The sequence below is a fragment of the Aotus nancymaae genome, unplaced genomic scaffold, assembly GCF_030222135.1.
Source record: "Aotus nancymaae isolate 86718 unplaced genomic scaffold, 86718_ANA_hifiasm-v0.15.2.pri h1tg000033l, whole genome shotgun sequence".
In the NCBI taxonomy this organism is placed as follows: Eukaryota; Metazoa; Chordata; class Mammalia; order Primates; family Aotidae; genus Aotus; species Aotus nancymaae.
In genome coordinates, this window is record NW_026988447.1 from 28320977 (window position 1) to 28393065 (window position 72089).

Sequence of the window (72089 nt, forward strand, 5' to 3'; positions counted from 1 at the left end):
CGAACAGTCAGGCAGTCAGCAGGGGTTTATGGGAAAACACAGAGCAGGTTATAGGGCAAAACCTATGTGTAAACATTTCAAGTATGCATTAAACAATGAACAGGGTTTCTTGACCTTGCAGTCTGTTGCCTTTTCTGCCCCCTCACTATTTGCAGATTTGAAGTACTGAGGGATTGGGATGCTCCCAGTAGGAAAATGAAGGAAACTTAGCCAGGTGCCATGGCTTAGGGTAGAATAAGGGAAAAAGCTATCCTTCAGCCAGGCATTTTGCTCCATTTTCCTGCTTGGTACTGAGGGTGGCGGCACTGTAGGGCACTCGGGACGGCTCCGTGCTAAACGCTGCAGAACCAAGCAGAACCGTGGCCTGTGGTCTCGCACATCTTGACTCCTCCTCCCAGTAGGCAGGACACACTCCCTGGGCCTCCCTGTTTTGTTTGCATCAGCTTTCTTTCTTTTCCTTTTTTTTCAGACAGAGTCTCGCTCTGTCGCCCAGGCTGAAGTGCAGTGGTGCAATCTCAGCTCACTGCAGGGTTCAAGCGATTCTCCTGCCTCAGCCTCCTGAGTAGCTGGGACTACAGGTGTGTGCCACCATGCCCAGCTAATCTTTGCATTTTTAGTAGAAATGGGGTGTCACTATATTGTTCAGGCTGGTCTCGAACTCCTGACCTCAGGTGATCCGCTCGCCTTGGCCTCCCAAAATGTTGAGATTACAGGTGTGAACCACGGCGCCCAGCCTCCATCAACTTTCTTTATATGTCTTCAAAACTGCATGGCACAAATACCTCCTCCTGTTCTGAAATCCATTTACCTCCATCTTCTCTTCCTGACCTCCCTCCCTCCAGGTTCCTTTCTTTTCTAATCATTATATAACTAAGGTAGACAAATAGCCTGCATGCAAGCTATTATGTAAGTAAATATGAGAGTCCACAGAAAAGGTCAGCAATTGTGGAGAAAATAATGGGCAAAACTTCAAGGAGGAAGTGAACCTTGAGCATCTGTGAATAAAGTGGGAGGGATGCAGTTGGTGGGTGCAGGGAGGAACATCACGCCATTGACGTGTGATGTTGGCCAGGGACGAAGGGGCACGCACATTATTTTGGGATCCTATCCTGCCTTCCACAGTTATGAAGCTCTGTGGCCTTGGAAACATCACTCCAGTTCTCTTGGACTCAGGGTTCTCATCTATAAAGAAGGGATAATCATACCTGGCTTCCAATGTTGTCATAAGGATTATGGTTAATGAATTAGCACATTAATTGGATAGACATTGATTGTCAGGTGCTGTGCACTGTGGTGCATGGAACCAATTGCATGGAACCAATCAGACCTTTGAGGCTTCTAGGAGCTAACAGGAGAGAGAGACAAATAAGTTTATAAGCCTGTAAGGAAAACTAACCTGTGCTGTGAAGGATGCAAACATAATAATAGAGGCAAGAGTTTTCACAGGGTGGTCAGGGAAGGTTCCCGGAGAATGTGATGATGTCTGTGTGGCACTGTCACAGCTCCTGGCACAGGGTAAAACCAGCTCTTTGTAGTTCCTTTTATCCCAGGGACACTTGCCTGAGGACAGAATTCCGGGAAGGGCCGTGTGAGAAAGGAGAATGTGGTAGCAACAGGGATTGCTGTACTGTAGACTTTCCTGCTCTCTCTTTACACCTCCGCCTTTTCCTTTTTGAAGGGGCAGGTTCACATGCAAGCCTCAGGAGGAGGAGGGATTTGCTCTGCAGTTTGCTGGTTTGTCATGTGTCCTTGGCCTGCTGAACACCACTGTGGCGAGGTGAAGAGGATGCCTGTAAATCATCTCAAGCCTTAGCAAGAATGCGGCCATCGCAGTGGAAATATTAATAACGTGGCTGCTGGGCTTTGAATTCATGGAATGTTTTTCTCTGAAGTGCTCTGAAGAGAGACAGTAATAGGATTTGGCATTATGTTCTCTCAGGAGAGAACAAGGAGTGTAAAGGCATTGATGGCATTTGCTAGAAATTTCATGGGTAGAATCAGCCAGGCCTTCCACGTAGGCTCCTGGTGCCAGTTCAGTGCGGTAACCGCCAGGTGGTTTGCTTTAGGGGACATTTGGATGGCACCCTCCTTCTCCTCTGGCTACGTCCTCCCTGTGCCTTCCAGGCTCAGTGAGCGTGAGGCCCAGGAATCCTGTCTGGGCTTGTCGCTTCCCCAGCAGAGGCAGACAGGGCTGCACCTCGTATGTTTCAGTCAGAGGACTGGGGAGCAAAATGGAGATTTTTTTTTTTTTTGGCAGTTACAGCCAATTCATTATAAAAAGCAGGTCATACATCACATATTTTCAAAAACCTGCCTCTGATTTAGACCAGGCTATCATCAAAGGACAACAGAAAAAGTATTTTTTTTTTTAAGTTATACTTTATGTTCTGGGGTTCATGTGCAGAACATGCAGGTGTGTTACATAGGTATACACATGCCATGGTGGTTTGCTGCATCCATTCCCCCATCATCTACATTAGATATTTCTCCTAACGTTAGCCCTCCCCAATTCCCCCACCCCCTGCTATCCCTCCCCTAGACCCCATACAATCCCGTTACTGGGTATATATCCAAAGCATTGTAACACATTCAATTATAAAGACACAGGCACACGTATGTTTATTGTGGCACTGTTCACAATAGCAAAAACTTGGAACCAACCTAAATGCCCATCAGTGATAGACTAGATAAAGAAAAAGTATTTTTTGGAAGGTTTAGGAGACCAGGAGAGGAAAGGGTGAACAGCCAGGATTTTCCACTGGATCTTCTGAGAGCCCTTGTAGGAGGTGGATGAATTCCTTGGTCAAAAGTGGGTGTGGCAAATGTTGAAAGGCCAAGTGGGGGTACTTCTGGGTCTCGGGGGCATCAGGTGAAAGGTGGCAGGGCAGATCAAAAGCTCGTGCAGGGGGTTATTATTATTTTTGCATTTGGTTAAAAATTGACACACTAATTGCTGAGCCCATTGTCAGAAAACTGGCAACCCATCAGAGATGATTGTACGCAATTTCTCTCTATTATTCCTAATGAGACAGTCGCAGCCTTGTCTTCTGTACTTACTGTTCAGAGAGAAATGAGGGTTTTATCTGTTTCTCTAACTCAGCCAGAGAGCATCTGCTGCACTGAATGTGCTCAGGGCTGCTGTGCAGGACACAGGGCTTCTCGAGTATTCCTGACCTGAGCCAGGAAGATGGATGATTTGTTTGTCTGATTGCCTGAGTGAGTCTCTTGCCGCCTCTTCATTTCCCACCTTCTCTTCCTTCCAAACACCCTTCTTACTCCTGGCCAGCTCTCAAGATGCAGTTAATCTAAAGAGCAAAAAAACAAAATTGAATAGAAAAACAAAACTAAACTCTTTTAGAAGTGAAACTTTAAATACTAAAAGCTGAAGCTTCTTGGATTTGGGTATTTTAGTGGGGTTTGGAAAAGACTAAAATGTTCCTTCAAAAACATTTAGAATATTTTCTACTTTCAAATATTGGAATAAATATGTATTAGTAGACTCTCCAGGGTCTTGATTAGAAAAGAGAAAGGTATCAATATCCCTTCAATCTGGGATATTGTATCTCAGCTCATTTTTCCTGAGCTAGCCCAGATAGAGTCAATATTTCTAAGTTCAGTTCAAAGGCAGGGTTTCCTGTGGCTGCCTTCACCCTTGTCTCCCCCTTGGTGAAGGCCTGAACATTGTCTTCTTCTGTCTGTGAGAGGGGGGTGTGTGTTCTGTGATCCCTTCCTCACACCCTCACCCTTCTCATGGTCTTCTATGACTAGGATACACTTCTCTCTTCCATTTTTTTAGCAACAAAATGAGTTCTGGTTCATTTGGTAGATATGTAGATGAGGAAGTCCATTTTAGTGGATTTTCTGTCTCATTTAAAAACCCATTTCTGTATCAGGTGCCTACTATTTACGAAATCATGAGTTTCAGAAGAAATCATAAACAAAGTGGTTGCCAAGCCCGTTAACATGAGCACATTTTATCATTCCAATGTACTCTGTGATGAATCCTTAATAATCTTTCCTTTAAAAAATAAAATGTTCAGTAGTCTCAGTTATTTCACTAGTGGTTGGCACCCATAGCTATAAAGTGTGTGTCAGATTCTAATGACACCCAAGAGTATCACTAACGTTGAATGTCTGGCTACTGCTGTATTGTTAGTTTTTGAAAAAGAAAAATGACAGTCATAATTTTTTTCAGAAAGGATTTGGAGACTGGATTAGTTTTCTCTTGCTGCTGTAACAAACAGAGTGGTTTAAAACAACATAAATTTATTGTCTTATGGTTTTGGAGATCCGAAGTCCACAGTGGAACTTAACTTGCTAAAATCAAGCTGTCAACAGGGCTGTTCCTTCTGGGGCTCTAGAGGGGAATCTGTTTCTTTGCCACTCCCACCTTCTAGTGGCTGTCCAGATCCCTCAAGGGAGGCCGCTTCTATCTTGAAAGGCAGCAATTACACTGTTCCTACTTCTGTTCCAGTCACAGCCTCTCCTTCTCTGATTGAGTCTCCTGCCTTCATTTTAGAAGGACCCTTGCGATTACTATTAAACTCACATATATAATCCAGGATAATCTCCTCGTCTCAAGGTCCTTACCTTCATCACACTTGCAAAGTCCTGATGCCGTGTAAGGCAACACATTCACAGGCTCCAGGGGTTAGGATGTAGACATCCTTAGGAGGCCGTGGTTCTCTCCACGACAGGAACAAACCAGAGTGGACTAGAAGATCGGTCTTTATGAATAAGCGTTACCAGTCCGCTTTTGGATGCTTTTTATTTTCCATACAGGCTGGAAAACGGCAAAAACATTAATTGGGTTCCTGTTCAGCTGTACCGTTTGTGATTTATTTCACGTGTATGGAAGTGTGGTAGCTTTGTTAGGATGAAAAATTTACTTTCTAATCTTCTTTTAAAGGTCAAGTGGCAGAGGACTGGTTTTAAAAGCAAGTTACCCACATGAAGCAATTAAGGAGAGTTAGAAAGCGGTATGGATTTAAGGTGTGACATGGGCCAGATACAAACGGAGGAGAATTGACTAAGATAACGGCTGATTTAGGAAAATTTAAATCCTACCTTTGGGAGCACACTTGGATTAATATATATTTATTGTAATTCATTAAAAAATCCTTCTCTTCTAAGCTATTTTATTACATTTGCACTTTGCTTCTCTTTGCAGCCACACATAAACACCAAGAGCCAATCTCGGAGGTAAATTCTTGCCTAGGCCTCCTTTTTGCTGTCAGTGGGCTGTGTTGACTTAGAGCCCACTTTCAGAGATGTATTGAAATTCCATATTAAGTTAAAGGATGCTTTGTAATGTTCGATCTCTCTCCCAGAACAAACAGACCTGACATGGTCCGGGTATCCTCCCTCTTTTTCCTGATGTTATTTGTGCTTTCAGATCTTCCCCTGCAGCGATTGCTGTTGGTCAGCAGCTTGACCAGTGGGGCATTTCTAGATTTCCACTGTAGCCTGATTTCCCCGTGGGGTAGGAGGGAGGGAGATTTTAAGACCCCGTCTCGGGAGAGCCTGGCTGGTGGAGCGGAGGCGCTGCCCTCCCCGTGCGTAGCTTGTGAAACGTTCAGGATCTACTTTTCTTGCTCTTTCTGCTGGTGACTGAGGGATGCTGGGTGGACCAAGCAGAGCAGGCAGACCCTCTTTAAGCTGCGTACCGATTTCTTTAGGCAGAAAGACAAGCCTTTCTCCATCGCGCGCCCTCTCCTCCTGTGGTGCATTCAGGCGATAAAGGGGAGCGATGAAATGCAACCTGTTGGTACTGGCAGCTGCTCAAAGGCTGTAGCCTGAGTGGAGGCAGCTGACTGTGCTGGCACCTCTGCCTGGGCTTGGCAAGACCAGAGTGCATTCCATTCTCACCACGGCCTGGAACGGGACCCGATTGCAAGTGGCTATAAAATGATGACAGGGAGAGGCAGGAACCATGGCCCAGCAGAGGAAGGGGAGCAGGAGGCAGCACCGAGAACAGCCATGCCATTTAGAAAGGGTGAAAAACAGGGAAATGTTAGGTGCTGGCATTTCTTTTTGTTTGCTTCTTTCTTTTCTTTCTTTCTCTCTCTTTTGTTTGTTTCAGTCAGGTTGTTCTTGTGGGGGCAGAAAGCTGTGTAGTCATCTTAAGGCCGTCTTATCCTCTGATTTAGTGGATGCTTCTGCTTCATGAATCATTTCATTCTACTTGCTGATAGGTCTTTCAAAGGCATGACTTTGGGGTAACAAGTACAATTAGAAATTATCAGCAGTTATGAGTGATACTCATGATTTTAATTGGCTGTGATTATAGTTGGCTGGGGAGAGCCTTTCATGATGGGAAATATCCTTTTAATTTTGGAGAAAATCAAGGAAAAGCATTCATTGATATGTTTATTTTTTTGTAGCTTTATAACATTTGAGAAGTTCTGAATAGGAAATCTCAATGGAAATTTACAATTTTATTGTTACTCAATGGTTCTCAAAGTTCAGTGGGCACAAAATTACCCAAGGAGTCTGGAAAATGCAGAATTCTGGGTCCTATCCCCAGAGCTTTGAATCCAATAGATTTGGGTGGGGTCTCCAAATTCACATTTTTAACAAACTCCCAAGTTACCCTGATGAAGGTGGTAGGGATCATGGTCTGAGGAAAACTAGATATATGCCCGGACTTCTTAGCTAATTATGTCTTGATTAGCTTGCTGGCCAACCCCTCCCCATGTGTTCTCATTTGATACAATTTCCTCTAAGCTAGCAGTTGTGTTTTCATGCAGTCCAGGAAGGCAGCTTCTGATAGTGCAGTGTATCACCTGCATTGTTATTTTCAGAGCTTTTGGTCTTAGGTTTATTCCCAGTACAAAGATTGAAGGATGATCTGAAATCAAATACATTTGTCTGGGAGTGGAATGTCTGTCAGATCCAGGTGTTGATTTCCTTGAGCTTGAGTTCTCAGTAAATGTCTTTCCAGTGAGAATTCCAATCAGGATTGTAAAGGTTATATGAAATAGGCTTGATTTCTGGGCTTCCTCCAGGGAGATCGCTTAATTTTTATAAGCAAAATTAACTCACCACCACGGCTTGTTTTGCAATCAGCACACGGTTCATATTTTAGGATAAAATGCTATGTTGATTAGTGTGTGAAACAGGTGATCCAGAAAATATCTCTGTGCTGAGAATCTTTAAGGAAGAAATATTTGCACTCTGGAGGATGAAAAGATAGCAAAACAAAATCTAGGCAGAACTGAAGGGAAGGAAGCTCCGCTAGGAGAGATGCTCGATTTCTATAAGTGCGCTCACATTATTTGACCACCAGGGGGCAGCATTGCACTTTGTTTGGAAAACAGTCTCTGTGGCACGCAGCCCTTTAAAGGAAAAGAACTCAGTGAGCAAAGCTAAAAACCAGAACATTAGCAAGAACCAGAAAACCAACAACACAGAACCCAAACTCTCTTTGTTATAATGTGCCTGCTAAGTCAGGCACATTATTTTCTTGGTACACAGGTTTTAATATTGTAGTATTAAGACTCTCCAGGGCATACTTTATCGGTCCATTAATACATACTTAGGGGTGGCAGATGATCAGTGATAGTGTTTTTCATTTTTCTTACTTTTTGTTTGCCTCTCTCATATCATTCCACTTGTCCTTATCTTTCTGTCAAACAACTACTGTCCTATATCTACTTCTTTCAGGGAAGAGGCAGGCCCGGCAGCTGGCTGCGCCTTGCTATTGGCTGGTCATTTTGTGGAGCCGGGTGGACGTGCATAGAGCTTGGCTGGAAGGCTCTCTCCTTGGTATAAAATCAGGTTTACAACGTGCATGGTTCTGGGAAGTTCCTGGGGATTATAGTTTTTTTCTTTTTTTTTTTTCTGTTCGACAGAGTCTCATTCTGTCGCCAGGCTGGAGTGCAGTAGTGCGATCTCTGCTCACTGCAACCTCTGCCTCCTGGGTTCAAGTGATCTCCTCCCTCACCTTCCCGAGTAGTTGGGGCTATAGACGCATGCCACCATGCCCAGCTAATGTTTGTATTTTTAGTAGAGACGGGGTTTCACCATGTTGTCAAGGCTGGTCTCAAACTCCTGACCTCAAGCGATCTGCCTGCCTCGGCCACTCAAAGTGCTTGGGGTTACAGGTGTGAGCCACCATGCCGGGTGATTATAGTTATTTTTAATGCACCCTCACAAATACGCTTTTATAGGAGTCAAGCCATCATTTATAGAAAGTGATATAAAATAAATAGATGCTAAATTTTGTATCTTTCAAATTGACTCATACGATTAATGGATAAAGTGTGGTTGAATGAAAAACAAATCCAATCGCTGAGTGTTAAGAATGTAATTTCCACCAGTACGGGGATCATGTCTGTTTGTTCACAGATGATATATCAAGCTCCTAGAACCATGCCTGGCATGGCAGGTGCTCAATAAATGTTTGTTGAGTGAATGAATGAATTTAAACACACATTATGACCGGCTCTCCCTTCCCCTACCTTGGCTTTGCATTTGAGCAATGATTAACTTGGGAACTGAGGCAAAGCTGGTACATTTACTTGGCTTCCTTCCCTCAGTCATTGTCTCTTTTATTTCTGGGCTTGTGGAAGTACAATGTCTGAGAATTTCTTGAAGAAAAGTCCTAAAATCTAGTCTTTTTTTTTTTTTTTTTTTTTTAAGACGGAGTCTCACTCTGTTGCCCAGGCTGGAGTGCAGTGGGGCCACCTGGGCTCACTGCAACCTCTGCCTCTCAGGTTCAAGTGATTCTCCTGCCTCAGCCTTCTGAGTAGTTGGGACTACAGGTACCCGCCACCAACCCTGGCTAATTTTTGTATTTTTAGTAGAGACAGTATTTCACCATATTGGCCAGGCTGGTCTCAAACTCCCGACCTTGTGATTCACCCACCTTAGCCTCCCAAAGTACTGGAATTACAGGCGTGAGCCACTGTGCCCTGTCCAAATCTAATCTTTAAGAACAACTATAAACCCCAGATATTTTTGTTTCTCTGAAATTTGCAGGTAACATTGCATACAATTATAGCATTCATGCTGCCTTTTTTCTGAGGCATTTCATTAAGACTAGACTTGAAGATTTCTCTGTATTAATGCTCTTCTATGGGGAAGACCTCCTATTTTGCTTCCTCCTTCCTTTTCTTCTCTTGCAAGAAACAGTCAAGTTGAGAAACTTGACTTTGAACAGGAGCAGGGCAGGGAATGACAGGCACATGAAGATTAATTACCCGCCTTGGAATCCAGCTTGACTGGGCAAGGTGAGACAGTTCAATTATTTAATCATGTTGGTGCTATTGGCTTTCAAATCCTTGAGTGCCAGGATAGCCCTTCCTTTCCATTTAATTCACATGAGGAATTGCTCCTCAACTTGCTGCTCTCAGCTGAACCCTCTGGCAGAGGGAGAGGAGCAGTCGATTTTGGAAGGAGATGACCCCATCTCTGTATCCTCTCGGGCTACGTTTGTGAAGAGTTCCCAGTGCTTATTTTGGAAGCCGCCAGACTACCTGTGTCTCTCCTGTCCCTGGTAGGCTGCTCTGTTCTGTGTGTAATAGAAGCTTTCTCCTTTGCACATGACTTTTTAAGGCTTTCTTTTGTCTCAAGAATGGCTACCCATGGAAGCTACAGGTCAGAGCATGCCATTAGACCAGAACACGCAGGAGCAGTGCAGTCCACTAGAACGTTCTGTGATGACAGATGTTCCATAGCTGCCCTGTCCAGTGTGGCAGGCAGTGGCCAAATGTGGCTATTAGCACTAGAAATGTGGCCGGTGCAATGAAGAAAATGAAACTTTAAACGAGTTTGAAGTTAAAATGACCTATGGCCAGTGGAAGCTATACTGGGCAGTGAAAGACTGGATTGTACCCGTGATGCCCAACAGAAATGTGATTTTTGTTTGTTTGTGTGTTTGTTTCAGGGGTTGACTGTTGCACTGTCACACAGCAGGGCTGTCAGTCATCCTAGACCCTCTGGTATTAACATGGCCTTTTCATTATATCCCACTAAGGCGTCTTGTTTCTCACCACGCCCCTCTGCTACTGCATCTTGGCCAAGTCACTCCTCATTGGCATCTGCGAAGGGATAGGAGAAGAAAAGTTTACCTATTCCTTGTCCCACGCACCCCCAACACACAGGTGGTCAGAGATCTTAATCCCAATGAAAACTGCATTCTCTCAAAATAAAGTGAGTTAGTTGGGTGGACCTTCACCAGATGTTTTAGTTTCATGACCCGTGGCCCTGGCAGGCACAGGCTCTGTTCACCATAGATTTTCAAAGTTGTTCAGCGATTTAATGCTCATATAAGACCAATTGATAGTTTATCTATCAAAATGGGCTTTTAAAGAAATGGCCTCATGAACCAAATATCCATGGTTCAAACTAGATACAAGAAAGGGATCAGAGCATGAAGTATCACACTAAGGATGAAAGACAATGCCTGAGATTCCACAAATCTTAGCCATTCAGATCGAGCGATGTAGTCATAATCAATGACTTCCAGTCTCTCTCATCCTCCAGCCTCACCCTGCCTCCAAGCTGATCAACTCATCATTCCCCTGCTGTTTCCACCACACTGATGCTGGGTCCTGCACATTCATGCCCTAGTTGCTAAAATTATACAAATAGAGTGGAGAAAAAAATAAGTCTGTGAAATCATTCTCTTGGTTCCTGTGGTTTACACTTGCTAGTTAATTTGAGCCTTAATGTTGGTCTTTCAGAGTGACAGAAACAGCAGCCAATCTGCTGTTGTACAAGCCAGTGCATATAGCCTCATTGCTAACACCCTTGAAAAATGTCCCCAGAAATGCAGCTCACGAAGAGAGTTCTTTAAATTAAGCTAGATTTGTAAAGAGCCCATTTACTGCCTGACTTAGAGCTAAATCCTGTGGCAGAATGGAATTCGAGGCTAGCTGCCAGGGAACAGAAAACAGCTTGGGTACCAAACCGTGAGCCTGTGAGTGGCAGGGAAGGAGTGAAGTTAGAACAGAAGGCATCCTCAAGTCTGCAAGGAAAGGGAAAAATATGAAAACAGGAAGTATCTAGAGACAGTACAGACAGGTTGTCAGGAAAGTTGGGGTAAGAGAATGAAGAATAAGAGAACAGGAATGAGAAGGAGACGTCACAGGAGAAAAGAAGGATCTAGAGGTAGAAAAAGAGAATTTACCTAGTTTGTTCTTCTGCTTTATCTCATTCAAGAGATGTGACTGAAAATCAAGTCATTTCAGCAAACAACCAGACAGTAGCAGGTCGCCAGACGAAACTCCTTCCCTGCCTGGACGTTAAGTTCTGATTTCATGCGAACAAGTGTGAGCAAGCCAAGCCTCCCCTTATATGCTGCTCTTTCTAGGTTAATCATTTACCTTTAATAGGAGGAAATGTTTTCAGACATCCCAATGTAGTTGATTTCAAATCCCTTGGAGAAGAATTTGAACAGCAATGTGAAGGTGGGTTCTCCTGTAACAGCTCATCCAAATGTGGTCCCTCTCCATTTCCTCTGCAAATAAAGAGCACATGAGCCTGGGCGCAGTGGCTCACGCCTGTAATTCCAGCACTTTGGGAGGCCGAGGCGGGTGGATCACCTGTCAGGAGTTCGAGACCATCCTGGCCAACATGGTGAAACCCCGTCTCTATTAGAAATACAAAAATTAACCAGGCATAGTGGCGCACACCTGTAGTCCCAGCTACTTGGGAGGCTGAGGCAGGAGAATCACTTGAACTCAAGAAGCAGAGGTTGCAGTGAGCTGAGATTGTCCAGTCAGGTGACAAGAGAGGAACTCCGTCTCAAAAAAAAAAGGCACATGACTGGTTGATATCCAGCTGCAGAACGTGAACTTGCTTTCTGTTTTAGGGACTCTGCCTTTGGTGGGCTTCAAAATCCCTGGAGGGGGGCGCTTATTAAGAACATTGTTATCTGGGCTCTAGACCCCAGACATATTCTCAATGGATGACAGCATCTCTGAAAGAAACCCAGGCTGAGAAATTTTGGGAAATGGGGCGAAACTGTAAAATGTGAAAATTTTCAGACTTAGAGGATGTAGCAATTTGATGCTAGTTAAAAGAAAATTTTCCCAAAAAGAGAGTTTTATGAAATAATTTCTGTATACTTGGTTGGAAGTTAAGGATAAAGAATAAAGAAGTTTATTTTTCTCTCACATTAAGTTATTGAATAGTAAAGTCCCCCTTTTTCTCCATTTAATTATGGAAGAAAGAACAGACTCCAATTTTAGGAGTTGCTCATTCATTTTAGGGATGGCCCAGATGGGAAGCATATTTGTGTTCAGAAATCTCTTTACTTTGGAATATGGTTTGTAGCTTCCATCTTTCCTCCAAGCTGGGGCCGTTGCTGAGCCTCCAAAGGCCCTTTCTATTCCTGCCACATTCAGTGCCTCTGGACGGCCAGCTCCTGCTCAGGGACCAGAGAAGGCAGAAGAGGGGAGGTATCACGGAGTTTCACAGATGGAGGTCTCAGTCCTGCCCAGCCACTTACTGTGTGATGTTGAAACATTACTCTCCAAGCTTTGCTTTCTTCCATTTACGAAACAGGTGTAAGCGTTATCCCTCACTGAGTTGTAATTATTAAATGAGATATGATAGAAAACGTGCTTGGCAGAGGAAGTGGTCACTAAACGTGGCCATCCCTTGGCGTCTTCTCCCCTGGTATCCAGCAGAGAGTGGTCTGTCCTCCGTAATGGTCAAGTTTTCTCTATACTGTCAAGTGTATTCTTAGAAATAAGCCTCATCTGAAACCCCATCTCAGGTGAAATTGCTGTCCATGTTTATAGGACTCCATAGCCTTCAGCGACTCCCAAGAGGCCTTGAGAAGCAGGCAAGTGCTATGTTTACGTGCTGAGGCTGGGTGGCTGCAGGTCAACGTGGTTGTCAGGACCTGCCAAGTTGTATACACCTGCACGTTGGAAGAACCTTAGGAATTCCCTGGCTTGCTTTATTGGGAAGCACAATTACTTATTTGCAGAGAAGTATGTGTGCTGTAATTTCAAGGAGTGACATGTAGAATTTCCAGCCAAGCCTTGTCCTTGATCCCTCCTGGGCAATATACAAGATGGAGCGTCTAACATCCTTGTGGGAATTCAGACCTGTCATACTCACTGACAGGCAATCATGATTCTAATGAGGGCAGAAGAATTTAATTCAATAAAAAACCTATTAGAATTGACAGTACAAATGTAAACAGGTCCCTGATGGATAATTTTGCAGGGCCTTCTCTGCTGCTGTGTTTGTTGACATATACCATAACCAGACGTGGAAGGCAGATGCTCACGTCTGTTTCGACAGGACGGAAGGGATGCGTTCCTCTTTCTTTCACTTGTGGGGCAATACACCACTGGCTTTGAAACCAGGGACCTGGTCATTGCGGGTAGTCTTGTATAAATTACATTTTTGTCTTATTTTTTGGGGAGGAAGGATCCTTCGATGACTGGAGATAGGTATTTCTGGAGATCATTTTTTTTTTTTTTTGTCATTTTTCAAGAGATTCAGGCAGTAAAAAGTGTCTTTAATCAGCTGCTTGTTTTTTCCCCCACCCCGCAGACGAGACTCTTAGCATATCCTGCAGAATGATTTTATGAATGTCTGGAGTTTTATCCTTCATTTTAGCCACTAGATTTTAAAGACTTTTCATTGGACAAGTTTATGAGTTGCTGCCTGTTTTCACAAATGTAAATTTTACCCAACAATTCAGAGTTCCATTTTTTTGTAAACAGATATAATTAACAAGAAAAATTACTCAGCATTATTGCTTGAGAGACTCTGAGACATAGCTATGTCACTGTACCAATAATTCTTCATAAAAACAGTGGTTCTTTTTACCTGGAAACTTGTTCTGTCAAAAAAAGAAAAAGAAAAACAAAGCAAAAGAAAAGAAGACAAACAAACCAGTAGTTCTTCTTCATTGTTGTTTTCTAGTGCTTCAGAGTAGAGATGATGGAATATCTGTTCTCTTTAGAATCAGTCTACACATTGGCCTTACAAAAATACATATTTGGTTTATTAATAACATTAGGAATAAATTTATTCTCAGTATGTGGATATTCTTTCCATTTTCCTGTTTTTAAACCTTTGCTTCAAAATTGACCAAATCATTACTCATCTTGAAGTTTTGAGATTTATATAAAAAAGCAAGAGAATCATTTCCCAGCCTAGGGGTTTTCCCTCTGTGGGCTTTGTCCCTCCAGGAGGGAGAGTGTCTGTAATGTTGTTGTAATGGATCTGGAAAGCCATATTTGCACGAAGCGTCCTCTATCGGTAGGAGAAATAATATCTTACAGACAAATGTCATGGTAATTTTTCTAATATATGTAGACACTCTGAGGTTATGTATAATACAAATTCAGTCTTTTTGTGATTATGAATTTTCTCAATGAACAGACACTGAAGGACAGCTCATATCATGTTGGGGAGACGAGGTACCGTGACATTTTTGACACTGCAAAACGGCTTAGTCTTATTTCTGAATATGGGGAGTCCTGGCCCTAAACCAGAGTCAGATGACCAAGTGAGTGTTCTGAGTCTAAACCTTTACTGAAATCATGAACACGCTGGTTATTAAGATGTTGTCCTGGGTGGGGAAGGGACAGATGCTTCCTGCAGCAATTCATCATTGTTGCAAGGGCCTCCTTAGCAGGCTGTGGATGTATTTGCATTTGCTTTGCCTGCTGTGAGCAAACAGAACTTAATGTTTATTACATTTTTTTTTAGTGACAGAGAATTTTCGTTTTCCAGGATTGCTTTCCTTTGGCCTCATTTTTTACTCATTAGTTCACTTCTGCGTTCTTGCTCGTGACTGCTCTGCCTCCACAAATGGAAGTTCAGGACCTCATAAAGAGAATCCAGTGTTGCTTATCCAAAGCCATTCTGAAGGAAGAAAGGAAGAATCTCACATCTCCTGAGTGACTGCTACATGCTAGGTTTAAACCTTTATCTCTCATAGAATATCATAGTCTCCATTATCAGAGAGAGAACTCTGGGGCTTGAGGGGAGTGAACTTGCTGGTAGTTGCTGCAGAGCATGTAGGGAGCCCAGTCTGAAGATTTCTAAAACCCATGTTTTTCCTTCCCACCCTTCCTTCATCTTTTCCCCCCCTCTTCCTCTTTTACTTTTTCCTTCCTCCCTCCCCGCTGTTAGGTGCATTGTTTGCATAAAGAGACCACCAAGTAGGCTTTGTGTGGGCAACGAGGCCATTTCATTTAGTGCTTGGGTGCAAGCAGGCAAATCTGAGAAAGGAGTTAGGTGAGGGGCATAGGAATGGGGACTGGTTATATAGGTTGGGGCAAATGGTCAGTTAAAGGCGGTTATCTATTTTAGGAACGGGGAGGGCATCATGGGATGCGTGGTCACAAGGGGAGGAGTTATCTATTACAAACAGGCATGGTCATAAGGGTGGGGGTTATTGGTTGTAAGCAGAGGGAAGGGTGCAGTTACAGGGGTGGGGGTCTTGAGAAACTTAATGTCTGGGGGGAAATTTCACAAGGCTGAGCAGGAACAATGGTGGAATGTTGCAGGGGGAGAGCAATCAGTTGAGGCAGGAATCAGTTGTTTCACTTCTCTTTGTGGCCATCTGGTTACTTCAGACTTTCTGGCTCCTGGAGACCATTAGGTGGTGTACGTGCAGGTTACCAGGGCTATAATGGCCAGGCTTGAACTTGGAGGCCTGACATTTTCCTCCCTCCTTCCTTCCTTCCACCCCTTCCTCCCTCCTTCCCTTCCTTCCTCGCTCCTTTTCTCCCATCTCCACAATACCTCAGGACTATTCACCACTCTGGACTTTTAAATGAATTTACATTCACTGTGGATACATAAGCTTTATTTTCCACTCAAGATTTTGCCTATATTATCAAATAGATGCCAGTCTGTTGTTTTTGAGAATTTTTTTTTGATGCCTAGGAAAATTCTAACTTAAGATCTGATATATTTTGGGTTTATATTTTTGGAAACCTGCTGATGAACAGTTCTAAATATATTGGAAAGTGAAGTTCCATGCTTTATGTTGCCGGAGAAAACGTGCCATAGGAACAACAGAAACAAATCCCAAATGTAGATTCTTTAAACCAGCAACGATCCTTTTGCTAATAATGTTTACCTCTGTCTTAACATTATTGTCCCAAGTGATTGAAGTATTTGGATGCATTGATCTCAGTGCCTCTTTTGTGCTCTGATCCTCTTTTTGCAGCCCTCTGTATTGAGAGTCGATGAACAATATATTTAAACATATTGTCAAACCATGCTTCTTTGCCATTTCCCTTTTGATCTATGTCTGTTTCATCAAAATTAATTTTGTAATTTTCCCATGTCTTGTCAAGACTTTGAGCCAGGAACGGTAATGGACAGCTCACAATCCTGACCTTCGCTGCCTCTCACATTCTTTTGCAGAAGTGCTTAAAATAGTAAACAAGTTGAGAATTCCCCTCGGTGCAGGAGCTCTGTTGCTTGCTTCCATTCGCATGCCTGAGGGCCTGTTCCCTGGTAATTCAGTCATATGTGTCTGTGCGAGTGTGTGCCCCTCACTGAGCCCCCTGGCACATTGCAGCAAAGTCAAGGGGCTTCTTTTTGAGCATGAAATGAAGTTGGGCTTTTCTGTGTGTGTGGAGGATTTCTTGTGACCTGACCTCCTTAGCCACCGTGAAGAAGGGCAAAATTTTGTCCTTCGAAGGACAAAATCCAGTGCCTTCCAAAGACAAGAAGTGCACCAAACAGGAAGTAAATCATGTGGAGGTCAAAGTTGGGAACACAAAAGTCTCTTGGATCTCTTTGCAAGAATCAGCAAAGTCTCTGAGGGCTGAGAGTTTCATTCTGAATAAACACTCAGAAATGTAGAATGACTGACTCCAGGCTCCTAAGAACCTCTGGCCTGGAAACTCTTACAGGTCTGCTTTCCTTCTCCCTGACCCCAAACAACACACAGTGTTCCCCTGATGTGCTAGCGGTCTGTTGACCCTTTCTACAGAGTTGCTTTCTGTTTCATTGTGCCAGTGGCTAGAAGAAATTAGACCTTTGGTCTCTCAGAATCAGTCTAGTGCTCCAGGAAAGGGAAAAACAAGCAAACTGGATGCTGTCCTTCAGGAATGATGATCTGCCCCAAGTGCTGCAGCCTCAGAGATGCAGCTGGCTGGGTGCTGGGGATGAGAGTGATGAGCACGTGGGAACCCAGGCAGGCTCGCAGGTATCTTGTACTAATTAGCCAGTCATGATCTCCATTCTTGACAGGGTCATTACCCTGGACTTGGCACTACAGGGTCCTGTTCTCTTTGCTTTTGGCCTCTTTTCCAGTTCCTTAAGGCTTCGTAAGAACAAAGTCACAAGAGGAAAGAGAAACATGATGTGAATGTCAGGAAGAACAAATACTGGAGACCACCTTGAAGGGAAGCTTTCAGTCCTTTATTCATTACTCATTCATTCATTCACTTATCAGATATTTTTAGGGCATGTTCAACATGCCTAGAACCAGGCTAATTGCTAAAATCAAATATGATTTAATTACATGGAAAGTTTTCAGCCTCCCAGAATAACTCTCTGTTCTGTGGACTGCAGGAAATTCAGTCACTCCTTCTAAGGATTATGTGAGAAGGCACCTGCCTGCTGATGTCACCTCTTTCTCTGCCACTGCTCTGGCTTGGGCTCCTGTCATCACCACTTTTCTTCACTCTCTCCTGCTGCTCAGGCTGTTGGTGCTCTAATTTACCCTGAAGCATAAACAGATTTTCTTCCTTATTTGCCTAAGGCTACTACTATGGGGTGGGGGTGAACAGATCACAGTGATATCTTAGAACTTATTGTGAGGAATAGATAACAGAAAACCAAAGCTCAGTGAGATATTTGCTATCACTGCTCCAAAGGCATCTCTCTTAGCCCTGGCCATTGGCTATCTTGCTGGTGGGGCCCACTCCTATCCATCCATGTTTTCCCTGTCCCTAGCCTTAGGCTCCTCACTAGGGAAGAGCAAGGAAGTCTTCGCAGCCAGATAATGTGTCCTTAGAGGTACACCAGGCAGCCAAGGGCTTAATTTTAACACCATTTGGCTTGTCATTGTTTAAGTCATATGTTTAATTCAGTCATATGTGTCTGTGCGAGTGTGTGCCCCTCACTGAGCCCCCTGGCACATTGCAGCAAAGTCAAGGGGCTTCTTTTTGAGCATGAAATGAAGTTGGGCTTTTCTGTGTGTGTGGAGGATTTCTTGTGACCTGACCTCCTTAGCCACCGTGAAGAAGGGCAAAATTTTGTCCTTCGAAGGACAAAATCCAGTGCCTTCCAAAGACAAGAAGTGCACCAAACAGGAAGTAAATCATGTGGAGGTCAAAGTTGGGAACACAAAAGTCTCTTGGATCTCTTTGCAAGAATCAGCAAAGTCTCTGAGGGCTGAGAGTTTCATTCTGAATAAACACTCAGAAATGCCTCTCACATTCTTTTGCAGAAGTGCTTAAAATAGTAAACAAGTTGGGCTGAAAATGTAAAGTCTCAGATATAATTAAGGACTTAATTTAATTTTTTTTGGTATAATTGAATACACACCCACACGTGGTCAACTTGAATAAAAAGGGAAGTGATATTTGTTGGAGGTCTATCATGATCTGGTACCATGTCAGGTGATTTATAAGACTGATGCTCTCAAGTGATTGAACTTGGAGGTCCACATTAGTCACCACCAGCTGGTGGTAGCTCTATTAAAAACAACCTTGATAAAACATCCCATCTCTGTGTATTACTTCTGTTATACTAAAGAATTTTTGCAAAGCTTCAAAAAATTAAAATAATATAAAATCTCTGTGGGGAATTGTTGCCACAGCTGGGTGGAATGCATCAACTATTAAATAACAACTCTTCACGAGGCAGCCAAGCATAGAGCAGAGTGTCCCACTGAAGCCACAGAGAAATCTAAATGGACAGAATGCAGAAACTCCGTAGGAATTTGACTAGGCTAATAATATTTCATGGGTATATAAACCTGTAATTTAGCCTCAGGATTTCTACCCTTTGTTACCCTTTCCTACTTCAATTTTCTCATGTAGTTTTTGACAAGGAAAATAAAGTTGTCATAAACCTTCCACCTTGGATAGTGGATTCATTGCAAGCAGCCCGGGATTTTGCTACAAACCACAATTAAGAGTCAGCGGGGCTCAATGGAACGACAGGATTTTAGCATTGAACTTGGCAGCTATTTGGTTTGTTGAACGTCTCTTGATGCGCAAGTGCCCTCTCCTCTGAGAATTTTGTTTTTTTTTTTAAATGAAGCCAGCTAAAGAAGTTCTATGATCACGCTTCTTCATTGAAGTGACATTGGTGGGTGAAACCGAGGTGGATGAAATACATATCTCCTTGTAGGATTTCCTAACACCCAATTCCATGGCCTGAATGGAGATGACAGTTTACAAGTGTTCAAAGAGACAGGCGTGTGCACTTTAACATGGGGTTACCAGAGGAAATGTACTGACCTGATGCTAGCATTAAATTATAACCTTTCAGACTTAGCTAAAGCCAAATGGAAATTTATTGCACTCAATTAGGGGCTCTTTTTAAAATCTCAGTTTTCTAGAAATCCTGTCTTTAACTGTGACTTTGGTAGCCCTAGTTATTCACATAGGCCCAAGAAACCATTATTTTTAAAGGCAATTTGCACTTTCTTAACTCTTGCTTTTACCTGCTACAAAATACTCTAGCTCCTTGCAAACTCACTCCCACCCCCGTTAATTTCTGAGCGTCTCCATGACATGACTTAGGCATGTCCGTGGACTAGGGCAGTCACCTACTACCACGTGGTATCTGCTGGCCACCACATGACCTGCTACTGCTTTTTCTAGGCATTCCTACATCCACCAGACATTACCACTTCTGTCTCATCTAATTGATGTACCAGAGCTCTTGATCCTCAGAGCTTCCCTGAGTTCTCCAAGCTATTAGTGTACTTAGCTATGCTGTTTTAGGTGGGAGAATAAGGATAATGTTGTTCCCTACTGGCCAGGTACCAAGCAGCATCACTTTATGCTACTAAAGCTAAACACATTTAAAAAAATAAAAACAATTCCTCTGTTTTAATTTAAGGTCTATTTCTCTCCCCCAAGTAATAAACATTTATAGGGGTTAGAAGAAATATCCAGGTGAGAGAGACCATGCTCTTCCTCTCTGGCTTCTAGCCACTTGTCTGTCAGCCCTCTTTTGGGTCATTTACCCCTAGAGGTTCCTCGGTCTCTTAGGTAATGTCTTAGTCCATTTTTGTGTTGCTATAAAGAAATACCCAAGACTGGGTAATTCATAAAGAAAAGAGGTTTAATTGTCTCACGGTTCTTCAGGCTATAGAAGCACGGTGCCTGCATCTGCTTAGCTTCTTCCAGTGAGGCCTCAGGAAGCTTACAATCATGGTGGGAGGTGAAGGGAGAGCAGGTGTCTTGTCTGGTGAGAACAGGAGCAAGAGAGCGGGGGCAGGTGTCGTGCTCTTTTAAACAGCCAGATCTTGTGTGAACTCACTGAGAACTCACACGTCACCAGCGGGGTGGTGCTAAGCCATTTATGAGGGATCCACTTCCGTGACCAAAACGCCTTCCACTGGGCCCTGCCTCCAACACGGGGGATTACATTTCAACATGAAAGTTGGAGAGGACAAACATCCAAACAATATCGGGTAAAGATGAGCTCTTGGCAGGCTTCCTCACCAGACTGCAAGACACACTCCTATCTGATGCCTGGCAGTGAACATTTTAGATGTAAACTGGGATCCTCTCATTATACATGTGAGATGGATTTGAAAATCACTGCTTTGACATCCTCAAAAGCTCAGGCCTACCTAGGGCATGGGATGAAGAACAGTGCTGGGAGGGCAGCTGTCATGGGCTGAATTGTGTCCCTCCAAATTCACATGCTGAAGTCCCAACCCCTAGTAACTCCAAATGTGACTGTATTTGGTGAGAGGGTCTTTGCTGAGGTAAGTCAATTAAAATTAGGTTATTATAGTGGGCTCTAATTCAATGTGTTCTCATAAGAAATGGGAACAGAGAGGGAAGATGATGTAAAGATATACAGGGGCCAGACAGCCATCTAGAAGCCTAGGCGAGAGGCCTGCAACAGATCTCCCTCCCATCCCTCAGAAGAAACCAACCCTGCCAACACCTCAATCTCGGATTTCTAGCGTTATCTAGGGCCGTGAGACAATCCCTTTCTTTTGTTTAAGCAACCCAGTCTTTGGTACGTTGTTTTGGTAGTCCTGAAAAAAAGATAAAGAGTCCACACCATTGTGGCAGGGCAGGCCCCGAGAGGCAGACCCTGGTTGCAGGGATGAGAGCAGGCTGCCCTGCAAGTTATGTGTGGCATCTGAAAAATGTGGTGGCTGCTGGAGAAGTGCCAGTGTCAGGGCGGGTGAGCACGAGGGAGGCGACAGGTGGTGCTTGTGCAGGGAGGGGGAGTCTGGTGGCGGGGGGCCTGGCAAAGGGCAAGACGCTCAGACTCAGGAAGGCATGCATCATTGTCAGGGAGGCTGCCAGACTGAAAGACCAGACAAACCACAGGGCTCTGGTTTTGAAGAAACTGAGGATGAGGCTGTTTGTTGAGGGTGGGGGCAAGGTTGGGATGTAGTGGTTGTAAACTGGGGAGAAATGTAGTCCCCCGTCAAAGGAGGAAGGTCATGTTCAGTTACTAGAATACAATCATCAAGTCAGACTGGAACTACCAAGGTCATATTCCATCCCAAACACTTGTATTACTGACTTGTATGTCCCTAAATCACCCCTGACTAGGGATATACGGGGTCCTGGTGTCTAAAGCAAGCCTCAACCTATAAGAAAGAATGTCAAATGGCTTCAGCAGTCAGTAGTAGTGGTCCAGGGAGACAGGTAGGTCATTACACTGACAATACAATTCTGCTGAATGAACAAGAGGGTACAGCTTCCACAGGAGCCATTTGCCTGGTACGCTTATTAATTTCCAATGTGCCATTCTGGGATCTTTCCCAGAAATGTCATCCGTGACTCCAGGGAGGAATTTTTCCAAGCAGGTGTCACTGCTTTGCTGCGAATAGACGGAGCTTCTGAAAGCAACAGGAGTTACTTTTCATGTACCAGGTATCCCAGGCAGAAGCAAAAATGCCCAGCATTCAAGAGGTTGTAGAAAATGTAACCAGGGTTTCAGTTCAGTTTTGCCTGTAAATGGAAGCTGACTTAAGCGGTTGTTTTATTGTTTTGTGAAAGTAATCTGAGCTACTAGCAGGGGACACAGACTCAAATTTGCTGGGCCTAATACTTTAAAACAACACCTTTTGAACACTCTGCTGCTATAGGATCTTTTGTTCCAATGGATTTTTAAGGGAAACTCATGACATGAAAACAGATGGAAGAGGAGCAGCTTTAGCTGGAGTAGGGTGGGAGGCTCATATCCTACTCAGGCTCATCCCTCACCCAAAGAGATTTTTTGGTGTGGTTTAAACACCACACACAGCTTGTAATTCACTCGAAAAGAGGAGCTTGTTCATCAACTGGCCAAATTGAAAAATTCTGAATGTTGAAAAATCTGGGAAATTTTTTAGGTGTTTAAAATGTGGGATTTATCTTAATGGACAAAAAGGAAGTCAACTAAGTGGCTGTCCCAGTTATTAGATGCTTTCAAATAAATCTAAGACTTAATGGCTTGAAATAACAATACTCATTGGATTTGCTCATGAATTGCGTTGAGTAGGGTTTGGGAGGGATGGCTTGTCTGCTTTCATGGTGTCAGGCTAGGGTGGTCCATCTGGGGCTGGAGGAGCCACTTCCAACAGGGCTGACACATATGATTGGCAAATTGTTGCTGTCTGTTAACTGGAGATACAGTTGGGGCTGTTGGATTTGAGTCTTGATTCATTTCCACGTAGGCTTCTCCTCAGGCTACTTGAGCTTCCACACTGTGGAGACTGGGTTCCAAGAAAGTGTTCCAAGAGGCAGGCAGTGGAAGCTGCCAGTATTGTAAGATCTCGGGTTGGAAACTGGCACGGCGTTACTTCCATCTCACTTCATTGGTCAAGGCAGTTCCAGAGCCCACTCATATTCAAGAAAAGCGCACTGAGAGCTCACCTCTTCATGGGAGGACTGTCAAAAAATTTGTGGCCATCTTTAAACCATCACAGGGGTCACCTCTTTCTCCCCCCTTTTCAAATATCATCATCCTCTTCCTCCTCTTCCCCCCAAAATTGCAAAAATATAAGGAATTATTGCTAAATACCAAATACTCTGTTCAGCGTCTTAGCAGCATTCAAGAGAGAAGAGACAATCACATATTCACAAGAGAAGCTTCACTTCCTCTACGATCTATCACTGAAGAAAAGTCATTTATGATCACTTATATTTAGCACATGCTTCAATATTGCCTATTACATAAGCTAGACACTAGATGGAAAACCAGGATCGTTGAGACCCAGGACTGTTAGGAGTTTATAGTCAACAGCTTTGACATAAGACAAAATGTGGCCAATTTTATTGTAGATCTATAAGCAGTGTGTTAGGAAAGCACAAACGAGGGGGAGACAGGTTTTGTCTGGGGAGAAGTGGGGAAAAATTCATGGGAGAGGCAGCAATTGAAAGAGCCTCAAATGAGAATGAAGGACATTCTAAGAGAGAGGACTTGGAGAGCAGAAGCTCAGAGGTTGGAAAGTGCCAGAGTTGTTCAGGTAAAGATGCGCCAGTGTTTTGTCAGGAATCTGCCATGCATGAAGGAGCTCTGTGGATGTTACGTTGGAAAGACAGGCTGAGACTTTGTCAAAAGATCACACAATTACATTTTGAAAGCTGTGATTTGGAATACTTTAGTTCCTCTTATTTTATTTGAGAATAAAAAACTTGTTCTCTGCCCATGATGATGTGAGTTTCCAAAATGCCATCCACAGCTGCTGTGAAAGGAAATTTTGCTTCACAGTGGAGGGTGGCTGGAGGTATGGGGGCAGTTCTTCCTGCTGTCTTTGTCCGGCCACACTGTGGCTTCATGGTTTTGGAGACATCTCGTTTCCTGCTGAAAACTCTGAGTGAGGATTTTTGCCTTTTCCGATGCTTTCCTTTCACAGTCTCAAAGGCTTGCCTGCTGGTGTGGAAAAGGTTTCCAAAATAGCTATTGCTTACTTTGGGTAAGATGCCTATGGTCAGCTGGAGGGAAACTGAGCAGGATACGGAACTGAGGCTGTGAATAGCCTGCTGCTGTTCCTGGGTCTGCTGCCAATTGACAGCCACAACTTGGAGAAGAAAAAAGAGAAGCAGCTATAAATAATATGGGATGGGGATGAAATAGGAAAGTATTTTTCAAATTAGGGGTCAGGATACTGGGGTATCATTTGCAGTTTAGGGGTTGAGGATAAAGGAAGTGTTGGAGTGGTTATTCCAGTTAGAAGATAATGTCATACCAGAGGAATTGCAATAAAGAATATAGGAAATCCCTTCAGAGGAATATAAGGGTCTAAGGTATTAGGTCATTAGTAGGTGATAGCAAGGCTTGCTAATGTTTTGAGAGAAAAGACAAAATACTTTGAGAGCTATAAAGACACGGAAAACGTAAAAAAAAAAAAAAAAGGAAACAACCCTTCAAAAATGTTATTTTGATATTCTTAAAGTCTGATAGAAACATTGGAGGAGGTCTTTAGGAAAGAGGATGGAATCATGGAAATAGGATAAATCATGCATTTTTCATCCTTATTACTTTCTTAGCTTATATACTTGTGCATGAACAAAAATATAATTAAAATGAAAACAACATATTACACCCTACTTCTTGGCATTCAGATATGAAGACACAGGTTTCTTCACTGCCAGGTGACACCTCACCCACTGGGTGATGTGATCACAAGCAGGACATTCCTCTGCCCATTCAAAAGGAACCCACATGAAGTCACTTTTTGAGGAGTGCAGTTTCCCAGGTCAGTTGCAGGTTGACAGGGAATTTATTATGTGCGCGTTGCTGTTTCCCCCTCCCCAGAGTTGTGACCTATTTGGGGCTTGTTCAGAACTCTACATAAAGGTCTCACCACAACGTGTGGTTATCTGGTTTATTTTTGCTTCTCTTTTCTTTTCTTTTTCTCTTTCTTTCTATTTTTTTTTGAGACACAGTTTTGCTCTTGTTGCCCAGGCTGAAGTACAGTGGCGTGATATTGGCTTACTGCAGCCTCTGCCTCGTGGGTCTAAGCGAGTCTCCTGCCTCAACCTCCCGAGTAGCTGGGATTACAGGTGCCCACCACCACGCCTGGCTAAGTTTTTTGTATTTTTAGTGGAGGTAGGCTTTCACCATGTTGACCAGGCTGGTCTTGAACTCCTGACCTTGTGATCCTCCTGCCTAGGCCTCCCAAAGTGTTGAGATTACAGGTGTGAGCCACTGCGCCCAGGCTGTTTCCTTGTCTATTTTCTATTTCTTTCTTGTCCTTCCCTCAAATTAAGATGTAAGTTTCATAAGAGCAGGGAACTTGTCTGTGCTGCTCACTGCTGAATTCAAGTGCCTAATAGCATAGTGGTGGGCTCACAGTACCCACTCCATAAAGAGTGGTTTAATGAATGAATGGCACTGCCCTCACTTAGAGCTGATCTTTCCATAACTTTTAGAAGAAAAGCTTTCCTCCTTACCATGTAACTGTCCAGAAATTGTCTCCATTTAGAAATGTACCAATGGGCAGAGAATGAAAAGGAAGAGAAGTGAGGTTGTAGATGGCAGTAGCACCTCCAGCACTGAGAAAGAAATGGTAGTTGGGCACCAAGGTGCAATGTATTGTCATTGTAAGGGTGACAAGGCCGAGTGGACAAAAGGATTATAAACACCACACATTGCATGATGCCACACTCCTTTCACAGGAATGTCTCTTGCATTTTGCTCATTTAAAGTCCTCAAGAGCAAAGCAGGAGGACAGGGTAGGCTCACTGCAGCCTCCGCCTCCTGGGTCTAAGCGAGTCTCCTGCCTCAGCCTCCCAAGTAGCTGGGATTACAGGTGCCTGTCACCATGCCTGGCTAAGTTTTTTGTATTTTTATAGGAGATGGGGTTTCACCACGTTGGCCAGGCTGGTCTTGAACTCCTGACCTCGTGATCTGCCTGATCAGCCCCAGGGTACACAGGAGAAATGATCACTGAGGAGTCAGGAGAGCAGGGTGCTGGTGGAGCTTGCATCAGAATCCAGGTCTTCTCGTGCTTTTGAGGTCAGGGCTCCTCTCACCAGTTGTAGGGGATGCAAGAGGCTGGCATTCTTTCAAAGGATACAACAACCTCATGTCTACAAGATGAACACAGTGAGAATTTGAAAGAAGAACTTTGTGGAAGATGGGAAGATACTTGTCTGTCTGTGTAAGGGGACAATAAGGAGTCACCAATGTGAATAACAAGGTTTTAGGCAATGCCTAGCTTTCAGGTTTCTGGATTCAATTCAGACAGGTGAGTTGAGGCCCTTAAGAAAATATAAACCAGTTCCATTTGCTTTTTTGCATTTTTTTTTTTAATCTTTAAAAAACATGGCCAAATGTCAAAGGTGTTCGAACAAGAGCGACTCCATCTTAAGTGAGGCCTAGGAAATATGAGGCTGGGGCTTGCTAGGCTGCATTCCCAGAAAGGTAGGTATTCCTAGCCTCTAGGTGTTTACAGTTAAGGGAACAGATTGATTGATAATGTTTACTAAACAGATCCAGACTCAGGAGTGTACTGATATTCCAATATCTTGAGAACAGAAGCATTCCTAATTTTGCTTTAAGGATAATAATGTTGATTCTTGCAAAATATAGTAATAAAAAAATTAATCCTTCATCACAAACCTTTGTGGCAGAGCACATCTCCCCATGATCTTTTTTTTAATCCTATATACAAACAAGTATTCTACCCAAGGTGGATGCATCCTTCGTCTTACTTTTGGGAATGCTCTACTCTGTCTACAGAATGGCTGTCTTTCAACACTTTCTTAACAAACTTGCTTTCGCTTTGTGTTTTGGACTCGCCCTGCATTCTTTCTTGCCTGAGATCGAAGGACTCTTTGTTAGGGTCTAGATTGGGACCCCTTTCTGGTAACATGAGGAGCTGAACTCCTGGGAGGCATAAGGCCATTTGGTTGGTTGTCATTTGATGCCATTTCCTTTATAAACCTGAAATACCAAGGCAAGTAATACATCCCTCATATTTCTCTTTTTTTAATTTTTTAAATTTTATTTATTTATTTTTTCCATTTTTTTTTAAAAGATGGGGCTTCACCATGATGGCCAGGCTGGTCTTGAACTCCTGACCTCAGGTGATCCACCCACCTCAGCCTCACAAAGTGCTAGGATTACAGACGTGAACCACTGTGCCCGGCCCATCCCTCATATTTCTCATCCAAAGCTGTCAAAGTTTCCCTGGGACTGAGACCCCAGGGTTTATTTGCATCACCTGTACAGGGTAGAAGAGTCCTCTCTCTAGGCTCCATAGTGTGACTGTGCCTGGTGCAAGCAGCAGAATGGCTCTCTGTGTCTCTGGTAGGCGGTGCAAAGGCCACACCTCTTGCAAGAGCCCACTCGTAGAAGGCATTATAAACATAAACTGATACACAGTGACGCCACAGTAATTTTGTGACTAAAGGTCATAATGTTTGGGGAGGTGGGAAAAGTGTTTCTCTTGGTTCAGGCAAAAGTACATCCAGATAATGTGCATAAAGTTGGTTTCTCTTCCCCATCACTAAAAGCCTACATAGATCCTTAGCAGGAACTTGGAGATATGTAATTTACATGAAGAAACTTTGTATAGTGGCACTACACTAACACGTTGAATCCCAGTTGAGATAAATTCTTTTGATTTTCTGTTGATTTGCATGGTTCCTTTTTGCCATATCCTCATATGAAGCACGGTAGGGCATTTTCTGCTTCATATTTTAATTATTCTTTCAACTCTACTTATCTTTTAGAGAGCAGAGATTCTCAATTGCTTTAAAGAGAAGACAACATTAAAACCCAGAGTAGGTCAGAAGAATCCTGGATAAGTGACTGTTTCATTTTGAATAGGATTGTTTGGAATTTTAAAGTCCTCTAACTTCTCATCCTTAAATACCCTTTGAAGATGAATTACGGGCATGCCAGAGTAGAGTACTAGGTCAGTTTCCAAATGTCTGTGGGTGATTGACATCCACAGACAATAACAGTATCTTCTCTCCTCCAGCAGTTTTCATCCTTCCACCCACCCACTCCTTACCTAATATTTGTTGGAACTCTTAACAGAATACAAGACATATATTCACGTTTCCTCATTAGATTTGTTTTCTGATGTGAAGCAAAATGGACAAAAAGGCAAGTGATGGAAGGGAGAAGAGGAAAAGGGGACGGTGGGGCATTAAGTGGCTGGTTGGACTGTGTTCGCTGCCCAGTCACAACAGCATTCAACCCTGATTGGAGCTACCCAGACTCTAGGGCTTTTCCTGCATGGCCCACAGCTCTCGTCAGCCAAGAGGAGCTGTCTGCTTGTCCCAGCAAGAGCAAGCCTCTGGTGCTTCAAATTGGCTGCTCATTTGTCAAATGGATTCAAATGCAAATGTTCTTTGGTATTCTGGAGGCTCTCAGCTAGGGTTCTTTTGGGGCCCTTCGTGGAATCTGATGAATCAATCCACCTTCTCCTTGATGCCTGCTGAGTCACCCTCTCGCTGCTCCTTTCCGTGGTGGAAAAGGTAAACGAAAATCCCATTATTCAGCCCATGCTATTGTGATGGCAGCTTCCTTTGAGCCTCTTGGCAAAACCCTGCTTGCTTTAGAACTGTACATCATATTGGATCCATTGAGAGCCATTATTTATCTGACAGGATATTTATAAAAGTCGTCATTAGCTGCAGCTCCAAGTCAATATGTTTCTCTCTTGCTGACACATATCACACCAACAGGCTTGAAATATTTAAATACAATAGTCCCTTCAAGAAATCATTAATTTTTCTATCACTGCTAGAAGTGATAATTTGATGGAAATGGATTTAGTTGAAATAGCTGAGCTGACTGGAGTGGATACTTGAAAGTGCCCGACTTCAGAGAAGTCGGCCTAGGACACAGTGAGGGTCCACCGAGGACCAGCACCCAGAGCCCCGGGGGCAGCAGTGCCGCCGCAGCCCGCTCACCTCCGGTGCCACCTCACCCACTTCAGCGGGGAAGACGGCGCGCTCTGGAGGAAAACGTTTAACTCTCAAGGAGAGGAAATGAAACAGGGACGAACCACCTCATTACTGGTCGCGTCCCTGTCTCTTTCTGTCCCCGCCTGTCTCCCTCCTGCTTCTCTTCTCCCTCACACTCCTTTGCCCTCCTCTCTCTTTTATCCCCCTCTATTTTTCTCAGCTTCTTCCCTGGTTCATCTCTTGCGCTTTGATCTTCCTCCTCCCTTATTCACATTCCCTGCTGTGTGTGGCTGCACTGAAATTGAGGACAGTCTTAAGTGTCTCCCTCAGGGTCTCTGCTCCTGCGAGGGGAGGGGTCGGGACAGTGTTTCTGCATCTGGTGGTTGGCTCAATCCCTCTCCAGGGTTCCTCATACATAATTAATGCAGAAAGTTTCTGTGACCCTTCACGATACAGGACAGGGAGTCAAGCTGTGAGAGTTTCTGGATGGATAAAGGACTTGGACCTTGTCTGGAATGCACCGTACCTTCTATTCCTCAGTGTATTTCCCAACCTGAGGAAAGAGGTCTGTGCAATTGTGTGATCTCCAAGCTGGCATTCTGTTCCTTCACAAAAGCAGCATCGGAGCTTTTTCTGTACCAGAAATGGTTCATCTGCTTTGAAGGTGGGGCAAGAAGTAAGAGAGAAGATATGTTTTCTTGTGTATTTCTTAATGGCAATTCTTGGTGAGACAGGAAGAAAAAAGAAAATTCAGTGTAGAGTTAAATTGTCATGTTGGCATTTTTCTCTCAGTCAGATTCGTTGTTGAGGAAATGAGAAGCTTAGAGGAGCCACTGGCAGGGTGGTGAGGAGGGTTCCCTCAGCTGCCTCCTGCGGTGCTGTCTATCCATTAGTTCAGCCAGCTACCAGGACACCCGCCTCATTCCGCCCCTCCTGCTCCGTGATCAGAAAGCACAAAAATCTCCTAATGCATTTCTTCTGCTTCTCTTCTGACTTATTATCATCAATTTGTGGTTATTATTGGCTCCAATTTCTGGGGCCATTACAGAGAGAAAGGGAAAGAGAGAGAAAACAAGAAAGAAATGGAAATGCTTTCTGAGTTCAAAATTCTACATATTTGGATTTAGCAAGGGAGAGAGAAAGTTGTTAACAACTACAAGCAATTTATGGTTAAAAGAGTAAAGAGTAAGCAAAGAGGAGGGAAGCACTCTAAGTTGGAGTGGAAAAGTTTCCAGTAGGAGGTGGGCACCTGAGTTTCTTACACTGGCCATGCAGTCTTTTTATTTTATTTTATTTATTCTTTTTAAGGAAGAAAGAAAGAGAGAAAGGAAAAAAAAGAATGAAGGAGAGGAAGAAAAAGGAAGAGAAAGAGGGAGAGAGAATGGGAGTATTGCTTTATTGCCCAGACTAGAATGCAGTCTAGAAATGGGTATTGAAAACCTCTTTTATGCCAATAATTATGCTTAACGATGGAGACAGGAAGGAATAAGGGAAGAAAATAACAAACAAGCAGCCAACCAATATTTCATTTAAACCTATGAAATGCTATGCAATTATTGAGGAGTGATTTACTTCCAATTATATAGTCACTTTTGGAATAGGTGTGATGTGGTACGGATAAGAATGTATGTTTTGTGTATTTGAAGTAGAGAGTTCTATAAATGTTTATTAAGTTTGTCCTTGTTAATTTTCTGTCTCGTTGATCTGTCTAATATTGACAATGTGATGTTACAGTCTCCCACTATTATTGTGTGGGAGTCTAAGTCTCTTTATAAGTAACTTGTCTTATGTATCTGGGTGCTCCTGTATTGGGTGCGTGTATATTTAGAATTGTTAGCTCTTTTTGTTGCATTGATCCTTTTACCATTATGTAATGTCCTTCTTTGCCTCTTTTGATCTTTGTTGCTTTAAAGTCTATTTTATCAGAGACGAGAATTGCAACTCCTGCTTTTTATTTATTTGTTTATTTTTGCTGTTTGGTTGGTAAATCTTCCTCCATCCCTTTGTTTTGAGTCTTTGTGTATCGTTGCATGTGAGATGGGTCTGGATGCAGCATACCGATGGGTTATGGCTTTTTATCCAATTTGGATAATAATATATATGAGTTTAATACTGCCATTTGATGCTAGCTGGCTGTTTTGCCCATTAGTTGGTGTAAATTTTTCATTGTGTTGATGCTCTTTACTTTTTGATATATTTTTGGAAAGGCTGATACTGGTTGTTCCTTTATATGTGTAGTGCTTCTTTCAGAAGCTCTTGTAAAGCAGTCCCGGTGGTGGTGAAATCTCTTAAGTACTTGCTTGTTCGCAAAAGATTTTATTTTTCCTTCACTTGTAAAGCTTAGTTTGGCTGGATATGAAATTCTGGGTTGAAAGTTCTTTTCTTTAAGGATGTTGAATATTGGCCCCCACTCTTTTCTGGCTTGTAGGGTTTCCGCTGAGAGATCTGCTGTAAGTCTGATAGGCTTCCCTTTGTGGGTAAACTGACCTTTCTCTCTGGCTATCCTTAGTATTTTCTCCTTCATTTCAACCCTAATGAATCTGACGATTATGTGCCTTGGGGTTGGTCTTCTTGAGGAATATCTTTGTGGTATTCTCTGTATTACCTGGAGTTGAATATTACCCTGCCTTACTAGGTTGGGAAAGTTTTCCTGGATAATATCCTGAAGAGTATTTTCCAACTTGGATTCATTCTCTTCGTCACATTCAGAGTATTTTCCAACTTGGATTCATTCTCTTCGTCACATTCAGGTACACCTATCAAATGTAGATTAGGTCTTTTCACATAGTCCCATATTTCTCGGAGACTTTGCTCATTCCTTTTTATCCTTTTTTCTCTAATCTTGTCTTCTCGTTGCATTTCATTAAGTTGGTCTTCGACCTCTGATATCCTTTCTTCTGCTTGATCAATTCGACTGTTAAAACTTGTGCATACTTCGCGAAGTTCTCGTGTTGTGTTTTTCAGCTCCATTAATTCACTTATATTCCTCTCTAAATTGTCTATTCTCGTTAGCATTTCGTCAAACCTTTTTTCAAAGTTCTTAGTTTCTTTGCATTGGGTTAGAACAAGGAGACATTATATTCCCTTTATAGACATTAAAAGGGAAATGACATACAGAAATTGGCAGTGAGGTATAGAACGGCTGGATTGGTTATAGCTCAGCATTTGCCTTATTTGAACACAGTTTGAACACTCAGCAGTGTATTAGTGGTTGAGGTATGTCCGCTGGGATTCGCCAAGACTTAGCTATTGTTACAGGTACATACTCCTAAGCTAGGTTTTCAATCTTGTCTACCTATTAAGCTGGGTTGCAGTTTGTCTATAAGGACTCAAATATAGAAGTACAGTGTCCATCACAGGCCATATTTAGTTTGCTTTAGCAACATGCAAGCATGTATTCATCTAAAGACACAAGTGATTGATTCAGTCTAATCTATAACTAAGGTCTGGGTCCGGACAGTCTTTCTCTGGAGCTCAGTAAATTTACTTAATTTAGGTAGCCCTGGTACAAAAAGACCCTTATCTTGTCTCCAGCTAAGGTAAGGGGGTCAGGGGAGTTTCTTTAGGCCCTCAATAAAATTTGTTTAATCCTAGATGGTTCCTGGTATGAGGAGTGGAAGAATTCCTTCACCATCTCGATATGCTACAAGGCCCAGGAAAGGCTTGAGCAAGACTCTTGGTGGGTTTCCGTTACATTCTAGCCTTTGTGTAAGGCTCTTTCAGCCTTTAATATTTAACCTAACCATTCAGTCAGTGCTGAAACAGTTGTCATGGAGGCCTGCCTGTTCAACTGTTAGTGACACCTGGCCTGCCGCTTTGGTAATTTCCTTATATGGCACAAAAGTTAGGAGGTGGGATGAGGAAGCATGAGGTAGAGGCAGCTGGATGCCAGTAAAATGTGTGGCAGGGAACAACTCAAGAATATTTGTTCAAGGAAAAATGAAGATGTAGCTCAAATAGAAAGAAAAGTCTGATTGACTCGGGGAGATTTGAATGTGAGTTAGGGCTCATTAAGTAGATGACCCTTAGATGGAAAAATCTGCCATTTCAGGTTTATTTTGAAGCCTGGCACTTGTCATGTTCCCACTGCTGGTGGCTAGTACTTCATATAATGGCATTTTTCATTTTTGGGGGTTTTGAATAGAAAAGCAGAGTGTTCAAAAACCATTAAAGGTGCTCCAGGAAGCCATAGAGCAGTCAAAGAATTGCATTCTTTGAAATCAAGGATTAAAAGGAAGCCCTTCTTCTAGATTTAAAAAATTGGAGCCATTGTGCTTTGTACTTTTGGAGACTCCGTAACTATCCATTGTTATAGGATTGTTTAGTAATCCAGGCAGGATTACAGGGATAGTTTGATTCCACAAGGTATCTTGGTCAGGGTGATAAAATGCTTGGCACAGATACCTGTACCAGTCTGTTTACCATGGAGTGGAAAGATGCTTTAAAACTGGGCAAGAACTCAGCAACAACACAATGCCATATTTTTTGAACAGCATGATGGAAGCTCATCAAATTTCTCAGCCAGTTCTGAAGTGACTTTAAAGTTGGTGATTTTTTTTTTTATTATTACTATGGTTGATAGTTCCATTGAGTGCTTTTTTCAGCAGCCATGAGACTATATTAAAAAGCTGCAGAAGAAACTAGCTTTTGCTAGACACAATAATGTACATATGCCCAGTTTTTCTTTCCTTTTTATGTTAAAGCTTCTGTTTTTTTATGCTTTTGGAACAGCAACGTACACATTTGTTAATGAAATGCCTAAATTAGAGGGCCAGTTCTGCTCTAAATGCATGGCTCTTCTGACTACCTAGATTCCAAACACTGGAAGCAATAATAAAACTGTTCCAAATACCTCTTTGTCATTGTCTGGAAGTGTTTATTTTCAGGAGATTGGCCAAAAGCAAAGTCTTGTCTAATTATTTTACAGACGATTTTATCTACTTTTTCCAACACTACAGCATGCCATGATGTCATTTGATCTTAACTTTGTCCAAGCACATCATTTATATATTGTCTGCCTCTTTTTTCTTGTTTCTTTTCTCATTAGTCCATGACAATTAAAGTAATGGTCTTTGGCATCAGTTGTATCATAAATATAGATTTAAACAGGGACAATGAAATCACAAAGCATTTCTGGTTTGTATGACTGTAAGATGGCCATCTTGCTGCATATTTAAATTACATGGATAAGTTATCATTTTCTCGTAAGGAACCTGGATACGATGCCTGGAAATGCGGTAGTCATCTTCCAACCACGAGGCAACTAGTATAACAAAGACTCACATGCTAAGATGGTGGAGTGGAAAGATGGAAGAGCTTAGTCCTTTAGGAAATCATTGAGCTACTTAATCAACCTTGGATTATTCACTCTTGGGTTTGAGTTGTTGAGACATCTATCAGTTAAAGTTGCTATAGCAGGGTTTTTTGCAAATTGTGTGAGAATACAATCCTGAGTGCTATTCCTAGATTGTTCAGATCTACTTGACGGTGTTCTTTCTTCAGTAAGGTGAGGAAGTCATTGATGAGCAGCTTCTATATATCTTTCCATATAGTTGTATACTGTTATTAGCTACCCTCAGCTTCATTTCTCAGAGTGAACTAAGCCCACTATCTTTCTGATTTTCTGCTCTATGGCCCAGCACCATCTGAAGTCTTTATACTACACAGAACAAGAGTTAGGGCTCAGGTTGGGAGCTGTCTATAGCTTAGCATAATGGATGGTTGTAGTTTTCAACATGTGAATGGACATGTTGAAATGTCCTAATTAGACACCTGGAGTCATTGTTATTTCATGAAAAGAAGCATTTTGTGGCTGATTGGATACAGTCAGCTAAATTTTTTTATGGCATATCCAAATGTCTTGCTTCATTTAATTTGCATATTATATTTTTTCTCCTTCAGTACATACATTATTTACACATTTAATATTTTATTAATGTGTCCTCAAAATAACCTGGATGGGCATAAATACTGATAGGAGTTAAATAATCGAGATTTAATAATAGGATTTAACACTATAATTGTTCTTTTTGAATTAACTATTATGTTGCTTTGATTGTGATTATTATTAGGCATATTAAGCACCATTGTAGTTATTACATGTTAATTATCTTTTCTGTTTTGAATAAAAAAATTGAGATAAACTTACTGGAAATACATGCCTTGAAAATAAAACAGCCGTATTTCATTTGAATATGAAATTTTGTTATTGAGTTAAAAAAAACTTCCAAAACTTTGAAGTGAATCTGACTGTAGACATTTCCTTTTTGGGGCATATTAGTGACTGTTGGGAGTGTAAGGCAGGGTGAGGTTCCAGCAGAATGGTCATTTTGTTAGCAGAACACATAGAGGAAGAGAATCTGGAACTGAGGTAGGGAGCAAAAACTAGAGAAAGTGGATTTGCTCTTCATGATAAAGTGACGAGAATTATCTTTCCACTGCCACGGGGGAAGAAAAGAGAAAAAATGAGGATTGAGCAAATTAGTGTATGTCTGGAGTGTAGCCTTTGGAAATGTCTGAAAGTATTTTAATAAAAGCTTTATTGAGATATAACTCATATACCATAAAATTCACCCTTTAAAAAACATACAACTCAGTGTTTTTAGTATATTTACAGTTTGATGCATTTTCATTACTCTCAAAGGAAGCCATGTACCCATTACCAGTCAATTCCCCAATCTCCATATAGTCCATACGGTGGAATATTGTTCCCCCTGCCCCTGGCAGTCTAATCACTAATTTAGCTTCTTTCTCAATGTGTTTGCCCATTCCCTTTATCTCGTATAAATGGATTCATAAAATATGTGGTCTTTTATGATTGGCTTCTTTTACTTAGCATATTGTTTGCAAGGCTCACTCACTTTGTGGGATGGACCAGAACATATTACTGTGGAACAATATTTCATTGTATGGCTAAATCACATTTTGTTTGCCTATTTATCAGTTAATATACATTTGGGTTGTTTCTACTTTTTGGCTATTATGAATAATGCTGCTGTGAACATTCATGTGTAAGTTGCTGTGTGGACTGACAAAGATTCTCTCTTTGACTAAGGCCTAGTCAGGATCCTCTGAGCCCTCCTCTCAGCTAGGTCTTGACCATGGCCCCATCCCTGCCAGGTCTGCATACCCCAGTTTTAGCTAGAATCCTGCTGAATCAGTTAGTAATCCTCCTGCTTTTCATATCTGATCATTCTTGATATTTGATAAAGTTCCTGATCTCTTCCCTTTGATGTATAAGTCCTTGATCTGCTGTATCAGTCCTTTCTCACACTTTTATAAAGAAATACCTGAGACTGGGTAATTTATAAAGAAAAGAAGTTTAATTGGCTCACAGTCCCACAGGCTATACAGGAAGCATGGTGCTGGCATCTGGTCAGCTTCTGGGGTGGCCTCAGGAAAATTACAATCATGGTGGAAGGCAAAGGGGAAGCTAGCACTTCACATGGCTAGAGCAGGAGGAAGGGGCAGTGGGGGAAGGTACTACCCACTTTTAAATGACCAGATCCTGTGAGAACTCACTCACTATTCAGTACCAAGGAGAGATGGTGCTAAACCATTCATGAGAACTCCACCCCATGATCCAATCACTTCCCACTAGGCCCCACCTCCAGCTTTGGGGATTACATTTCAACATGAGATTTGGGTGGAGAGAAAGATTTACACCATGTCAGCTACCTTTAGCAAGAATCTTGTTAAGTTGGTTTAGCAAGAACCCCCTATGCTTGATGTCTCCTCTTAGTAATTTTCCATCCATTGAGCCCCCTCACTCTTTTTGTTGGCTAGAGATTCCCAGTTGTCTTTGCTGTATTTGTATTTGAGTCCTATCTCTGTCTTGTTACTTATTGTAATAAAACTGAATAAAACCTTCCTTATCTATTGCAGTAATCCTGAATAAAATCTTCCTTACCATTTTAACAACTGTCAGAAATAATTTTTTCTTTAACTGGACATATGTTTTCACTTCTCTTGGGTATATTCCTAGGAGTGGAATTGTGGAGTTATATGTTAACCCTATATTTAACATTGTGGGGAACTGCCAAACTGTTTTCCAAAGTGGCTGCACCATTTTACGTTCCCACCATTCACGGGTGGAAGTTTTAACTTCTCTATAACCTCACCAACACTTGTTATTATGTGCTGAGAAAATGTTTTAATAACAGAAAAGCCAAATGTTATTTTTTTGTTTTATTGCTGTTCTGTAGTTTGATTTCCTTTGGTAGAGTCTTCTGTATCATAAGTGGTGTGTGTAGTGAGCTTAGGGGAAGGAGTAAGTGACTGACACTATGTCTGCAGAGGTCTGGCCCTGGGAGAAGAAAATAGGAATGACAGTGAAGCTTGGGCAAGGCTTACATCAGGATAGGCACTCTGAAACAGAACCCTCAGGGAAGAGTGCACAGAAACCAAGGGAGAATGTAGGATGGGCTGTTTCAGTTGCTATCTGGGTGATATTTTAAAGACATATGTAATATGTGTAGAATTGCTGGCACAGCCTAACTGCCTAGTAATTGTTGTTTTCTTTCTCTTGACTTTCTTTCACAAAAACTCTCATAATAATATTCTACTTATTAAAAAATTACATTTGCAACTATCCTTGAATCAAAGACCTGCTTCCTGGCAAAGGCAAATAACATCTGTGATACTGTGAAATATATATTTGGTCTTGGTCCCACTTCCTGTCACACAGCTCCTAAAAATCAGGATCTCCAGTTGGATAAGAGTGTCTTTTGTATTGTAATGAGATGACTGGTGCCTGGGGACCCCTAGATGACTTCAGGATGGGGGATGATTGCCAGAAATGCCGAGGCATGATTAAAAGTTTTGGACTTTCATCTTTATTCCCTACCTTCTGGGGAGGGGAGAAGGGGTAAAGGCCGAACAGATTACCAATGGCCAATGATGTAATCAACCACAGAGTTGCGAGAGCTTTCCAGTGGCTAAACATGGGGAGGTTCCTGGAGGGTGGCATGCCGAGAAGCTCTACTCCCCTTCCCACATACTTTGCCCTATGCATCTCTTCCATCTGGGTATTCTTCTGTATTTTTTGTAATATCCTCTAAATATCACGTTTTAAACAAAATAATTTAAATTTTGCTCTGATAAAATTTGGCATATTTTGTTATATTATTGACATTAAACTTATTTTAGAAGGTAGCAAAACCAAGATTAAGAATGACTGTTTGGCACAGTATTTAGACACAACCTGCCTTCAACTCTGTTCACCATATACTCTCCAGTTGCCAGTTCTGTTCTCAAAGGACAAGGAAGGAAATAAGAGAAAAGAACAAACACTCAGATGAGTAGGACCCCTTCCACACGTATTAGTGCTTTACTAAATGTGCTCCTGTGTGTGTGCACATATGAGCAGACACTGGAACTTTTTCTTTAAGCACCGTGAGTGCAAGATTATGAGAACTGTTTTCTCATATCCACAACCCCACTATGTGCTCTGCCACTGTGGGGATGAGCACACAGCAAACATGTTTGATTGATTCTCCCAACTTCTGCTCACTCAATTGTTAAAGGTCTTGTTAACTAAGCAGCTTTCTCTCTGTAACATGTACTTTTTCATAAGTCAGATATGGCACGTTTATTTTCTTTTGAAACAAGCTATTTTACAGGCAAAATGTTGTAGATCAATTACTTCATTTAAAACTGTTTCTTTCCAGAAGTTGAAGAAGAACAACAAAAGAACCCATAATCTTATTGATTGGGATGTGCTGAAAATTTTAACTGAAGTATATTTTTTATAGCACTGAAATTCAATGCCTTTGAAGTAGGAAGTAGATGGTTTTCCATGAAGACAGAAAGCTTTTAATTAATATTCATAAGAATTGATACATATAATTTTGGTCACTGGAGGACCACTATAGTTTCCCATTGATGCAATAGAAATATATTGAGGACAACGAAAAAGTAATTAACAACTGAATATGAGGGTCATAAAGTTAAAGTATTCCCTAGTTCATAGTACACTCTTCATGCATACAGAATTATTTTCTGAAAGTGAGACAGTACTGAATGTCATGTTTTTCTTCATCTCTAAATTGTTTATTTAACGTTTTTCTTGAACAAAGACTACTTTGGGTGCAATAAGGATGATTAAATGCTGAATATTCAAGCTTGAATGTTGTGAGGAATTTAGGAATAATGGTAACAGATAATAGACAAAACATAAATTCCATTCTATTTAAATTTCTTATTTCTGAAATGTGTAAAGTCTTACTTAAACTTAGATATTTGGAGCATTATATTGATTGAAATTGTCACGTGGAAATCTGTGTTCTGATCCTGTTTCTATTACTGACTGAACAGGGGAAAATCAATAAGCTATTTGTGTGTTCATAGGCCAGCAAATAAATATGTATTCAATTCAGTTTAGTTCAGTTCAACATAGTTATAGAGTGCTGCTTCTTCTTCTTTCTTTTTTCAAGGTAACTGGTAGTACTGAAAGATTCAGTTTCTTTCCTCAAGAAGCTTAAGAACAAATGCATGTATGCGATTGCAGAAAGCTATGGTGTACGGTGCCAATAAGCATTCGACATCTTTTCTCCCTTTGTTTGTTTTTCATTATTTAAATATGCATTCCAGAATAGTTCTCTGGGTACCAATCATGCTGGTAGGTAAAATATAACTTGTGGCATATGACAATGCTTATTTGGGACATTTGGGACTATGTTCCCTTTTTAGATGCAGTCTAAAACTTTCCTGTCTTTATGATTTGCTAATTACATAATAAAAAAAGTGAAAAGGCATAGTTTTCCTAGGCACCAGATGCCACATCAGAGGCTGGTTATACAGGGATGTTGTTACACAGATCCTAGCATGTTTAAGTCACACTGTAGCTATTGAAGCATAATATCTAACAGAACTTCTGAGTATGGGAATTTGCATTTTGTGATGTGATTTTCTGTGTTCCTAACTTTTCCCTCTAAGAGATGATCTTCTGCATTTACTAAATTCTGTGTTTACTGCCAAGGTGAGCAGTGACATGGGCTTCGAGTGGAAAGGGGAAGAGGAGGTATGGTATGGAAAGGCATCTGTGTATTTTATCCTGGAACCCCATCTGTGCTTCTTGAGGCATAGGGTGGGCAGCAAGGAGGGAGGTAGAGAGATGAAGTAGAAGAGGGAAATGCACCCAAAGGCCTAACTCCTCACTTTCACCCTGCCGGCTGCATGTTCTATTACTTAGAGTGTCATTCAGTTATCTAACTTCTCTAGCATACCATTTCTTCTTTGAGGGCTAAAGCCAGTTGCATTAGTCCATTTTTACACTGCTATAAAGAAATACCTGAGACTGGGTAATTTATAAAGGAAAGAGATTTAATTGACTTGCAGTTCTATGTGGCTAGGAAGGCCTCAGGAAAACTTACAATCATGGAGGAAGGCGAAGGGGAAACAAGGACCTTCTTCACATGGCAGCAGGAGGGAGAAGAGTGAGTGAAGGAGGGACTTTAAATTAAACACTTAAAAACCGTAAGATCTCATGAGAACTCACTCACTATCACGAGAACAGCATGGAGAAAACTGACTCTATGATCCAGTCTCCTCCTACCAGATTCCTCTGTCAACACCTAGGGATTACAATTCAAGATGAGATTTGGGTGGGGACAGAAAGCCTTACCATATCATCAGTTATTCCAACAATCAGATCATCAAGGGAGGGAGTTAAGAGACATGCAGAACATGAGTTTGGGTAATGGCAGGGAGGTGAAAGGGGTGATCTGGGTCTGCAAGTGGGTGGTGAGCTTTGGACATGGGAGGAAGCAGACAGTGTTGGGTTGAATGCCCTGTAGGTGTTATGGGCTGAATTGTGTCCTCCCACAATTCACATGCTGAAGTCCAAACCCCAGTACTTCAGAAAGTGACTGTTTTTGGAGACGGCGTCTTTAAAGAGGTAGTTAAGGTAAAATGGGGTCATTGGGGTGGGCCCTGATCTAATATGACTGGTGCACTAGTAAGGAGAAAAGATTAGGATGCAGACAACACACAGACCCAGGGACAGCCATGCGAGGACGGAGGGAGAAGATGGACATTTAGGAGCCAGGAAAGGAGCCTTACAAGAAAGAACCTTGCTGAAATCTCAATATGGGATTTCCAACATCCAGAATTGTGAGAAAATAAATGTTTAAGCCACTCAGGATGTGGCATTTTGTTATGGCAACCCAAGCAAATTAATGTATTAGGGGACCAAGGAAGTGAGACTGATTCCTAAGGAAATGGGAGGGGGCAGTTCTCCCACAGCTGGGGGTATGTGGCTGAACACCACTGGGAGGTGGTTGAGGTCTGAATGCAGAGACTATCAGACTCCTTTGCAAGGATGTGGAAGCTCGTTTCTGACCTGTCAGGCCAGGCTACTCCAGCTGTGCTCTCCAGGAGAGTCATGTTTTTTCCAGGTCCTACTCCTGCTCTGGATTTTTTGGAAGGAAGTAAGGAGTCATAATGCAATAGAGGAAGGGGAAAGATGGTCATTCCTGTGGTCTTCCTGGGAGCGGGCAGTAAAGAGATGCACTGCCTATAGAGATTTTAAAACCAGTTATAAAACTGCCTATGAGTTCACGGGCTTCTTATTGTCACCTTGCTCCAGCAATTTCAAACAATTTCAGAGGTGAAATACTGCAAAGGAAATATTTTGTTGGCCTAAGTGCTAAATAATTGCTATGGTTACTGTTGAATTTTATGAATGTATATCAATGCTTCCAGTTGAACATGATTTTATTACCTTGCTCTTTAATAAAAATTTCAATCTACATGGAAGTTAATTTGAAGTGTACAGGGGACCCTGCCGCAGGCCAAGTCAGCTACAGGCGTTGGTTTTGAGAGTGATTCATTAGGGCTAAGGATTGTGTGAGCTGCTAGGAGTGCAGTTTATGTCCCCTGCCCTGAGGTACTTCATGCTACTGCTTTTAAACAGTAGGTTACAAATTAACAGTGATAGCACATGATCATAAAGATGAAGAAAGGTAAAAGGGACTTCAATTCCGTGATTTTCTGTGACCAGTTGAGTTTTGGCTTTTGTCTAATATTTTAAAAAGTCAAATGTGAATGGTGAGGTGTAATATTTTTGTGTAGTAAGTGCACATATTAGTCCAACCATGAAATATTTTGCTAAATTTGAATGCTATCATGAAAATTAAAATTAATATTAAAAATTCCTTTAAATTAGGACTTTTTAAAAACTCAGAACACCTCAAGAGAATAATGGCTCTTACAGAATAAGAACATTTGTGGTCTGGAGGTGAGAAGTATAAAAAAATAGTCTTTTCTGAGTGTTGGATATATCAGCTTCATCACTGGGTACCCCCTGCTTCTGCTCCTCTCTATTATCTTTAAGGAGGGTAGAGCATTGATCTGATTTCTATTTTTGAGATGATGTTTAGGCCTCATGCCCTGTGAGCTTAGATATTAACCAACTAGGGGAATGCAAATTATATTTTCTCACATTAGCATTACAGACATTCAAACAAGGTGTAACAAGGCCCAGATTAATGTTAGATTAATTCACTCTTTACTGGTTCATTCAATAAACTCTCCTTGAGGGCTGACTGTGTGTCTGACATTTTGCTAGATACTAATTCCTGCTCTTGAGAAAACATAGTTTGTTTGGAGTGAGGCGTGACAAGCAAATAACTGCAGCACAGAGTAGGAACGTGAAGAACATGAAGTGAAGAGCAAGTAATTAGTCCTGTTGGGTTGAGAACAGATGACAATTTTTCAGCTGGTTTTAAAAGAAGTGGTTCTTTGCCAGGAAAAGCTAGGGCAAAGCATTCCAGGGAATGCTTTGGGAAGAGCATGTGAAACTCTGGAAGCATGAAAGTGCATGGAGAGACTGTGGGGAGAGAGGGATAGTTGGTTCTCTGTTGGGCACAGTGGGAGGCTCCCTAGATGAGGCTGGTGGATGGTAGGGACTGGGCTTTATTCCAAAGTCTGTGGGGCCAGCGAAGGATTTATTGAAGAAGGATGACTCGAACAGAACAAATTTTGGAAATAGTGCTCAGGTAGTATTGAACTGGAATGGGGAGGTCAAAGGAAGGGAGAAACATCAGTAGGCAAGTTTTCTGTTACCTGCTCACAAATGAGGCAGGTCAGGCAGCTGGTACCAGTGCCTCAGAGCAAGCTCTATATCAGCAGATGTGTCCCAGAGTACCAGGGCCCTGCTTCTCACCTTTTCCACAAAGTATAAATTATCACGTTCACTTTGGGAGGCCAAGGTGGGCAGATCACTTGAGACCAGGAGTTCAAGACCAGCCTAGCCAACATGGTAAAACCCTGCCTCTACTAAAATAGAAAAAGTAGCCAGGTGTGGTGGCGCAAGCCTGTAATCTGAAGTTACGTAGGTGACCGAGGCAATGAGAACCACTTGAACCCTGGAGATGGAGGTTGCAGTGAGCTGAGATTGCTGCACCGCACTCCAGCCTGGGTGACAGAGCAAGACCCTGCCAAAACAAAAACAAAAACAACAAAACCCAAAAAACTATCACATAAAGTGCTGTCAAACACAAGTCGCTTCTGTCCCGACTGGGCTGACTCAGCATAAAAAAATTTCTAAGTGGCATGTGTCATTTTAGGTAGATTTTAATATATTCCCCATCTGTTGAATTTAATCTGGTTTAGCCAATAAAATCAAAAGTGGGGAATCTATCAACTCCTTCTGTTAGTCTGTATTCTGACTTCTTTGAAGGATAAATCTTAAAATATTTAATTTTTTCAGAGTAATACACGTAAGTGGTTTATTAGTATTTCAAGGGTTTTACTGCTAAGTGTTGGAGCTACCAGCCCTGTGGGGTGTACGCTTTTAATGTTTTTAGCTAGTCTCCTGGTATTTATCTCCATGTTTCTAAATCATTAATGAGTACAAAGGGAGGCCTTATCTCCTGGTTGTCCTCATGGTATTTATATCAGGTGGTAAGGACATTTTGGCGAGCAGCAGCAGAAAAGGGCAGCTCATTGTTGAGTATTTAGACTTTTACTTAACTCTCCTGATTTCCGTCCAGCACCTTTTCCTTTCTCTACACCTTGCCTGTTACCCTGAAATGGGAACTTCTCTGTACATCCAGGAAGGGCACTACAGGAGGTAGAATTGCTCCTGCTTCTCAGACTTCCAACTCGTGCCCTGAGCCAAGCCCCTGCCTCACTCATTCCTCCTGATATAACTGCTGGCTGTAGTTCTGGAGTTTGAATTGACTTGTGTCTCTAGGCACTTGACAGCTTTCTCAAGAGTCTAGTTCCTCGGTCAGCTTTTCATCTTCCAAATATGTGTTGATATGGCTCATCCTCTGCTGTTTCTTTGTGTTTGTGCTTTGTGGATTTGTATCTGTTAAGCATTGATTATTCTTAGTGTAGTATGATTTGGGGAGTAAAGAAAAGTGCATGTGCTGATTTCACTGTGGTGAACTGGAAATCACTGAAAAGCAAATTGCATAATAACAACCACCATGGCAATGAATTATTGTTTTAAACTATCGAATGTACTTTCACATAGTTAATTTCATGTGATATTTAGAAATCCCTGATGAGGACAGTAGGAAGGGGCTCGTATGCCTGTTTCATGAACAAAGAAACAAGTACAAAAAAGTAAAGTAACTGGTGCAATTTCATAGAATGAGTTAATGAAAGAATTAGGATATGCCCAGTTTTCTGATTCCTAGCCAAGGCTCCTTTCTGGGAGGTTTTCTAGAGGTTAATATTTTGAATAAAATCCTTTTATCTCTTTTTGACATAAACTGCAGATAATTTTAACAAGAAATAGGTCAGTTCTTCTCCTCCGTGACTATTATAACTTTACATCATTGCATATTTCTAAAGATAAGCATCTTTTCAGCATTTGCAATGTACTGCTTGCTGAATAGATCCTAAAAGCACAAATTCTCCCTGTGGGCTTATGATCTAATGAGACATATAAGCCCATAAAGGCAGAAAATGAATAAGGAGAAGTTGGGTAATTCTCCTTGGATAGACATATTTGGCATCTGGCTGCGTATTCAGAGGCATTTTTCTTTCTTGAATCTTGGGGCCCTCCCCCACAGCCACTTAGTTACAAGAGATACATTTAAAGGGAAGGAAGAAAGGACTTCTGAGGATAAATTTAAAAGAGAGAAAAAAGGAATTGCTGTAGATTTGGATATAGAATTCTTAGGCTATGTGAAATAGAACACAAACACTCCTTGGCTTACACAAAACAAAATAACCCACCTAGAAATGAAAGCTCGAATAATATAGGGCAAACATAAGTGTTTGCTCGCAAGCATTTCTTCCTTCTCTCTTTGTGATCTCAGGAGTGTTATTCTGAAGAAATCTCCTATATAGGACAGAAACATTTTCAGAGGAAGGTGAAAAAATGTGTGGAGCTGGTTGCCACTTTGAGACTCACGTAATAATGACACTAATTGTTACTAAATGACATATGTTTCTCCAGTCCTTAATGTATACTTTAATGTGAGAAAAAAAAACTGACAAAAATGAGTAGAGGCTCCATTGACATTTTTAGGGCAGTTTTCAAGATTTGTCAAATAGGGACTGGGGAAAGGGCAGCTTAAAACAAGGAAGCAATCCATGGGAAAGGCTTGATTTCCTCACGCCACCTACTCCAAACCATAAGTTCACACATTGCAAGGATTTTCTTTAACTACCAAATACCTGGTGACCTAACTGCTGTCCCATCATTCTCCTCCTGCCTTACTCCATGTTTCTAATCAATGTGCAACCTTTTTCTTGGGACATCCTGAGGCATACCCTGTATCATCTGTCTGCTCCAGTCTAGCTCTCTTCTCAGGGTCCTTGCTTAGTCTTCATAATCCTCTTTCTAACACAGTTAATGAGGACACAGTGGGACAGAGTTGAAGAACATGGGTTGTAGTATCAGATAAATTTGTCTGTGATGCCTGGCAGTTCCACATGTCTGTATGACCTGGAGCTAATTACTTCTCTGGGATTCAGTTTCTTTATATGCAAAATGGGGATTAAATAGTACTTATTGCAGAGATTTTCTTTTTTAATAAAACTACGTGATATAATAAATGCATGATGCTAAATCAGTGCTTGGCATTAGCAGATATTCAATAAAAGACTATTATTGTTAATATTAAATATGTAGTTTCAAAGACCCAAATTTATAAACAAAATTCTGTTCTGCTCCATTTTCCCTCAAATTTAAAACCAAATTTAAAAACACATGTAAGCCTTTTAGCTGTAATACTTTTGTGTAAAGTTTGAAAACTAAAGCAATTGAAATAGAACATAATACTAAGTTAATATAAGATACTGGCTGGGCGTGGTGGTTCATGCCTGTAATCCTAGCACTTTGGGAAGCTGAGGTGGGCGGATCACCTGAAGTTGGGAGTTTGAGACCAGCCTGATCAACATGGGGAAACCCCCCTGTACTAAAAATACAAAATTAGCAGGGCATGGGGGTGCATGCCTGTAAGCCCAGCTATTCAGGAGGTTGAGACAGGAGAATCGCTTGAACCCGGGAGGCAGAGGTTGTGGTGAGCTGAGATCGCACCATTGCACTTCAGCCTGGGCAACAAGAGCAAAACTCCGTCTCAAAGAAAAAAAAAATCAGATACTAATTTCAATGTTGAAATGAGTAATTCTATAATTCCCATTAAATAAATGTTTACTCAACAACTAGTATATGCTGCATATTACATATGTGGAAATAATACAAACATTAATAAAAATAGCCTATGACTTCCAAAATCTCATAATCTTGAGGAATGTAACACTCTATATGTAATTGTGACACAGCATGGTAAGTATAATATCGGAGGCAGATGAGACCATTGCAGTGAAAAGAAGGAATGGCTAATTCTAATGAGTGGCTTGAGTGAAGCTTCACAGGTGGTGGGTGTGATTTGGATGAGTAAGGTATGGATTTAGCCAGACACGGAGGGGGGAGGGAATCCCAGGTCTCGGAAGAAGCACTAACAAAGAATGAAGGGCAGAAGCTCCTGTTCAAAGAAGAAGTCTGGTATGGCTACAATGAATTTTTGTGGAGAAAGATGAATGGAGATGAAAAGACTAGAAAAGGATGTTGGGGTCATATTCTCAAGGCTTTACATACCATGTAAGACGCTCCTACTTTAGTTGGTAGATAATGGGAAGCCACTGAAGGTGTTTGAGGCTGACAATGGCATGATCCAATTAAAGTTTTAGAAGAGATGGCTTTGTGGAAGGAGAATTGTAAAGTGCTGAATACAGAGGCAAGAAGTTCAATCAAGATCCTGTGACTGATCTGTTAATATCTGAAGAAGTACTGAACATGGGCAGGAGTGAGGGAAAGGTTAGAGCCGGAGGGAAAGGTTAGATTTGAGCATCATTTCAGAAGTAGAATCCATAGCATTGGATGAGTAATTGGATATAGTGAAAAGTTATTGGCATTCAAAAAAATCCTATTGTTTTTCTTAAAAAAGTAATACATCCTGGATATAAGAACCCACATATCATCAAGTCTAAAATGAGGGAGATTAAAATTTCTCAGAGACAACATCTGAGTCTTTAGGACTATTGGCAGGGAGAAATCCTGGAAAATATTTGGATTATGGGCCTATGTATTGTATGAGGGTTGCTCTAAGATGCGTTCCCAGGAATTGAACTGTTGGGCTAAAGGGTTACTTTTATTTTATAAAGAAATAGGGTGACAACAAGCAAAAGAAGAGGCTCCCACAGAAACAGAATATGGAAAAAAATAATGGGCTGACTGACGGTGCATTATCCTGCGTGAACCAGGAAGGACTAGGATAGTGATACACAGTTCAGGGTTTTCTGGAGAAGGACCACTGCCTCATTTAAGTCAAATGAGAAGAAACAAATGAGGGATGAAGAAAAGGGGACATCTTGAAGAGGAGGGGCTGGAAGGTGAGAAAATCTGATAATTATTTCCATGAATTAGTAACAGCATTCTTGGATATAAATCAGAAGGGTGCCTTGTATCGTGGCTACAAATCCCAGCACTTTGGGAGGCTGAGGTTGGTGGATCTCATGAACCCAGGAGTTCAAGACAAGCCTGGGCAGCATGGCAAAACCCCATCTCTACAAAAGATACAAAAATTAGCCAGGTGTGTTCGTGCATGCCTCTAGTCCCAGCTACTTGAGAGGCTGCGGTGGGAGGGTCCCTTGAGCCCAGGAGGTTAAGGCTGCAGTGATTGTTGATTGTGCCACTGCACTCCAGCCTGGGTGACAGAGTGAGACATTGTTTCAAAACAAACAAACAAACAAAAACTTGGAAAACCTCATTCTGAAAGATAGAAAGATAATCAATTGGGGATAAAGTAAGTATTTTTAAGCAGCAGCTACTTGGGACCCAACTGAGCTTGTAAAGCATGAATTTCTAGAACATCTAATACACACATAAAATCTGAATAAATATGGAGGGAAGAGATAGTATCATGTACTATTTCTACCACAAAGGTTGAGTATTTCACTCAGTGGAAGCTCAGTTCCTAAGACAGCACTACCAGATGAAGCATCCTAAGTGTGGTAGAATAATAGTCATTTGTCTTGTATGTTATTTGCATATATGTAGAAAACCTGTGGTATGAGAATCATTTTAGCTGCTGAGCAGAGTTTCCTAGTACCTGGGGTAAACAAGGGTAGGAGCAGTTTATTATTCACTGTTGCAAATTTTAGCATGTAGCACAAGACTCTGTAGAGAGTATGCATTCAATAAATGTTGAATTAATGAACAAGTACATCTCTTTAAGTCAGTTAGCTTTATATGTGGAAAAGCTGTTGTCTGGCCCCTGGCTATTCCTCTTATTCCAGCCAGCCATTTTAGAAATGTGCCCCATTATTTACAAGGGAAGTTGGGTTAGATTGTCCTTAAAACCTACTACCCGCTAACTGCCATGTGAGAAAAAAAACCCTCCAAATCATGGATGATAAGTCTGTAGCAGTGTCTTTGTACAAGAAGACAACATATTTTTAGAACAGGAATTTGAAATAATATAAACCTAGTGTTTCTTTTCCATAGATGACATCATTTACTTTTTTAATCTTTAGGAGAAACAGAGTTTGAGAAATGAAATGACTAAAGAAAATTAGTGATGGATTGAGATAGGACCTGAGAATCTAGTTTTTCAGTAGCTATCCAGGTCTCTCTCCATGGTAAGTGGAACAGAATGAGTCACTTATCCACAGGCTTGATTCGAATAGAAGGATAAATTGTGGTACACATAATAGCTAATGTAATACCAGACCTCTCTCAGGAACTGTAGAGATTTCAGATCAATATGTAGTCAAAGAGTACAGAGTGATGACTTTCTGAAAACTTGATCAATAAGTATACATCACCAAGATCAGAATTTATTTAAAATTATGAACAGCCTGGACGGCTGCCAATGACTGAGTAATAACTCCAGACAGTCCAAATTTAGGCCAGCTTCCTCCATTTATATAAATTGTTGGAATCTCTCATGCCTGACCCCTCTGATGTGTCAGCTTTGTTATGTCAGTTTAGATATAGGTAAATTTCCTTTGGGCATTTATTAGCTTTATTAAAAAAGAGGCAATTGTCCAAAGGCCTCTGGGCATGTGCACCCAAAACATAAAATAAAAGAATGAAATTAAATACTCAGGCTGCCAAACACCTTATAAAAAAGCCAGGCCAGTTCAGCCTACTGAGTCATGCCAGATTGGCAAGCTAGATCTTGTGGCTTTTTTTTTCCCTGAAGGTTTACAAAACCATTATACTCTCTGGTTGGATAAAGAAATGAATTGTAAAGGCAAACAGCTTCAGTGACCTCATTTTTGGGATCCATACCTAGAACCCTTTATTAGAGGTATATGGTTGATCTTAATATATTTGAATGAACCAGTGGATGGGAGAAACCCTCCAAGGAAATATCTTCCTCTATTAAAATGTATCTACACAACATTCTCTGACTTCATGTATTATTTTGCTCTGATTGATGGCTTTCACTCCTGGAATTCTTCACATTGTCACTTCCATGAAGCCCAACACTGTTCTCTGTCTGCCTTCTAACTGAAACATTTACTCAGATACCATATTGCTTTAAATTAGTTATTTTTAAACCAGAGTGATTCTGTTCCCCCAGGGAGCATTTGGAAAAGTCTGAAGACATTTTTTGTGTCATAACACGGGGAGAAAGGTGCTTTTGGCATCTAATGGGTAGAGGCCAAGGATGCTGATAAACATCCATAATGCACAGGACAGCCTCCGCGACATTTATCCAGCCCCTGTGGCAAGAGTTGGGAGAGGGTGAAATCTTGCTCCCAGTCCCTAGGCATTGCAGCTCTTCCTACACTTTGGTTATTCATCTTCTGCTTTCACTATTTTTGCCGGATGCATATGCTTCCTGTATATTTTTTCACTGAACATTTTTTTTTTTTTCCTAGAATGAACCTACTTCTCCTTCAAATTTAATAGATTTAAGGGGAAACTTTATTGCTGTCGTATATAGAAAAACAGTTGTAGATTTCATAAATGAAAAGTTATTGTGAAAGTCCATACAGTAAAGACCAGACAATATTATTTAATTACAGGTTGATACTTGACGCTGCTTTCTGATAAAAGGAGAGATTGGCAAATTTTAGAGACTTGTATTGAAGAGAAACACCAAACAGATTTTTTTTTGGTCTTATAAGGTAGCTTGATAGACTGAACAGGGAATAACTTTCTCATTCAGTGATTCATTGGTATTAAAGTTTATATCTTACATCTATTTGATAGCCAAAACCATCTCCTGCACCAGTTAAGGTTATCATGAATATATGTTCCACATTTTACAAAACACTGAATTGTTAGTGTGGTTCATATGTGTATACTCTTCTGCCTGGATTCACGTTCTTCTGCCAGGTTGCCACAGATTTGAGTGACTGCTTCATAACTATCTTTAGGATGTGTTTTTTACAAGGATGCATCCAGATAATGGCCACCTGTAACCAGGGCTATTTCTCTGCATCTAGGAGAGTCAGAGAAATCTTAGATTGTAAAATAAAAACTAGAGTCTATTACTGCCAACCAATGGCAGATGCTCTCTTGGAGATTTTATTGCCCACTTCTACCCCATTAAAAAGGCCATCTAAAGTGTACTCGTAACGCTTTTTGTAGAATTAAAATGACTTTGCCTCAGAATGCTTATCAGAGATTCTGGGTCATGATACTTTAAAGAGAAAAACTAAATTATTTGATATTAACTGAATTGCACCTTAAATGTACCAAAGCATAGTGGTGGATCAGTATCATCATGTACAATATCTACTTTTGGGTCTATGTTATAATATTATGAACCAATTTACAGTAACATTATTTTTATAAAATGTGGTATACACTGAAGGGTCTGATATTTTGAACGTCTATTGATTCTCTGGAGAACCCGAAATAAGATATGCCACAGCCTAGCTACCTTGGCAAGAGGATAGGAAGTTGCAACAGACGCTTGAGGCTTCTTTAAGTTCCCACTTGCTGCTTGGTGCCCTAGGCCTGAGGCTCAGTCCAGGAGTCTGAGATTGCAAGAATTTTCCTCCCTCAGGGAAAATCAATTAATGTTTCACATTAAAAGGGAGCTATGCTGTATTATGAAAACAGTCTGGGCTTGGCTGAATTTATTTTCACTCTGGAATTGGTTTCTATATCTATAATTATCTTCAAGTACCACCGTAAGCCCTCCAATCTTTACCTCATGTTGTTCTTCCTTTGGGGCACTGATTCTGGACCCATCCAACTTTTCTACCAAGCTACAATTAGTAGAATTATATTTAATAATCTCCCCTCCTACTGAAGGGAGCAGAGGCGGCATCGAGTGAGTACAGCAGTAGATAATGAGGCCTGCAGAGGTTCTCCCTGAATTGTATCATCACATCCAGCAAGCAATATGCTGCCACTGTCAGCCAGCATCAGCCTCAGCGGTGCGGTGGCCTCTGCCTCAGTGACAGTTAGAAACAAGGGAGACACATATTACCTGTGCTTTTCCTCTCCTCTTAACTGAAAAAGTCATATCCTTAAAAGAACACGCACTGTGCCGCTCTGTTCTGCAGCTGCAAGGCTTTTCTAGGTGTGGAACAAGATATTTCCAAATTTCCTTCAGTGCAGGACCAGGTGTTACATTATTGATTTACTTTACCAATGGGATTCAGGCCCAATGAAAGATACGAGGTTTTAACGTTAGATGTACTAACCAAGATCTCACTCAGTTGAGATTTCATTATTTCACTCTTAATGTTAACCATCATGTGTTACTCTGAATGCTTATTAGACTCTATTCTGTAATGAAATAAATCATATCAAGTAATGTTTCTAACAGTAAAAATGATTGCTTTAAGGGCACAAAGACTCCCTTTCTCCATTCTTACAAAGCAAAGAAAAAAAAAGAACAAAAACCAAAAATCAAAAAACAAAAGTTGTATTCCAGCTACTTGTTTTGTTTTTGTTTTGTTTGTTCTAAAAGGATCCTAAATAAAATGGTTTTGCTTTTAGATTTAGAGATGCCCCACCTGACATAAGCTCAGATAAAAGAAAAGCATTTATGTGTAATCTGTGGCAGATAGTGAAACTGGTTCTTATACAGAGTCATAAATTTTACTCCTGGAAAGGGCCTTCAGGAACATTTAGTTTAGCCCCTTGTGCGTAGTAAATGGAGGTAACTGCGTGGTATCTTCAAGACTGAAGTTAAAGTTACTTTCTGAGAAGGAAGTTAGGGAAAAAACCCACAAAAACAAAAAAACAAGCAGAACATGTAATGAATACGATCAGTCATTTATAGAAGCAGTTGAACTGAAAGAGAATCTGTAAATGGGCAGCTGAAGACCAGCCTGAAATTCCAGTTCTGAAGAATTGGCATTATATTCTATATTGAAATGTTAAAAATGATAAGTTGTATTGTGCCTGCGGGGCAACACATGGGGTATAGGCAGCATGCAATGGAGATAAAGAGAATTTGAAAAGTGAATGCATCTCAGTTATAGCTGAAGTAAATTGGTCAGCCTCATGAGAAGACAAAATCTCTCACTTCTATGCACCAAGTAAAGGATCTAGAGGCAGGGAAGGTCCCAGGGACAGTACCTCAGTCTCCAGATTGCTTTTCCTATCTTCTCAGATAGCTTCATCCTGGGGCTGGAAGCAAGAATGTGGCAGCTGCCCCACAGGGCTATCTTAGGGGATATTTTTTGTTTTCCATGAAAACTGAGAAAAAGTTAACAAAGTTAACCATGGTTTGTGTTGGTAAGGTGATGACCACCTCACCAATAAATTAACGACAAAATTAAAATCTTGGAGCCAAAGATTGCTATTAAATGTATACCCCCTGAGAATTTGCAGCTTTGGAGAAGTTATGAAGGCTTGAGCCTAGTTTATCTTTTTTTATGCTTGTTTATGGGGCCATGTGGTCCTAAATGACATCTGGGATACAAGGGAAAAGCTGTACATTGGCTCTTTGGGGGATTAAGTAAACTCCTTTGATTATACTGTGAACATCAGTATAAACTTGTACTTTTCTGTCTCAAGATCAGATGTACACAATGCTTTGTAACAGTGAAGATACAAAGAGTTTACAGGATGTGAAGTACAGTTCAGGGTCAAGGAGGGGCTCTAAGTTTAGATGGAGGAAATGACCTAGAACAAGTTGTTTAGAACATGATTTTCTCCAGATTCCCAGGTCAGGCACCTGCCTGAGCAGGGTGAGAAATTCTGCAGGGCTTGTGTCAGAGCAGATTTTCAACATGTGCTAATACTTGCAGGAAGTGAAATTTGTAGTAGTTGAGAAAACTGGTAGAGGAATGTGCTTGATACATGTTTGATAATGACACCATTTTAGGCTTTTCAAAAAGTGTGAATGAAATCTGCTGGAGTCTTAAAATACAGACTGACAGAGCTGGGAGTATAAGATGGATTCTTTTTTTTTTTTTCAGAGGGACAGGACAAAAGGTGAAAGGAGGGTTAATTAACCAAGGACTTAAAGGAAAAGAATGCTGAGAATTTACAAATGTAGTGTTAGGGAAACTGAAGTTCAGAAGGACATAGAACAATTCTAAGTTTATAGAACAGGTTGAAATGAGAAAGCTGCTGTAGCCTGATCCAAAATGTTTGGTTAATTTAGATGCACCTGCTAACAGATATCTGCTTTGCCTGGTGCAAGGACAATGCCTTCAGTCAAATGCTTGGGGTAAGTGGCTTCAGGTTGATCTGATGACCTAAAGAATGCAGTACTATGCAAGTTTGATTTTCTTCCTGCTTTTTCTATCAAGGTAATTAGTTTTGAAATAGGAAAGCGCAGGAAAATGCTGGTAAAGAGGAAACTGAAGAGACAGAGAATCTCTGTTTGTGTTAATGAGTTTTAAGGTTTCTGGCCTGGAGGAATTACATCCCACAATACTGCAATTTCTTGAATAAGGGATTGCAAAACACACTTGGTGATATAGCAGGACAGACGCCAAGAGATGGAAAATGTGCTAGTTTTTAGAAAGTGGAAAGATGTGGGTCCTGAATGTATCAACATGTGAACTTGATGTTTGTTGATAAACAGTTTTAGCGATGAAGCAGAGTAATGAACACGTGGAAGCAAAAACAAGTCATGTTAAACTAACCTCACATGCCATTTGATAGCATTAATAGACTTAGATAAATGTTAAATGATACATGCAAATCATGTAGAGTTTTTCAGGACACCTCATCAAGAATACTGAGAGTAGGCTGTAACCTCTAATTAAATAATTTTACCACAAGCATGAGGATTAGTAAATTAGTAAATCTGGAGGCAATGATTTAGTGGCATGCTTCAAGTTTCTGTTCCAAGTTTTTTTTCTTTTCTTCACAACTTGGGGAGAGAGACATATATCACTTACCTAATATGCAAATGTCTTAAACTGAGGTTAGTAATGATATACTGAATGACAGATTCAGAATTCAAAACGGTGTTGTAAAGATAGAACTATGGAACTAAAATAATAAGGTTTACAAATGAAGTAAAATGAATGTATTGAACTTAGAAAACAGGCAAATAAATGGAAGAGTGAAAAAAATTGCTATATATAATTTAATGACAACAAAACCTTCCAAACAAACAACAACAAAAAAAATCTGCCAAACCAAATCAAAGCAAAGAAAACCCGGCATAAGGTTAAATGTACATTAGCCTTTTGCTGTGACTTCTAAATACTGACCCACAAAGGGGCAGCTGATGTCACTGGTTGGACTATCTTTAAAATGTTATGTCAATATATATCTTTAAAATATTATGTCAATATAAAATAATATCTCAGCACATTTTCATATGAAGATTACATACATTCCAGTGGGCTATAAGCAAGGGAAAGCAAGATTCCACAAGCCACATCCATGAAGAGGGGTATATTTATTCATTCATTATCTCAGCAAGCACTTACGGAGTGCTGATAAGTGCTAGTGACTGTGCTAGGCATTAATTAATAATGCATTTTGTCTGTTGGCTAACAAAGGAGACTGTTCAGGGAGGCTGACAAGCAGGCCAGTGATAAAGTACACAGGCTCACTGGGAGAGGACAGCATGGAGAAGAGTTTAACCTTTGGGTACATCCTTGGCGGCCTGTAGTAATGAACCAGGTGGAGACAGGAGAGGAATGGTTTTCATGTGGAGGGAAAAGCATATGGGAAAACACGGTGGCATAAAAGATCCTGGTGCAATTGGGAGTAGGAAGTAGTTTGGTGTTGCTGGAGTGTGAGTTGCATGTGAGAATGGCATGAGCTAAGGCTAGAAGTAGACTGGGGTCACTACTGGACAAACTAAGGAGTGTGACTTCATTCTGAGGGCTTGGAGAGGCAGTAAAGGGTTTTCAGCCGGTGACATGAAGAATAATGTAATTTAGACCAATCATTCTGGCTTCTATTTTGGATGACAGATTGAAAAGTGACCAGGAAATGACTGGAGTATTTGTCCAGATGAAAAGTTGTAAGGGCCTGATCTCAGGGGTGACACTAAAGATGGAAAGGTAGATACCTATTTTAGAGTTATGAAGGAATTAGCATCCACACAACTTTGGGGTGGAGAGAAGGAGTCTAGAATTTTAACCGGTGTGACTTGATGGATACCAAAGTGATGAGACAGGAAATTTAAGAGGAGTAGCAGATTTGAAGAACATGTTTACTTTGAGGTTTCTTAAGATCTCCAGTGATGGCCAACTGGAAATTGGATATATGAGTCTGGAGCTTCAGGATAGGCCTGCGATGCAACTCCAAGTTTGGAGGCAGTTCTGTGTAGGACAGCCTGGGATGGCATCTGGAAGTCAGGAAAAAAGTGGGTATGGACAGAGGTATTAGGAATACCAACATTGATGTGATACACACAGGGTAGCAATAGTAGTCTCTGCAAAGGTGACTAAGGAGTAGCCATAGAGAAGGGAAGCAGATTTCAAGACAGTGTGTACTAGAAATACAAGAAATACAAGGATAGAAATATGCCATAGAATTTCACAACCTAGAGGTCACTGGGGGCTGCATTGAGAACAGGTTGATTGGTGTGCTCGGGGCATAAGTCTCCTCAGAGAGTTGAGTGTGCATGAGAGCTGAAGAGATGGTGGTACTGGAAGCAAACTTTCCTGAAGCTAAACATTGGCACGGAGCAAGGATGCTGAGATTAGCTGGGACTTTGCCCATACTTTTTCTTCAATAGAAATCCTGCCCTTCACCTGGTCATTTCTGCCTGCTTAACTCCTGTTAGAACTTCAAAGCTCTGCTACAATCGATAAGTAAATATAGGCTAAAGAGTTGTCCATTTCAAGGACTCTTGCCCACCATATTGGAATGTTGCATTTGCTTTGTGTGTCACAACATCCTGAGAAGGTCACTGGCAAACTCACAGTGAGGTAGGTGTTCCTGAGCTGCATGCCTTTCGTTGGGCTCTCTCAGTACTGTGTGCTGTTATCACCCACCTTGTGTAGCATCCTCATCATGTCTCACAATCTTTTTTCTTGAGGCCCCGTGAATACCTTGGGAATAAGGACCACGTTTTTTTCTCTTTTTTTGAGATGGAGTCTCACACTGTTGGCCGGGCTGGAGTGTAGTGGTGTGATCTCGGCTCACTGCAACCTCCACTTCCTGGGTTCAATCAATTCTCCTGTCTCAGCCAAGTAGCTGGGATTATGGGCACCCACCACCATGCCCAGATAATTTTTTTGTATTTTTAGTAGAGATGGGGTTTTACCATGTTGGCCAGGCTGGTCTCAAACTCCCGACCTCGTGATCCGCCCGCCTCAGCCTTCCAAAGTGCTGGGATTACAGGCGTGAGCCACCACACCCGACCTTCTCCTTCTTTTTCGCCTTCCTTCCTGCCCTCAATAGACTTACTATCCAGGATCTATCAACAATGCTCAGACAATAACATCAAATAAGACAAAGGCTCTGAGCCAAGGCACAATCTACTAGCTTGGTAGAAAGGTGGTGCCTTCATATGATTTTCTGTAGGTACCTCACCATTTATTTCACCTCATAAGCTAAAAAAGTATTACTTTGGGAGAATGTGTTCATGACATAAAACTGTATGTGTTTGGATCATCCAGAATAACTATTTCTTGTTTTTTCCTATAATTCTTCACACCACATGGGTTAAAGATACATTCTTGCATATGACAAATATTGGGGCTGGGTACAAGGTGCTCAAAATAAGAAAAAGAAGGAAAGAAAATGGAAGGAGGGAAGGAATTAATTTGGATCAATTTCAGGAGAGGTAGCACAGCTCAGTGGTTAACACATTTGATACAGTATAGAGCTGGAGTCAATGATTTAACTTGCAGCCTCAGTTTCTTTATCATTAAATGGGTTGATAACTATACCTATCTCTAGCTATGAAGATTAACTTACATAATACATTTACTATCACAGCTGTAACATAGAGTAACCACTTAAGTACAGCTGCTATTGTTATTGTGAAGGAATGTGGAGGAATCTGCCTTAGTTTGCACATCTACATTAGGCTGAGAGAAGGATCTGATATATATCAGGCACAAGTGGTGGGAGTCAGATCTGCAAACACAACTTCCGATGAATGCATTTCCAAGCTGTGTTGCCTCCATCCATGTCTGTCTTACATTCCATCTGCCCTTGCCTTGTCATATGTGCACTCATGACCCTACCTAGGCCCTCCTAACTTCCTGCTCTTGGAGAGATTTTTGTAACTGCGCTTCCTTTCAGTCACTTTTCACTGCCAGAGGACTCTTATGCAAACACAGATCCTATGTTAACACTCCTTCCTTAAAAACCTCCTATGGCTTTCCATTATCCATCTAATCTCCATAAATGGCCACTTGAGGCCTTCAGGCCTCCTACCTCTGTGGCTTATTGAAACAAACTTGGGCTATTACATAGGCTCTTGTTTAAATATGACTATGGCACAAGTATTTGACTTTGGTCCTTATTTAAATTACCCGAGCCTCTGTTTTTCATTTATAAAATGAGGATTATGATATTTGTCTTGTGGGTTGATGTAAGGCTTAGAGATGATGGAAATAAAGTTGTTAATGCATGCTCAAAAAATGATAGCTATTATCCTACTAAACTGCTTTTCTCTTTATTTTCTCACCTGGTGTCTCTTCTCATATCTAAACTATGGAACATCCTACCTTTACCTTCCCACTCCTGCCTAATTTAATGAATTGAACATCATTATCCTTGAATATTTCTACCCAGACTGATATCAAATGTAAACATCGCATAATCAGAAAATCATATTCTTAGTTTTAGTGCAACCGACAGCAAGATTCAAAGTTTTTTTTATTTACCTTGACTTTAATGTATATCTTTCCTTGTATCAGAGTTCTATAATACATATGAAAATTGAGAAGCATGAAATATGGAATTTAGGAAAAGCAAACTTAGGGTTCCAACTGTGGTAATTGTCAAGAGGACAACGGAGGATTAATTTTTCATGTCTCTTTGGCTTGACTTTTCAGCCTTGTGGGTGTTCCTTCAACTTAGTAAATACTAATATTTACCGATTCCACTGCACATTTGATCTCTCTCTGGATCACATGCAGAATATCCCTTAAGTGAATGTATTGTTGGCACGAATGATGGATTTTACAGAATACCTGTAAAGTAAGTAAAATAAGTCTTGGGAAGAAAACAGTCTTAATTTTAAAAGTTTCAAATAGTTTATTCTGATAACTAGAGAAGGCATGAATTTAATTTGAAATTGAATGTCCTTAACTCTCTCATACATTCTTTTCTCTTGAGGAGTTGAACTGTGTTTGTTGAAGAAGGTGGAGGAATGTGCAAGTTTAAGCAGGTTTCTTTCCAAGAGGCCTTTACGAGACCAATATATTGACAGTTAGGAAGGCAGTATTTCCATATATTTGTGGAAAGGGGGCAATAATTTGAGTCTTTCAGAAACATAGTAATAAATTAGAATCTAATACAATTAAAGAAAATAAGAAACCCAGAGAACAGATAATTAGTTTCATTTGACAACTGGATCATCCTATGATCATCCACATGCAATGCTTGAGCCAAGATGTTTTGATAATTCTTAACTTGCTTTAGTTCCAATACTGGGTCAAGACCTGTCACATCGCAGATTATGTGGGACCGAAGATCAGAATGAAGATGAGAGTTAGTTCTGTTTTTATTCAAAGCTGACACTTTGTTTGTGGAAGAATACAGATCTTCTCAGATTTATATGATACATTGGCCTCTTATAATCTAGGCATTCTCTCTATTTTCAACCTGAGAATAAGAATAATATGGCAATCTCGTATTCAGTGGAATTTCAAACAATGAAAAATTTCTACTCATCATGAACATTCCTCCTCAACTCACATGCAGATCAGTTCTGTGATGCTGCAAAATGTTTGTCTTAAATGTTCAGATAATTCAATGATGTTTTGCTCTGCTAACACAGGGCCCATGTGTTGACTGTTATCTAATTATTTTGAGAATTGACAAGTTGCCCTTGAAGAGCAAACATGAGGTAGCTGTACTGGATAATGTTAGTAATGCATCTGGGGAGTTTTCAAAGGAGATTTAAAAAGTTTATTTTAAACTAATATTTTTTTAAAGGTACCCCTGTTACTGGTATTCTTTCTCTTAGTCTGCTCATCTGAATGCTCACAAAGGAGCTACCTGTACAGTATTCTTCTCAGATTGTGAGTCAAATGGGTATATCGCTGGGTCAAATCCAATCAGTTCTAGAAAGGAACTAAAGCTCTTTAGTCTATGCTGGGTGCCAGAGAGATTATGCTTTTGATGTTCTTGGGGTTAATTTGGGAACTGCAGCTCAGTGGTCTAATCTTCTTTTCAAATTTATTCACCTCTTGCACTTTACCTCAAAATCCTTCCCTCCAATTTAATATCGTCTGTTGTCTGGTTGCACTAGCCAGAATTAACAGTAATATGAATTCATGTAATGGAGAAATCATTCTCCCTTTGCCATTTCTTATTGCTTGCAACTGAAGTTAAGATTTTAGAATTCATTCCCTTGTCCTACCTCAACTTCTCTTCAAACAAATTCAGATACACAGGGATCTCATACCTCCACTCCAGCTTTGCTCTAATCCAGAACACATCTAGTTTCTTTCGCTGGTTCATTTCCTACCCTTGCCCTCACTCCCTACTTCTGCAATTTTAGAAAGAATGATTAAATCTTAGATCATAAAATAGGAAGAAAGTAAACTATAGCTAAATGAAACATAGGTCCTGCTTTTGAATATGCACTCATTTAGCTTCTTTGTTAGTGACACTTCACCCATGCACAGAACCAACTTTCCTCAAAAGATAATTTGACAAAAATCTTTGAGTAAACTAAGCAATATTCAACAATCTAGCATAATGAAACAATCTAATTGAGCTAGCTGTTACTTCCTTATGAGAGAAACAGCACAAAAGAAAGCAAAATGAACTTAAAACATTATTTTCCCTTAAATTTACCTTTGTAGGCATTGGTCTTCATACATAACAGCCATTTATTTGGAGGAAAGCTGGGAGTCACTGAAGCAAACATGGCTTTATATACACTATGATACGAGATCAATAATGTGGCTGGTGCACCAGGCAAAAAGAGCTCAAGATTATGTTGCTGTTTTCTTTTACTGTTCAGTCAACAGAAAAAAGAGCAGAAAGAAAAGAAATAAAATACAAAGAGAGACATTTTCATCTCCCAGTTTCAGCTTCCATTCTTGAACCCCTCGGGAAATAGTGTAATTACCATCATAAGAGGTAGTTCTAGAATGTAAAAAAAGAAGCATCTAGGATATCAGGCTTTCATACATACAAATAACAAAAGCTTCTTGGATGAAGATTCAGTTAGCCTATTAATGACATTTGACTAGTATAGCTTTGCACATATTTTTCAATTATTTTAACCTATGTGTATTCTTATTTTTAAAGTGAGTTTCTTATAACAATCATATAATTGGGTTTTACATTTTTAAAATACAGTTTGACCATTTCTGCCTTTTAATTGGTATGTTTAAACCATTTACATTTAATATGATTATTGATATGGTTGACTTAAAATTGTAATGGCGCAGTGGGTTCTTCTTGCCTGCTGCCTAGACAGATTTATCAAGACAGGGGAATTGCAATAGAGAAAGAGTTTAATTCACCCAGAACTGGCTGTACGGGAGACTGGAATTTTATTATTACTCAAATCAGACTCCAGAAAACTCAGGGATCAGGGTTTTTAAGGGTAATTTGGCATGTAAGGGGTCGGAAAGTGGGGAGTGCTCATTAGTCGGGTCAGAGATGAAATCATAGGGAGTCAAAGGTGCCCTCTTGCACTGAGTCAGTTCCTGGGTAAGGGCCATAAGACCAGATGAGCCAGTTTATTGATCTGGGTGGTGCCAGCTAATCCATGGAGTACAAGGTCTGGAAAATATCTCAGGCACCAATCTTAGGTTTTACAATAGTGATATTATTCCCAGAAGCAATTTGGGGAGGTTTAGAATCTAGCAGCCTCCAGCTACATATGACTCCTAAACCATCATTTTTAATCTTGTGGCTAATTTGTTAGTCCTGCAAAAGCAATCTAGTCCACAGGCAGGAAGAGGGTTTGTTTTGAGAAAGGGTTGTTATCATCTTTGTTTCAAAGTTAAACTGTATTCTAAGTTCCTCCCAAAGTTCGACTTAGGCCCAGGAATGAACAAGGACAACTTGATGGTTAGAAGCAAGATAGAGTTAGATCTTTTTCACTATCATGATTTTCCACGTTATAATTTTTGCAAAGGTGGTTTTGAAATCTATCTTGCTATTTATGTTTCTGTTCCATTTGCTCTTTGTTCTTTTCTGCCTTCTTTTGGATTGTATGTTTCTAATGAATCCACTTTACGTCCTTTATTGGCTTACTAGCTCTAACTCTTAGTTTTATATTTTTAATGGTTGCTAGATAGTTTATAGTATACATCTCAAGCTTGTCTCAGTCTACCCTCGTGTCATCACTATTACTGCATGTGTATTTAAGAACCTTTCTTACAACAATATGCTTTCATTTCCAGGTTTCTGGCCTTTGTGTTATCACTGTCATTCATTTTACTTCTGCATATGTTATAAACTCCACAAAACGTTGTAATCATTTTTGTTTTAATTTGTCAATTATTTTAAGATTTTTAAAAATGAAAAAGAGAGATCTTCATGTTTACTGTCACTCCTCATTCCGTTGTGTAGATCCAGATTTCCCATTTGGTGTCCCTTTCCTTCTGCTTGAATGGCTTTCTTTAATATTCATTGTAGTGAAGACCTTTTGGTGATGAATTCCTTCAGGTTTTGTCAGTCAAAAAATTTTTCATTTTGCCTTTATTGACACATATAGAATTCTGGGATGACTTTATTTTTCTTTCAGTACTTTAAGTATATTGTTGCATTATATTCTGGCTTGCATTGTTTCTGAAGAGAAGCTCACTCTCATTTTTTTTTTTCGTTTCCATAATGATACTTTCTACTCTGGTTGCTTTTAAGATTGTTTTCTTTTTCACAGTTTTGAAGAAATTTAATTATGGCATACCTTAGTGTAATTTTTTCCGTGTTATTAGGCTGGGTGTACATGAAGCTCCTAGGATCTGTGGGTTTATAGTTTTCATCAATCATGACATAAATTCAGCCATTATTTTAAAGGACAGTTTTCCAATTCCTTGGTCTCACCTCTTCTGGGGACTCAGTTGAATGTAGTTCTTTCACAACTCATTATTGTTTTGTTCATTTAGAAAAAAAATCTCTTTTTTTCATGCTTTATTTCTAATAGTTTTTCTTGCTATGTCACCAAGTTCAGTCACTTTTTCTTCTGCAGTGTCTAAACTGCTGTTAATCACATTTTAATATATTTTTTACCTCAGTCACTATATTTTTTATATCTAGAAGTTTCATTTGGTTTTTTAGAATTTCTCACATACCTTTATTTACATGTGTAAGTTTTAATCTAGCTTTTTGAAAATATGGAATAGACATAATAATTTAATGTACTTGTCTATATTCTACCAACTGTGTCATTTCTGGGTCAGTTTCACTTAACCTATTTTTTTTCCTCATTGTGAATCACATTGTTCTGCCTCTTTTCATGTCTGATAATTTTTGATTAGATGCCAGACACTGTGGTTTTCTCTTGTTGAATGTTGAATAGTTTTGAAACATTAATACATATTTTTGAGCTTTCTTTTGGAATGCAATTTAAAAATTTTAAAACAGTTTGATCCATCGAGGCTTGCTTTTAAACTTTTTAAGGCAGGACCAGAGCTGTATTTAGTCTGCAGCTATTTTTGGCCCACTGTTGAGGCAGTATCTTCCCATACTCTAAAGTATCTCATGGATTAAGTGAGTTTCCACTCTGACTGGGGAACAGAGACTATTTCTGATCTGTGTGATCTCCAAAAATTGTTCCTTCTGTTTCTTTTGGGTTTTGCTTTTTTCTTTAGCCTCAAATTGTTTTCTTACACTTATAGACTAACCAATACTACCGTGAAAATCCAAATGGGATCCTCTGCAGATTTCTATAGTTGTCTGTTTTCTGGTATTCTGCTCCACAAACTGTAGTAGTCTTGGCCTCCCTGGATTTCAAGAACTATTTCTTCAATACAGAGATACCTCTGGATTCCTCCTCCATGTGCTATATCCTGGAATCTCTCTCTAGTCTGTTGGTTGGAATAGCTAGGGTATACCTCTTTTGTTTTTCATCTCTCAGGAATCATTGTCTCATATTGCCTGATGCTCAATGTCTTAAAATTTTTGTTTCATGTATTTTGTCTGTTTGTTTTATTGTTTCAGGTAAGAGGGTAAGTCATTTCTCTAATACTCTATCATAATTGATAGCCAAAATCTCTGTTAATTATGTTTTATTTGAAACTTGTCAGCCTACCAAAGTACATTTCTAGAACCGAAAAAGTTTTGCCTGTCTTTGCAAGCAAGAAGTATGTTGAATCTGAGTAAAATTTACCATTATCTGGGCTCCCATCTGTTAATCTGTCATCTGTTAAGAATATGGCAGGAAGTTCTCCACCAATTTATTACTCAATTTTTCTATAGGAAAATTCGTGCAATAATATTAGCCTTCAGTTTTTATAGACATATTCTAAATATACATAAACCACATTAAGCAATCATTTAAAATATTTGTAAATAGAACTCTGTAAATGCAAGCTATATTAGTATACATTTTAATGGCTAAAAACCAAAGTAAAGCTAGATCCTTCTATTTCTAGAATTCTAAAATTTAGTTTTTATGATGTTATCATGGTGGGACAATCTGATTTAGAATTATTTAAAAATATTTGTTTAGGAGAACTCTTAAGAGAAGCCTACTATGACAGTATAAATTGAATATCAAAGGTTTTTGCTAAAATGAAAGATTTAGGGTTACAAGTATTAGTGAGCAATTAGTTTGGGAATAAAGTGCCAAGAACAGTAACAAGAAATGAATTCTTTAATTGTGTTTTTCTCAAAGACAACATTATTTTCTGAAAGTTCTTTCTCTTTCTCTATCTGCATGTATGTTTATGTATGTATGTATCTATGCTTATATGTGCATAGTTGTGTATGCAGTAACGTTAACACTGGAAGAACTATACAGATATCATCTACTGCCACTGTAATTGTGTTAGAGGAATCTCTATTTTATGTCATGAAGCAAATTCCTGGTATATTAGGACTAGAATACACATCTTATAATTACAAGTCTGTTAAATTTCCAGTTTGCTTGTTTCTGTATTTTTTCTTCTGTTTAAAGTGGAGAGATAGTTGAAAAAGTGTGAAAAGATTTTCATTATTCCACCTCACAACCCACTTTATGTACTTGAAACAAGTTTATTCTTTTAAAAAATCTATGTGATGTCATTTGACAGTTGGATCTAGTTAACTAGTGCATGGGTTCATCATGTCATGCAATCAGTGTTGAAACAAAACCATTTTATCTTCGATGTTAGTATTGGCATTATATTTGCTAATCCATGAACTTAACAATAGTCATTAAAATTAGAGGTAACAGTTTATTACAGCTTTTGGAACTTACTAGAATAATTTATCCAATGGTTACATCATATATATCTAGCATTCCATCCATCTTTCTGCACTTCCTATCCTTAACAAAATACAATAGTTCATGAAGTTATCACAAACTACTTTTACTCACTTATCACTCTTTAGCATTCAGGTCAATAGTCTTAATATAGTGCATTTTCTTTTCTACTTAAAAAAAATCTTGCATGCATGTAGTACAGTTTTATGAAATAGTATCTTTGTTAGATAAAAACAGTCACAAATTATTTGCAATTCCCCTGTGAAAAGGTAGAGTTTATTTCCCCACTGCAGGCTGGCTTTGTGGCTTCCTTTGATCAACATAATACAGTGGAAGCAACATTATATGAGATCTGAGCTGAGGCCTTAAGAGACCTTGAAGGTTTTGTTTTAGTCTTGGAGCCCTGTCTATGAAGGAATGAGAGAGACCATGTAGAGAGAGACCCAGACAATTCAGTCATCTCAATCATTCAAATTGTCCCAGCTGAAGGCTCATACAGATGAGTGAGCCCAGTTGACACCACATAGAGCATGGATGAAACTATTCCAGATGAATGTAGCCCAAAGTACTGACCCACAGAAGCATAAGCACATTGTTATTTTAAGCCACTAAATTTTGTGTTAGTTTCTTACATATCAATAAGCAACGGGTCACAGTCTGGATTAATACTCCCTTGTCTACTCTTGCATCTGGACATAGTCTGTTTAAAAACTCTGTTTATTTAATTCTCCTAGAACTTTTAAAATAGATGGCAATGATAGTTCATTTTAAGATGGTGAAGCAATGCTTTGCATTATTGTAATATCTTTCTTTAGAGAGGCTCACTTTGCTTTGTAGACATGATCTCACCATTCCTCTAATTGGGCAATCAGATAGATAAAATGTGATGAGCAAACTTAATAACTTCATGAAATTTCTGGCTCTGCTTAGACCTTGCTAGTTTTCTTCTCTTTTGCAGAATTATTAAATATGATATAATAGGCAATTGATGTAGAATTAGTCACTAATATATAGCAGAATGCTTTACTTTGTTTACACAGTACCAAGGAGTCAACAAAATTAGAGATTTTGGGGTTTATTTCAGGCATATAAAATATCAAATACAAAAACTCATCCTTTTTCTATCCCATTCTTAACAGTTTCCTTCTTAAATTCTTGTGCATTTGGATTTAAAATGACCTGCTCTGGCTCTTCTATGGATTACAGGAAATGATTAGCTGCTAAATTTACTTTACATCAGAAAGTTTGGAAGTGGTGTGTTGGTTAACAAGTGCCTTTTTATGTTTCTTGGAACTGTAAGACCTGCCTCATGTTTCCTGAAGCTTCCATGATGCATTTAGTTGTAGCCACACTGTATGACAGAACATATTGCCTTCATGTTCCTAAACTCAAATAAAAATTTGTCTTTAAATTTGTGACCTATGAACATATTAGATTAGGATAGAAATCTCTAGTCTGAGGTCTGTGAACCTATTGAAATGGTGTAAAATTTGTGTGAATGTGCTTTTTGTTTTTCCTGGAAAAGGGCACATAGCTTTTATCAGCTCTTCAATTAACTGTTGCCTGCACCACCACCACCCCACCCCCCACCAATTTTATGGGATTTTTCTATTCCTGCTTCAGTTTTGTCAAAAATTATGGCTGCACATCATCATTTAGATAATCCAAATATGTAATTTCCTCAAAAGAGCAGTCCATTGAAAGGCACATAGGAATCAACAGTCAATCTTAGGAAATTACCAATGAAATTAAAACAGGAGAGTTCCCTGACCCTGTAGTGGGAGTTGCAACAGGGGTGTGGCTTGTTTGCTGGGCTGCTGCATGTCCATACAGGAGGGGAAGCATGCAGATGGGCAGGTACAGGAGCCAGAGTGAGCACTTTTGGGCTGCAGCCCCACTGTAGCATCTAGGGATGTGTTAATGCTCTTTTAGCAGTTGCTGCCAACAAATGGCTATTTCAGTGAAGTGGAGAGTCAGGGTAACAGCCTTTTATACCCTTTCCTCTTGGTACCCGGGTCGTTGTCCTGCATCAGGTCACACGAACTTGAAGGGTGGTGAATGTGGGGATTTTATTGAGTGATGAGGGTGGCTCTCAGTGGGATGGATGGGGACCTAGAAAGGAGATGGAATGGAAAGATGATCTTTCCCTGGAGTTCAGTCATCCTGCGGCTGATCTCCTTTCTGACCATCCCCAGCTAAAATCCTCCCGATGTTCAGACACACCTTCTCTTCTCTCCTCTGTTATGCTATTCTGTCACTTTGCCAGTGGAGTTTGGAGTTTATATGGACACAGGATAGGGGCTTGGCAGGCCAGAGTGATCTTGAAAAAGGCAACATTTGGGTGAAAAAACAGAAATGCCTGTTTCCATTTAGGGCTATGGGCTTCCAGGCTTCAGGGTGGGGCCTTTGCTGGGGAACTTCTCTCTTTTACCCAACATTTCTCTGCCTCCTATTCATATCAAAATTAAGTCACAGAGGAAATTCTTACATATAGTATTAAGTCACATTATATTTCATTAGAATAATGTGAATATTTTCATGAAAACTAACATGAATAATTAAAATTAGAGTGTAGTGTTTCTAAAACCATAGTTTAAGTAAATCAGAATTACCTGGACCTTATACTAGAAAAAGTAAGCAGGAATTTTGAGGAACAGTGCCAAGGAATCTGTATTTAGTTAAATTTCTTTGGCAATTGTTACATACACTGAAGTTTGAGAACTACCAACAGACCGTATATTGGAAAACTACAATATTTTTTCTTTTAATGACAAATGAAATGAAACACATTTTTGAAAATACAGCAAGAGTTATAACTAGCCAGTCAATGTAGTCAAGTAAATGTAATTAATTTTATGATGAATTTGGTAAGGGTCATTTTTTTTTCCTGAAAAGTGATTTTGTGCATGCACGTAAAGGAAAAACTGACATCCTTTTGTTGAAACTGTTTACGAAATGCTATCTTTTGAGAGAACATTTAGATGGCACTGTGTCTGGTGGGAAAAGGTTTTCAGCTCTTGTCTGTTGATCTTGAGGTTTTGTTGCACTAGGGAGTGAAACACTGTGTGTTTATATCCACAGAAGCAGAAAGTGCTTTCTTTTCCTCAGTCCCTTCTTCCTAAGATGTCATATCTTGAAGAAAAACAAAACAGAAAAGGAACAAATTTATTCTCAGAGAGCTCAGAGAAGCATGAATTATTTATTCTTAGAAATCCTCTACTATCTTTGCATGAAAGAGAACCCTATTATTAAAAGTGAATGTTTCTTTTTCTGCATGTCAATAAGTGGGAGATCAGAATGGACTGGCTGTTAGATAGCCTCCTCCTTGGAGACTGAGCTCCCTAAGGCAGCCTCTGCAGCAGCTAAGTTATTTTAAGACAATAAAATCATTGGAACTGATATATTAACACCCACAATTGATGTGACAGAGGCCTGCCACTGAGGCAGTCTAAGAGGAAGAAAAGGCCATTAAAATGATCCCAATTACCTTTTAATTATGAATTAACACATTTGCATAAATCACAGCACAGAGAATTTCTGGATGTATGTGCATGTATGTGCTTAAATTTCCTGGGTTGATTAGGCTCCTTATTTTCTTCCAGCTAGGTCGTGCAGTAAATTCTCAACTACCTTCATCCTGGAGCAGAGGAAGTCAATTCTTCTTGCCTGGGGAAAAATTTAAATTTCCCCTTGGTGCTAGTAATCTCATTTTCTTTCCAAGCAGTTGTGCAAATGAGAACAATCGTTTTTTGTCTTTTCCAGTTCATAGTGGGCTTTTCTAGACCTGAAAGAACATGGTGCTTCCTTGATAAAATAAATTTCGGTTAGGAAGAAGCAGCTAGGCATTTCAATCCTGGAGGGATGAAAAATAAGGGAGAATTACAAATTGGGCTTGTCATCCTGCTGGGCAGTGCTTTGGGAGTCACAGCCTCCTGTGGCCCACTGAATAAGTGGTTTGCTTTGCTTTAGGGTAAATGTGAAGCTGGAAACTGTTAGCATTTCATCCCTGGAAATAAAATACAAGCTGTTTGGAATAAACTCTTTTTGTCTTTATCACAGTTGAGGAAGACCACTGTTTGAATCATTGTTATACGAATTCCTGTATATCCGATGTATGCATACTATCCAGCCTCTTTGGAGAAAAGGCAGTGTGTATTGACTTCCTTTTGTTAATGTAGGTAACCTTAAAAAAAAAAGTCAAATATCAAGGCTGGTGGAGGGCAAAATTTAAAGGAAAAGTAGTTGATCTTTGGTGTCACAGCTACCCACCCCAATCTGAGGCATTCCCTACCCCCACAAGTGCTCAGGCTTTTGTGTCACTGACAACCCATTCTCACTCCCAATTTCCATCTCTCTTTCTCCTCTCCTTTCCTTTCTTTTTCTTATTATTATCTAGGAGCTCAATATATTTTTGTGGAGCAAAAGATTAGAAACAACCCAAATGCCCATCGATAGAGAGGGCTGGTTAAATAAAGTGTGGCACATCCATTTAGTGAAATACAATGGAGCTGTAATAAAGAATGGAGGCACTCCATGTACTGATAAGAAGAGATCTCCAAGATTCATTGTTAAGTGAAAAATAAAAGGCACAGAACAGTGTGTATGTTGTATCTGTCGTGCTATTTTTTGTGCCAAAAAGTGCTGAGGGAATAAGAATCTGTATTCTTATTTTCTTATATATCCTTTAAAGAAGTCTGGAATGATAAATAAAAATACCTAATAACAAGTGGCTAATGCTGAGGTGGGAAGTCATTAGCTGGGGGGAGATATTTCTCCAGATACCTTTTGATGTTTTATATGTTTATATATTTATTCAAAAATGAGCTTTTCATTGAAGTACAACATGTATTCAGAAAATTGCAAAGAGCCTCACTCTATAGCTCAAAGCGTTCATCTGTGTAATCAGCACGCATATCTAGGAGGAGAATGTCACCTGCACCTCAGCAGTCTGCTCCGGTGTGCTCTGGTCACTACTTGCTTCCCAGTGACTGATCACCACATGCATAACTGCCCATTTCTGCTAAAAATTCATCACTAAAAAAGGCAAAATCAACATTTTCATGCAAATATAAAATACACACGTGTCAAAGATTTGATTTAACTCATTAATTAATGAGGACACTGGTGAGAGATTGTGATGGTTAAATTTTATGTGTCAATTTCACTGGCCCAGATTAAAGATCATTTCTGGGTATGTCTGTGAGGGTGTTTCTGGATGAGATTAGCGTTTGAATCAGTGGATTGAGAAAGTAGACTGCTATTCCCAACTGCCTGGGCATCATTCAATCTGTTGAGGGCCTGCATAGAAGGAAAAGCAGAGGAAGAAGGAATTTGTTCCTTTTTTTTCCTACCTAACTGCTTGAACTCGGACATCTCATCTTATCTCATCTTATCTCATCTCATCTCATCTCATCTCATCTCATCTCATCTCATCTCATCTCATCTCATTTCATCTCCTCTGGCCCTCTAATTGGGATTTGCATCATTGACTTACTTGGTTCTCAGGCCTTCAGAATGAACACTGAATTACACTGCCAGGTTTCCTGGCTTTGCAGCTTGCAGACATCAGATTATAGGACTTCCTGGCATCATATATATATGATGCCATATATACATATGATGCCATATATATATATATGTAATCTCCTATTGGTTCCAATTCTCTGGAGAACCATGACTAATACAAATATATATTTTAAAAAAACACTTCAAACAGAATCCAAGAACAGACACATATATAGGCAATTAGAAATGCTGAAATGAATTAGCTAATAGATGTAAAATTAACCAATATCTACAGGGCAATAATCAATTATATCTTCAGCTGACAAATTCATTTATGTATCTACAGACAAGAGTAATTTGCATTACTATTCTTTGTCTACAACTTTTAAAGCTGTAAAGTAGAGCAAAGATAATGAAAGGCACAGGCTGCCAGTAGAATCAGATAACAGAGAAGGCTGTGTTGCAGGAAAGCAGCTATAGTCTATATGTAATGAAAGAATGTGGCAGTGTTCCAAACCTTATTTACAAAACAGATTGGGGACTGGATTTGACCCATAGACTGTAGTTTGCTGACCTCTGCCCTAAAACTTCTACAAATTTACTATTTATTTTAATGTAAATATTTCAGGAAACCTTTGATTAGGTACATACAAGTTGCAGAAAACTTTATTATTTAAGACACTTACAAAAATCCCATTTGAAAAAACACCAGGCTGTTCCACTTTTAAATAGATGGCACCAGAGGACGGTGTACTTTCTAAGAATCTTGGAAAGCTTCACCTCAAAGTACTTGCCTTGCTACGTCCATCAATCCTAAACCTTTATATCTTTATATTACCAAACCCTAATCACACATTTCTTGTTCAGCTGGAACATCTCATTTCCTCTCATCTCTGGTCCTCAGGTTGGGATTTACATCATTGGCTCACCTCATTCTTAGGCCTTCAGAATGAATACTGAATTATACCATCAAACATCCTACAATTTACAAATAAATTTGCAGAAGGTGTGGGTCAGAAGTCAACAAGCCAAACCCAAATCTTCATAATTTTCCTCCCCGACCCCGCACTGAAATGCTACTAAAACTCTGGAAGATAATGCTCTCCTTTAGTGTGGTAGGCAGTAAACTCAACTTTATCTTCTGAACAGATAATTTGGTGAT